Here is a 66,742-nt window from a genome sequence, read left to right as displayed (position 1 = left end):
GTGGCTGGAGACCTGAACTTCTGGAGCGGGCAATAATGGTAAGCCGCAGACTTGTGGCTGCTTAAAACTCCAGCAGTAGCACTGGCCTCCTTTCACATTGAAAGCAATGCCAGTCTCTGCTGCCAGCAATCAGGACAGCATCAACTCTGCCCCTGTCCCACCCCCTCGCGGCTGTCCCAGGGAAAGATCCCTGTATGCTGCCCCTCTCCCTCCACCGCGTGGCTGTAAAGCAGTCCCAATACTAACATTCCCCTCCCTAATTCAAAGCAGGGCGTCATGAGCGACATCACCCTCCTGAGGATCCCGGACACCCAGAGAGAACGCATGCTGCGGGAAAGCATGCAGAAACCGGGGCCGTATGCCGCCATGCTATGTCGTGCGATGATCCCGGAGTACTTGATTGTGGCGTGGAGGGGACATGTCTGCTACCACGGAGGGCCCACTAAGATCGCCCTACCCCGGAACCTGATCAACAGGCTTGAGCTCTACCTCCACGAGACCTACGAGGAGTTCTCCTACGAGGATTTCTCGTCGATCCCCGGCCACATTGACCGGATTTTCGCGTAGGTGCACTGGGACTTTGGAGTGGAGCGTCTTGGGCCTGGGAATCATGTAGTAACGGACATTGTGAAAATTTTTTAAAACACTTGGGACTAAATTGAGAAGAGCCTAAGACAGAGAAATCATGAAAACCCATTTGTTACCTTTGTAAATATTCCTGTTTTGTACCTGATTATTTTTTTACTAGTTTACAGCACTTTTATAAATATACATTGTTAATAGTATAAATATTACCGTTCTGTTTTAAATAAATGTTTACATGTTTACAGCACTTACTGCTTGATCCTTCCCCTGATTCTGTGTCCGGGGTAAGGGATGAGGACGGTTGGTACGGGATCTCGGTAAGGGTGATGAAGAGCTCCTGGCTGTCGGGGAAATCAGCGGTGCCAGCGCTGTCGACTGCCTCGTCCTCCTCATCTCCTTCTTCATCTTCCCCGTCCGCTGCCATGTCCGACGAGGAACCGGCCGCGGACATGATCCCATCCTCGGAGTCCACGGTCAGGGGTGGGGTAGTGGTGGCGGCCGCTCCCAGGATGGAATGCAGTGCCTCGTAGAAACGGGATGTGTGGGGCTGGGATCCGGAGCGTCCGTTAGCCTCTTTGGTTTTTTGGTAGCCTTGTCTCAGCTCCTTGATTTTCACGCGGCACTGCGTTGCATCCCGGCTGTAGCCTCTCTCTGCCATGGCTTTGGAGATCTTCTCGTAGATCTTAGCATTCCTTCTTTTGGAGCGCAGCTCTGAAAGCACGGACTCATCGCCCCACACTGCGATGAGATCCAAGACTTCCCGATCAGTCCATGCTGGGGCCCTCTTTCTATTACATTGCACGGCCATCTCTGCTGGAGAGCTCTGCATAGTTGCCACTGCTGCTGAGCTCCCCTCGATGTCCAAAGAGGAACTGAGATTCAAACTGCCCAGACAGGAAAATGAAAATGAATTCAAATTTTCCCGGGGGTGTGACTGGTCAGAGCATCCGAGCTCGGACTGCTGTCCAGAGCGTCAACAGAGTGGTGCACTGTGGGATAGCTCCCGGAGCTATTACCGTCGATTTCCATCCACACCTAGCCTAATTCGATATGGCCATGTCGAATTTAGCGCTAATCCTCTCGTTGGGGAGGATTACAGAAATCGATTTAAAGAGAGCTTTATGTCGAACTAAATGGCTTCCTGGTGTGGACGGGTGCAGGGTTAATTCGATATAACGGCGCTAAAGTCGACATAAAAGCCTAGTGTAGACCAGGCCTAAGGCTAGGGGCAGAGGATGTAGGAATATTCAGCCACAGTTGTGCCCACAGACAGATGTTTCTACTAAAATTGTTAGCAATAAAATCAGTTATGTCACTATTTGAATTATCATGGTTAGGCTTCAGAGATAATACACAATTCCAATGAATGGGGCAGCTTTCAGCTATATTTTCAGGGAGATGGCATTGCATCAATTCACATCCAGGTTTTCTTCACAACTAAACAGTAAGGGCTTTGGAATGAGTTTTTGTTTGTTTTCTTTTGTTACTTAGATAATGTTTAAATTTCCTGAGAAACTGATGAGTTCCTCAGCAAAAATCCTGCATGCCATGTCAGGGCCTGCTGGGGCAGAATGGCTCTTGTTTTCATCCCCAGAACTTACCTGTGGCTTCTGCTTTCTCTGAGAAGACTTCTGGGCACCATAGCCTTGCTCTGGCTTTGTCTGGGCAGCAGCCATCTCCTTGAAGTTTGTTTTCAGACAGTGCTTCTCAGAAGCCCTCCTGTGCTCACGGCTGCTCCCACTGACTGACTGCAAGCCAGAGAATGCTCAAGGAGCATTGTGGGACACCCCATGCCCATACAACTGAATCCAACGGGTTTCCTCCTCCTCACTCCCTTGTAACTTCACTCCTTACCCTAGGCCTTTTACAGAGCATGTCTACACTGCAGCTGGGAGCAGGCCTCCCAGCCCAGGTAAACAGACTCACACTAGCAGGTCTTGAGTTAGCATACTAAAAATAGCATTGTGCACATTGTGGCTCCAGTGGAGACTCTGGCTACTAGTCAGCCAAGCTCAGGTAGGCTTCAGCTTAGATGACTAGCCTGAGTCTCTGTTGGAACTGCAAAATCCACACAGCTATTCTTAGTGATCTAGGTCAAGCCCTGCTAGCTTGAGTTTATCTATCCCTAGCTCCCAACTGCAGCGCAGACATGCTCATAGCCTCTCCAAGGTTCATTGGCCCCTCCAGCACCCATCTATACAAAAAAGCCTGTGCCAACATTATATTATGCAAATGAATCTACTTGTGTACACCAGTGAGCATGTGTGTGTGGGGTGGGAGGGGGAGAGGTGGAAGCAGTGGGTATGGAATGTCTATGAAGTGCCAGTTAAACTGCCATAACAGATTTTTGTTTACTCTCAACTCCCAGAAAACCATGGCTAGGAGGAGACACCTGATCCTAGACATTTCAAGGCCTGATCTAAATAGGGGAATTGACTAGCATAACTATTGCAGAATAAGATATTCCACAATAGTTATTCCAGAATAGATGCTCCCCATGTGGACACACTACTTAGGAATAAAAGCTTAACAGTCATCAGTTGATCATAAAGGGAATATATGAATGAGCTCCTGAAGGAAGAGAGGTTTCAAAGCCTTCAGAATTGTAAACCTAAGTATCCTAAATTTTAAATCTAATTTCAAGGGGGACAAATTTAAGTGACTTTATATAAGAGTAACAGAAAATAAATGGAGCCTTATAATTGTGAATAATATGGCCTGTACAGTCAGAGAAAGCAGGATGTCCATCAAAAGTACTTCAGATGAAGAAAAAAATCATTCATGAACCACTCTTTTCATTTGGCTGCTTGAATTTTCTTTGGGCTGCATGCAGGGAGTGGGAAGGTGTGATGTTCCCCTCTGGTGTTATCTGGACCGGTGATCTGCTAGGTCACTCCAATCTTGACTCTGGGAGCCAGCCTTACCCTACTCTGCTGTGAGAACCCCACTCCTGGGCTGTTCATACACAGCCGCTGGCATGTAAGCTACTCCCAGTTACTTGCAACCAAATGACACTAGCCAATATCTCCGGTCCCAGACACAACTCTAGGAACCTCCATCTTGCAGTGTCTAGTTATGCCCGCTGGATGCTGCAAACTTATATGAGTTCATCAATTTAACAAAGAAATTGATATGTACCAGGCTTGTTATCCCAAGGGGAGTCTCTGACACGCTTCAAACCAAACGCACTGCTTCAGGTAGAACAAACAGATTTATTAACTACAAAGATAGATTTTTAAGTGATTAACAAGTCGGATTTGGTCAAATGAAATAAAAGCAAAACACATTCTAAGCTATCTTAACAGTTTCAATGCCCTTACAAACTTAGATCCTTCTCACCACAGGCTGGCTGGTTGCCCTTCAGCCAGGCTCTCCCCTTTGATCAGCGCTTCAGTCACTTAGTGGTGATGTCTATAGATGAAGGTGGGAGAGAGAGAGAGCATGGCAAACATCTCTCCCTTTTATCGTGTCCTTTCTTCCCTCTTGTCTTTGCTCCCCCCCCCTTCAGAGTCAGCTTAGCATTACCTCATCGCTGTCCCAAATGGACCAAAGGAAGGGGGGTGACTCACTTGAGAGTCCAACAGATCCTTTGTTGTTGCCTAGGCCAGTGTCCTTTGTTTCTGTGAGGCTGGGCTGGGTTTGTCCCATATATGCCCTGATGAGGTGTGAACTGCCCCTCTGCTTCTGGAGAGTTTTTGCCTGGGCTTGCTTTTCAGCCTCATAACTATATACATGAAATTACAACCTATAACATTACTATAACAATGATTACTATAACAACAATGCTCAATACATCATGAGCCTTCCGAAGACATCCAACATGACAAACTTTGCATTAGATACCACACGGTCATATTATAAGGATGAACATGGAGGTGCTGGGTGTTCCCCCGAGGTACAGAACGTCACAGAAGGATGTTTGTTACTTTACAAATTTGTAATCAGAGAAAAATGATTTGTGTGTCAGTGCTTTGTAATTAGAGAGATAAGGTGGGTGAGGTAATATCTTTTATTGGACAATGTCTATTGGTAAGAGAGAGATGCTTTAAAGCCACACAGAACTCTTCTTCAGTTCTGGGAAAGGTAATCCCAGCATCTCAACACAATGCAAGGTGGAACAGATTGTTTAGCATAAGTAGTTAGCACATATTGTAAGGGACTGTGACGGGGCACACTCTCCTCTAGTGAGTGCATCCCATCGTCTGGGTGTGAACCTGCACACTCACTTTCTCTCACGCTACTCCCCCACCCCAGCCCACCCCATTGGCTGTTGCCCTTGTCAGGAGGGTCATCAGTGGCTCAGCCCTCCAGCTAAGTAACAAATAGTCTAAAATGGATTAACTCTTTCTGGGGTAACAAAGGTCTAACAAGAACAGCGAGGAGTCCGGTGGCACCTTAAAGACTAACAGATTTATTTGGGCATAAGTTTTGTGGGTAAAAAAACCACTTCTTCAGATGCATGGAGTGAAAATTACAAGGACTATCACTGTGCCCTTGTTGGTATCTGTGGCCCTACCTCTGGGCTCAATTCTCAGCCCCTTCTGGACTAGCTTTAAGTCTCACCCAGCCATGCTATAGAGCACTACCCCCCAGTGCCTTCTCCCTCACGATTCTTTGACTTTAGCAATTCTATGGTGTCCAAGCTCTCCAGCCAGATTACATCTTAACTTCATTCCCATTCCAGAGTAACAAATTTCAATGAATGGTTGGCCCTCTCCAGGATCTTCAGCCCCGTATCTAGGCCTGTTTAATCTCTAGACCCTTTCTCAGGCTTTTAATATGGAGTCTTACCCCCTTCTTGTGGCTTAGGTCACTTCTCTAGTGGCGTGGTCAGTGGGGGGAGAGGCAGAGGCACAGGCCCACTAACTACTCTGGCTCCCAACCCAGGAACCCTATAGACAGCCACCTTGTACTGCTTGCCTTTACTTAGTTGATGCTGCTGCTGTTATTATAAATAAATGGAGATATCCTATCTCCTAGAGCTGGAAGGGACCTTGAGAGGTCATCGAGTCCAGCCCCCTGCCTTCACTAGCAGGACCAAGTATTGATTTTGCCCCAGATCCCTAAGTGGCCCCCTCAAGGATTGAACTCACAACCCTGGCTTTAGTAGGCCAATGCTCAAACCACTGAGCTATCCCTCCCCTTGGGCCACTTCCCACTCGGTCCCATCACCTTCACCCATTACCTTAGGTTACAGTCCTTGGGTTCTATTTCTTGTTCCCTGTTTGCACAGGGCTTCCCCAAGCCTCCCTGCCTGGAGAGTTTTTCTATCCTATCCCTACTTGAGCAGAGCAGAGCAGAGCTTTCTCTTCCCTCCCCCTTCCCCTTCCCAATCTATCTTCCAGGACTCCATCACCCTTCGGGTCCTAGCCAGGAACTGATCTGCGCAGGCCTTGCAGATCCTTTTAATATTGATCCTGCTGCACTCTGATTGGCTGCTTCCCTGCAGCCTTTCTAGGCAGGCCTGGAAGACTCACCTTCACTGCTCCTTTTCTGGGGCAAGGTGTGGTAACTGCAAGGCCTCTAGCAGGGCATCTCCGAGGGCCTGGTACACTCTATCATAGGGATCATTCAAAGTAGAGTGGCCCATTATTTCACATGGGCCAAATTCTGTGGTCTGAATGTGGAGGGACTTCTGCAGGTTCCCCTGGAGGAGGTGAGGAGAACATGCTGCAGGTAGAAATGGAGGGAAACATAAGAGCCATTGCCTTTAACCACTATTCATTGCCATTTGAAGAAGAAAAACACCTCTGCAGTCATAAAACAAAAAGAGGGGGCTAGTGGGTTACAGATTGTTGTAATAAGCCATGAATCCACGGTCTCTGTTCAATCCATGATTTTTAGTGTCTAGCAGAGTTATGAATTTAAGCTCCCAGGCTCATCTTTTGAAATTTCATTTGATGTAATAGACTCTCCTTGTGTAAAAAGGTTAATGCATGAAAGATAGCGGCTGATACAGCAATACAATTGATAAGTTGGTTTCAAAGACTCGTCTGTTGGCACGGATATTCAAAATAGGGAAGACCAAAAAGAGTATTTTCTAGGGTGTATTTTATCTATTTTAAAAGTGAATTTAGGGCTGTTGAAAAACATCAAAGTGACAGCAGTGAAAACTGAAATTCTTTATTCACCCTTTTATGGCAAAAGGTGGTGATGGCTGGCACATTAGGAGTCACTGATGTAGAGGCACCCAGGACAAAACTCTATAGAAGGCGCTAAAGATGCAATACAGTAACCACCTTCAAAGAGCTGTTAAGGGTATTGCATGGGTTAAAGCACTCTTTTTGTCTGCTAGACCTATACGAGCTTCCTTTATATTGCAGAGCAGCTGTACAAAGGGAGAACTAATAGCCAGACCACTTTTCCAGACCATTCAGTCTGAAGTGGACTGTGGACTAGGGTTTTCAAAGACAAAGTGCAGGGGTTGTGGGGGGGAAGGAGGGGGCGTGAAAAGGGGCACAGACTGTAGTTAAGCGGTTGATTTGTTTGAGTTGTGCGTGAGTCCTGGGGTTTGTCTACATACAGAAGTTATGTAAAGGAGCAAGCTAAACCCATGTAAGTATGTCCACACAAAATTGAACTTGTTTAACTAAATTGGTCCAATATTGCATCTTCATTGAAACCAGTGCAATTGTGTGCGAAGACCAGGCCCTGAGAGATGGGCAGAGGGGCCTTACCTGAGGTTTCTGCAACATGGAACAGCTTGGTGCTGTTGTGACCACCCCCTTCAAGGAAACAGGACTCATGTACATTTTATATAAGAACAAACTAAGAAAATAAACTGAAGGAGTCACTGATTTCTGCTCCAAATGGGAAACTGACCTACCCAGCCACAAAATGCATTCAGCAAACGGGCACCTATTCATAGAACAGGTATGGTGCAAATCAGTGCAAATCTCCCCACCTTGCCCTGCCAATAGGATTTCATCTTGACAACCTTTGATGGCAAGACAATAGTTCGATCCCTATGGCCCAGTCTGTCGTGGCCTTTCTGCTAACACAGCCAGCCAGGGTATGACCAGTACTGTAGCCACTTGCCCACAAGAAACTGGAATAAGACGAACAACTCATTTCACATAGATCACCAAACTGACATCAGTTAATTCATACACCTACTGACCAGTTAATTAATCGGTTAATTTCATACACCTACTGTCCTGCGACTGATCCACACTGGAAAGCTTGTGTTGAAAGGCTCCCTCTCCCCTAAGCCAAGATTTTTTTTTTTTACAGCATCACCGTGAGGTGTTAATATGGTAAATTAGGGCTGTTAATCATATCAAGCCCTCTCCATCATAGGAGGGCAAGAATGGGACCAGGATATGCCATGAGGTTCATCTGGTGGAGTTTCCTTTTGCATGGTCCTCTCAGAAAGGATAGGTTCAGTGGACTGTACAGGGTCCTCAAATACAAAAAGTCCAGAGAGTTCTGTGAAACCCTGGACCCAGGCTCCAGAGTCCAGTGTCCATGTTGCCCCTCAGCTGACACAGGCACAACACAACAGCATGACTCCCAAAAGTCACTGGCTGCTTCTGGCTATGACTGAAGTAATTTGGAGTAGCATTACTTCCTGCTCAGCTATTCGTAATGGCCTGGTGTGGAGCAGCAGCGCTAAGTGGCTGTGTCCTGGTTCCACCCTTCCACCCACTATTTCATATAGGCCAAATTCTGTGGTCTGAATGTGGAAGGGCTTCTTTCCCTGGAGAAGAGCATGCATGCTGCAGGTAGAAATGGAGGGAAACATAAGAGCCATTGCCTTTAACCACAATTCATTAGCATTTGAAGAAGAAAAACATAAGATCTAGGACTTGTCCTCATGGGGAAATTGACCAGGTTAGCTATTCTGGAATAGCTCCCCATGTAGACAAAGCCTTAGTAAACTGAAAATAATTTTCTGCTTGCATTTATTAAACATATTTCTGTTTTCCTCACACCACTTCTGTTGCCTTCTGCAACAGCTTATGTATCACAGGTTGTTCCTAGTGCACAACGTATTAAAATGTACATACATGTTTAAACACTACAGCATTACAGACACCCACATTAGCTTGTAATATTTTAATATACTAAAAACATGTTAGAACAGATGTAGGAAAATTCATGTGGAGCACTAACAAAGTATTTTATATACAATACAAGTATTATAGACAGGGCCTGACTGTTTTCTGTGATAGGACCAAATTCTGCAGCAAATATTTACATTCTGTGACAAATCTCTGTACAATTTCCTCTCTCCCCATTCTGCCACCTTTACAAAAACTGTAGGTTTTGGATGTTTATTTTCATTATGTTCTGCACAGCTAGTGTCCAGTCAGACCCGCTCAGAAATTCTTTCCCCCCACCCACCGTGCACCAGAGAAGTGGGGGACTTGGAGGCACCTCCACCGTCTCTTCTCCGTAGATCTCTGGGCCATGGCCACGGCGGTGTTCTACAGGCAGCCTAGTCTATGCTTTGGATTCACTCCAGGGCCGGCTCCAGGCACCAAGCACCCAAGCTGGTGCTTGGGGCGGCACCTGGAGGGGGGCGGTGCGGCGCTCTGGCCGCCGGGGGGAGAGCCGAGCCGAGCCCCAGCTGGGGCTCGCCGCCCTCTCGCCGCCCTGCTCCCGGCGCTCTGGCCGCCTGGGGGGGGGGGGGGGAGAGCCGCGCACCCGCCGGGGCTCGCGGCCCTGCCCCCGGCGCTCTGGCCGCCGGGGGAGGGGCGGGAGAGCCGAGCCCCCGCCGGGGCTCGCTACCCTGCCCCCGGGGGGGAGACCGGAGCCGCCGCCGGGGCTCGCCGCCCTCCCCCAGGTGCTCCGGCCGCCCCCCCCCCCCACCCACCCGCCCCCTGATCCCCCCCAGAGCCGGCCCTGATTCACTCCATTCCCTAGCTGCAAGAAGGACTACAGTTCTGGCTCCCCCATCTTCAGCTGATTGGCTCCCTGGAACTGTCCTGGAAGCATGCGTTGTAAACCAATTAACTCCTGCATCTGGGGAAAGCTGGACAGCAAGAGGCAACTATAAGCAGGTCCCAGATCGACAGGGGAACAAAACAAAAACGTCAGGCGCAAATGGCAAATTCTGCAGCAAAAGTGCTGTACTGTGTAGCATCTTGGAAAAATGCCAGAATCCATAGCCGCAGAATAGAATCCATAGGGGCCTGACTGAGTTAAATGGGGCAGTAAACATATCAGAACTATTGTTTCAGGCTGTCTGCAAGCTCATGAAGATGCCACCACATCAGTTTACATTAGATTCACATTTTAAAAGTTATCTTTGCTAGAAACAATGTTTTTTAAATGAAAGGATTCTGGAACACATTCTGCTGTAAGGGCTGAATTATTTGGCTAATTCCACAGTTGTGGGTACATGGAATACATGGGGCCCTGATTAATGCATTGTTGTCCTTATGGGAACAAACTTTCATTTTCAGCTCACAGTTAGTCCAATTTCCTGCCCAAAATGTTCTTTGAACCTCCATTCAATATTAAGAAGAACTAGATTCCTTTGTAACATTTTCTATGAAGAAACATTTTTAAACTAAAGTTTGCTATAAAAAGTTACACCAACTCATTTTGAATGGTCTCTTCTAGATTCAGTCACAATCAATCGTTTTTGTGAAGAGGGAAGGTGGGGTTTTTTGTTTGTTAGTTAATTTGTGGCAGGACATGGTTTAACTTAAATATACAGACTAAATCTGTATACATTCAAGACACTCCCCTTTAATTGTGAAATGTTTACACGTACATGTATGCATTTCCAGTAAACTTGGATTTCCAGTAATTACAATCCTCATTTTGTAAACCAAGTTTTCCATGGTGTTTTCAGTGGGCTCTTCATAAGTTTTTGATCTCCACTTTTGATTTTGTAGACTTCACTAACTAAATTGAGAGCAGTCCAAGTCCTCCTCAACACATTTCCAGTAGTTTTAACAGTCACTAGCCAAGTTATCCAGGCCTCCAGTTCCTGTCGTCACTCCTATTATAGGCTGGGTCAGTATAAAGCAGTGTTGTTACCCTCAGAAGGCAGAAGATTTTCACTTACCTTATCATTCTTGGTACATCACATGTTCCCAATGTACCCCCAACCATCTTATCATTGTATTTTTTACACAGACTACTTTTTAAGCCACATGTCCAAAGCATTTAAAAACAAGTACTCTCCTTATCTCCTTACAGCTAATGCCGCTGACACATCACATTCCCACAGTAGTATCAATAGCACTGATCATACATCTTACTTTAATTTTGATGCCATCATTGAATATTCACACCCTCTTGCAAGGAATGCTACTGTATCTTTCTGCTGTGTGGCTGTGGAGAATATTCTCTATTATATGGGGGTGTTTCCTCACCATAGGCAACGAAACATGCTAATTTTGGCCTTATGGAACCACAGAGGTCTGTCCTCTTCCCAGGGGCACAATGTGACATGTATTATGGCACCTAGGTTCATGGAGAAGATTTGGAGGGATTCTGAGGTTTTCTGAACAATCTGAAGTGTAAGGGAATGGTGGCAAGGTTTGTTCGCTGTCAGACGGATTTTCAGGCTACTCATGGAAATGTGTAAAGGAGATACATGGAATAAAGTCACTTATCCATATTTCAGCTCCATCAATGGAACTCTGCTAAAAGGAGAAGAGGTTAGGCCCATTTGATCAACTCCCACCCCCCCCCCACCCCTGCCATCAAAAATAATAATAAAAAAGGTAAATGAAGAAAAGGAGATTGGTACCATTTCACATTGAACAAATGGACACCCCACTATTTTTTCTTCAATAATCTGGGGTGGAAAAGCCTGCACCACAGTAATGCAAGATGTATTTAAACACAAAACTGTTCAGCACCTAGCCCTGGTTGGATACAGGGGTTACTCCTGTACACAATGGGAGAGGTGGGGTAGAAGAGTCAGGCTTAGAATCATGAGTTGCAGCCATGTAGGGTTTCCACATACACACCCAGTAGCCTTGCAGCTACACAATCTAAGGGGGTTTGGAGATTTGGAGGATTTAGTCTTGCACATGTTGGATAGGCTGGCCTTATATATAGTTCACACGTGTGGCAACCATGAGTTTGCATGCCCCAAAAGGCAACATATATTTTCTTTTGAATAGTGTTTATTCTAGTACTATGGTGATATATTTCACTGCTTTAGTTCAAGTTTCCTGTCAGGACAAAATCATTTCCCTTTGGGTTGAAGCTTAGCATATGTTATTAGCAAACAGTAATCACATTTTAGTGTTAACCTCCTACAGTTATATTTCAATTGTAGCAGATCATGCAAACATTTTCCCTTTTTCTGGTTACAGTATAAATAAAAACAATTTTAAAAACTAGCAGTTATATGGTTTGGTATCCTCTCTGAAAACTAATGGGCAAGGATAATGGAAATATACTGGGAATGTTGGCAGTAACTGCAAGATCTTTGTCCAAAAATGCAGGATTGCAGAACTTATTTTTGTTGACTACTTTTGGCCCTAACATTACTGTCAGACCTAATGTATAACACAAAGAAAGTCTTTAAAGTATTTTATTTTTTAAAAGGGCCTTATTCAAACCACTGAGGTCAATGGAAGTCTTGCCATTGTGTCCAATGGGCTTTGGATCAGGCCCAAAACGAATAAGTTACACATATAACTAAGAGAAATATGTCAAACTGAGTATTTGTGAGCTTTTCTCCCAACCTCCAGAATCATTTGGAATAAATGAACACCACATTTTGAACCTCATTTGGAAGGCATTACGTAGGAATTAAAACAAATATGTAAACCCATGAACTACAGACTGATAACTAAATGGAGGTTTCTTACCTGTAACTGGAGGTTCTTCTAGATGTGCAGTTGCTATCTGTATTCCACACGCAGCTATGCCTGAGCACCATATGCCTGAGATTGGAGATTTCTAGCAAGTAGTGTCATTTGGACTGTGCAGTTGTTCTCCTCGTGCTCCAAACCAAGCATATAAGGAGTGGTATGGACCGACGCCTCTCCAGTTCCTTCTTACCACAAATCCAGTCATGATCTGCAGCAGAAGGGAAGAAGGGCAGGTAGTGGAATACAGATAGGGACCACACATCTCGAAGAACCTCCAGGTAAGTAGGCCAAATAGATCGACCTGGGGAAACCCCCACCTTTGGAAGATGGGATGAAGGACATCCAGACGATAGACCATTCGTGATTGCAGAATGATCTGCTGAGGTGATCTGCTAGTTCGCTCTGCACTCCTGGGAGATAGGACGCCTCCAGGTAATGGAATGGGCTATGCAGAACTCCCATAGCTGGAAGGATTCTTGACATAGGGGGGAAGAACAGGCTCCACCCTGGTTGTTGATGTCAAACATAGCAGTGGTGTTGTCCGTCATCACTGCCATACTTTGGCCTTGCAGCCAGGACTGGAAAGTCTGGCATGCTAATCACACTGCTCTGAGCTCCCTGATATTGATATGGTGGGAGAGCTCGTCCTATGACTACAGGCCCTTTGTTCTGAGCTCTCCCAGATGTGCCCCCCAACCCAGAGCTGACTAGGGACAAGGAGGGCTGTGGGCTGTTGAAGGGAACACCTTCGCATACCACCTGAGGGTTGAGCCACCAATGTAAGGACTCAATTACGTGTCCTGGCACCATCACTACCGAGTCCAGGCTGTCACATCCCGGGCAGTATACCAGCGCGAGCCACGCTTGAAGGGGTCTGAGCCTCATTCTGGCATGCTGGACCATGTAAGTGCAGGCTACCATGTGGCCAAGGAGACTCAGGCATCTCCTTGTGGTAGTGGTCGGGTATCGCCTGAGGCTTTGAATAACGTCTGTTGTGGCCTGGAAACAGGTCTCTGTCAGGAATGCCCTGGCCTGTACTGAGTCTAGCACCACGCCGATGAATTCTGTTCTTTGGGTCGGTGACAAGGTTGACTTGTACATGTTGAGGAGTCGTCCCAGTCTCTTGAAAGTGTATCTGACCAATCAGACTACAGACTCCACCTGCTCCCTGGTACGCCCCCTGAGCAGCCAGTTGTCTAGGTATGGGTAGGCCTGTACCTGCCTCCTCCGAAGGAAGGCTGCTACGACCAACATGCACTTGGTGAATACTCGGGGGGTTGTTGACAGACCAAATGGGAGGACCGTGAACTGCTAGTGTTCATGGTCGACCACAAACCAGAGAAAACATCTGTGCACAGGCCGAATGGCTATGTGAAAGTATGTCTTTCATGTTGAGGGCGGCATACCAGTCTCCCGGATCCAGGGAAGGGATAATAATGCTCAGGGAGACCATGCAGAACGTCAACTTCACCATGAACTTGTTGAGTCCTCGCAGGTCTAGAATGGGTCTGAGACACACACACACACCCTTTGCCTTGGGGATTAGGAAATAGCATCAGAAGAATCCCTTGCCCCATAGCTCCTGAGGAACCTCCTCTACTGTTCCTATCTCGACGATGGCAGAGAATTCAACCCTAGAGTCTGCAGGGATCAGCTCTTTGAACTTCAACATGGAAGTCCACGATTTGAAGTTATACCTACTGAGGCTATCTTGCTGGTTAGCTATCCTCAGCTGGAGGCCCCCAGTGGCATAGACTTTCCTACCAAAGAGGTCCATCCTTTTTGTCTCCTTAGATTTGGGGGCCGTCCCTTGCTGACCCTGACACTCTTTCTTGTTAACCGTGAACATGACCAGAGAGCATGGCTGCAGGTGTGAGAATAAGTATTCACATCTCTTAGAAGGGACAAAGTATTTGCATTCCATACCTCTGGCAACCGGCGGAATCGAGGCCAGGGTCTGCCACAGGGTCTTTATATTGTTTTGAACCATCTTGATCAAAGGCAGAGCTACCCGTGATGGACCTTCGTGAGTGAGAATGTCCACCATGGGATCCTCGGCCTCGACCACCTCCTCTGCTTGCAACCCCATGTTGCAAGCAATCCACCTAAGGAGATCCTGATGTGCCCTATGGTCATCCTGTGTCAGAGTCACCTCGACCACGACCCGAGCCTGAGGGGGCGGTTGGGACAGAGTGGCCTTGGATCCCCGAGGCGTAGGCCTGTCCCTGGAAGAGTGGGGTGGCCGGTGTTCTGAGGCTACCAATCTTGACCCCCTTCAAAAGGGGCTCTGGGCCTGATGGTAAGCCCAGGGGTTCCAAAAGGGCCATTGCGCCGGGGCTGTCACTGTGGTTGTCAGGTCAGCGGTGCTTTTCCTTTGTCGCCTCTCGGACCTATGTCAACTGTGCCTCAAGTAGTATGAGTTGGCATCAGACTCCGAGGAAGCGGAGCCGGATCGCGATGACCACAGTGGCGCGAGGGCCCATGCACCAACGATCGGTGCCGCGATGAGGCGGGAGACCGGTACCTGGGATCTGGCGATGGAGACCCGTAACTAGTGTCCGGTGCTGGCCATCGAGGACGAGGGCCTGGTGCCATGGGACAGTGCCAGTTCTCTGTCATCGTTGCAGGTCGGTGCCAGTTCTCTGTTGGTGCCAGAGATCAGTGCTAATGAGGAAGTGTCGCATCGCCAGTGCTGGAGGTGCTTTCATGGGGGTTGGTGCTGGGGAGAGGTGCTGCAGCAAAGTGACTGAGAGTGCCAGGTATTGTGCCGAACCGGGGACTGTGAGCGCCGCATCATAGCGGGCTTGCCTCTAGACGGTACTGGTCTTATCGACACCGGACGCTTGTCCCTGAGAACCCGAGGCTGTGCCACCGTCATCTTGATCAGGTCTCTGGCAGCTTCAAAAGTGTCCGGAGTGGAGGGTGGCTCCAACACCTCCACCTAGCACTACCCTGCCTGAGAGTCACTATGTGCCAGACTCAACAGCCTCTCTGGGGCACTGAAGACAACACCACTGACTCGTGCTCACTTGGCACCGGATCCTTTCTGGAGTGCGCCCGTGCATCCCCTGACGGTCCCACGGCTTTCGGGGCCGGTGAGCGCCCCCTTTCGCCCTTCTTGTGTTGCTTGTGCGGCACCAGGGAAGTCGAGTGGTGCCGGGCCGCTATTCCTGGCTGTGGTGCCGGAGAGCACCAGTGCAGAGGGTCTCTTGCGCTAGAGTCCTTCCTCGGCACTGTGTCACATATGGATGCCGGAGCACTCCGCACAGACACGCTCTGTGCCGCATCCTGGCAAGCCGCAGCTGGCTGTAGGCTGAGAATGGAGTCCCTTAAAAGTTGTTTTAGGCAGAAATCATGCTCCTTCTTGGTTCTTGGCTGAAAAGCCCTGCAGATTTTGCACCTCTCCGTTTGGTGCGCCTCCCTCAGACACTTTAAGCAAGAGTCGTGGGGGTTACTGATGGGCATAGGCTTATTGCAAGCACTGCAGGGCTTAAAGCCTTGGGCTCATGGCATGCCCTGGAGACCAAGGGGTGGGGGTTAGGGATTGGGGAGAGACCCCGCTCCCAACCCAGTATCTAAACTATCTATACAACTATGTACTAAATTAACTATAACACTAACTTGAAACTTGAATGGCTAACAGCAGAACGCTAAGGGAGCACTTGCTGAGCAAGTGAGCGCTGTTCCAACGGCCGTCAGCCGTCGTGGACAGTAAGAAGAAACTGAAGGGGGGGGGGGCGAGAGGTTGGCAGGGTCATATATTGAGTGCCACAAAGGCACCACTCCAGGGGCTCCACAGCCGACCCAACGGGAGCTGCTAAGGGAAAACTTTCCGATGACCGGGCACACTGCACATGCACTCCTGAATGGAATCGAGGTGAACAAGCACTCGAAGGAGACTCATACTTTGCTAACAGGGCCTATTAGTTAGCAATTCAAAACTGAAGTCTAGTGGAAGAAAATAGCTTCCCCGTCTAAACAGTCAAGGCATTTAGCACCCTTGCTAGTGGGTGTTGTCTTGGGATGTTCTAGCCTAGTCCTCAGTGGTTGCTTGTACCACCAGGGAGTTGGGTGCTGGGTGTGTAAACAGAAAATCTGCTTCCTTGGCTGGTACATAATAATGCCTCTAAGTCCTTTTTAGAGTAGTGGTGCAGGAAGCAGGAGAATGCCAAACTAGCCTGGCTGATTGCATAATGGCCTCGTTGACAGGAAAGGCCACCCAAACAGGACCAGAAGGCTGCAGAATGTCCAGGAGCCTATGCTGTCCCTCCTTGGGTTGGATGTGGAGCTCTAGCCTTGGCTCCTTAGATACTGACTGTGGTCATCAGGTGGGGATGGCGAAGACAGGGCAACCACCTCATTTGGTGAGAATAAACCCATCATAATAATCAGATACGGCTCAATTCCTTCTCCCTTGTAGACTGATGGAGCCAGCAAGTGTCAACTAGGAGAGGGTGGGTGGGATGCATGCATTGCCCACCTCTGCTCTGGACCAACTACGGCCCGCGGACCACATGCAGCCCGCGGGACCGTCCTTCCTGGCCCCCAAGCTCCTAGCCCAGGAGACTAGCCTCCAGCCCCTCCCCTGCTGTCTCCTCTCCCCCGCAGCCTCAGCTCGCTCCACCGCAATGCTCTGGGCGTGGGGCTGTGAATTCCTGGGGCAGCACAGCTGTAGAGCCAGGCCTGACCCGGTGCCTGAGCTGCGTGGTGGCAGCGGCAGCATGGCCCGGCTCCAGCCAGGCGGCGTGGCTGTAGTGCTGCCAGTCACCAGTGCTCCAGGAGATGTGGTAACGGGGCAGGGGAGTTCAGGGTGCTGGTCAGGGGTGGTGGTGTGGATAGGGGTTGGGGCAGGAACAGGGAGTTGAATGGGGGCAGAGGTCCCTGGGGGGCAGGAGTTCTGGGGGCAGTCAGGGGACAGGGAGAAGGGGTGGTTGGATAGGGCAGGGGTCCCGGGGGGGGGGCATCAGGAATGAGAGGAGGGGTTGGATGGGGCAGCAGGGGGGGATCAGGGGCAGGGCTCCAGAAGCAGTCAGGGGACAGGGGTGTGTGGATGGGGCAGGGGTCCTGGGGGAGGGGCAGATAGGAGGTGGGGGCCAGGCCATGACCCCCTCCCCTAACTGGCCCCCCATACAATTTCCAAAACTCCATGCAGCCCTCAGGCCAAAAAGTTTGCCCACCCTGGTCCAGAGACTCTAGCATAGGGATAATCCCACTATGAAGAGTCAAATGGTGGAGGGGGACTCCATAGCATCAGGTACCATTAGTCCCTTAATTAGTCATATCTAAGCTGAGGACAGATCACAGACTTTCAGGAGCCACTGTCTGGGCTAGCCTCCCTGTGTTGAGGAGATGCTCCATCTGGAGCCTGTAACTTGGCAGATGAGAAGGTAGGGTCCAGTTCAACTGTTGGTACTGGCGGACAAATACTATGGCTAGGTGGGCTAGAGGAGTATTCCTGTCTCCTCAAGTTTTCTTTCACTGGAGTTGTAATGTCTCTGAGTAGGGTCAGACCTGAAAGGAGAGGAGACTGTGGATAAGGTACTCCAAACCTGAATATGTATTTCCAGTGTTTTCTAGTAAAATATTCTGAATATTTCTAAATATCTAAAATTCTAGTATACATAATTACTTAAGAAATATTTGTGAAATACCTGCTATAATAGCAGTGAATGGTTCTGCCCTAACTCAATGGAAGCTACCATTCCCAGGAATTAGGATGAGAGTGAGACTCATTCTGCAGAAATGACTGGAGAAAGCACCAGACTTTGAATATTAAATATTTCAAATAGGTTAAATGTAAACAGCTGTGTAAATTAACTTATTGGCAGTTGGGGGCCAGAAAGCATCTGTGGTCCTCCTTCCAATGCCCTTCCCCAAATATCTGTGCTCCTTCAGACTTACTTGCATCCTTCATTCCTGTTATATCCCTAAATGCTTAGCACTGGTCTCCAAGGAATTTTGCTGCGTATTTCAATGAGACACTGAAAATCACAGTAATTTAAAAAAATAATCTCCCTAATTCAATCAGTCACAATTTGATGGCTGTTAATTACATTCTCACATTTAGTTTAAATGCAGCACTGATTACAATTTTTAAAATTGCACCTATAGAGCAGCTCTCTTGCAATCTTACTAACAAATTTAGGTTTTTAACCCTTTATTGTCCCTGACAACAAATTAAATTTTGAAACATTTACTGCAAAAATTAATGATTCTTCAAAATAAAAAGTTCTGAAATAGCTTAGAGACCCACTGTGCCTTTCAATAGTTAGCCTTAGCATGAGTTTAAAATGAGATTCTTCTGCATTTAATGTATCTGAATAATATTTCAGTAATTCACTTGCTTTACATTTCAGGATTTTAAAAGATTGTAAGGCAATAAATATTAAAAGCCACTGTCATTCCCAACCTGCTCTCAAACACAGTTCACATACTGTGTAATCCAAATATGCCCCCTTGCTGGGATTTGGATAAACTAACAGAAAAACTTAATTTTGATAACATTCAGCAAAAACCAACTCCCGAGACTTGGCTGGTCTTAAGGTTCTTCCTTCTGTACTATTCATAGGTTTGATCCCCTCTCTAAAGAGCCCCTCCTGCATGTCTTACGTCTTATGCCAAACAACCTGCTTCAGCAGAACACATTTTACATGTTGATCCTATTGATGAGTGAGCTGTTTTAAACAAAAGTTACCAGCCTATTTGCAAACACTTATTTTTCGTTCACCGCAACTTAAACATAATGGAAAAATTTTTCAAAGGCACAAATGGGAGTTTAGTGTTGAACCCCCAGTGACTTTCAACAGGAGTTGGGCACCTACCTTGCCCATTGCACCTCTGATCATCTCCCATGATAAAGAATTGTCTATAAACATTTAAATGACTAAATAACCTTTCTGCAAAAATAGGCAATAAAAATGGTAAATTAAAACCTAAATAGATATGTGTGGGGGAGGAAAATATATTAAAATCCAGCTTTCCAGAAGCAGTTTAGTAATTAAACTAGACCCTGAATTCCTTAAAAGTTGTCATCTACTTCAATGGGCCGAACTCTCCTCTCCTCACTCAGAAAAAGTCTCATGAGCGTCAACGGGACTGGTATAAGTAAGGTAAGTAGGATCTAATTGTATATGGACAATGAATACTGTGTTTCTTATTTGCAGTGTTGTTGTAACTGTGCTGATCCCATGATAGGGAGACAAGATAGGTGAGGTAATATCTTTTATTCGACCAACGTCTGTTGGTGAAAGAGACAAGCTTTTGGGCTACAAAGAATTCTTCTTCAGGTCAATTATAGTCTTCTTAGTCAATTTATATTTACCATGTTTATTAAAATTAATTAGCAACATCCTGTTATATTACATGTACAATGCCAAGAAATTACAAATAGTGCCATTTTATGATGGCTCTTTGCATGTAAAATCAAAGACTAACACAATAAACAATTTAAATTCACTTAATCTATTTAAAATATTATAGTCAGACTAGAATCACAAAACAATTGTGACTATTTTACACGATCACAAATTAAAAAAATAATCTGTTAAATTTCAGTCCATTGGACTATGTTTCATGAAAGTTAACAAAATGAAAAATCATATTCAGTATTAAGCATCACTAATCAATGTTCCATGTCAAATACATCATTCAGTCCAATCATTTTCACAAATTTGGAGATTACATTGTTCGAGAGAGGCATCAGCTAAGTCTTACTTAATCCAAAATTCAGATTTTTAAAATATGAAAAAAGGGGAGGAAAACAAGACTTAATATCAACTGACCTCAAACAGATATCTTGAGAGCCAGAAAGGGAAACTGACTAGAAGCAAACACGAAATTTTATAAAATGGTTTACTGTCAAATTGAGTGAAATACATAAAATAAAGCTGTATAAATTGAGACATGTAAGTTTAAACTTCTTGATTATGAAAGCTGAAGGATCTGTAAAGTGTTAAACAGAAAAAGATAATTTTATGCTGATGCTATCCCATTATGCTCATGATAAAAATCTTAACCCTAACCACAAAAAATATATTTTTTCTGTTTAATTTTTAAGATGAGACAAGACTGTTAGTGTTCTGAAAACAAAAAGTTTATGAAGTGTATTAGTGTCTGTTGATGTATACAGTGAATTTTTAAAAGAAAAAAAAAGAGGAACATATTTAAATATAGAAACTCTAAAGACTGACAGTCATGAAGTAAACAGGGAACATACAATCTTGGACAGATTTTCCACATTAAAAACAAAAGAAGAAATGGGCAAAGAGAAAAACGTAAAACAGGAACATCCAGCATTGACATTGATTTGATAAACTAAGACTTCTGTCTGAATTATGTCGCAACCTAAATTGCAAAAATAAGGGCATTATACCATTTTCAATTATACATAGTGCCTTTGTGAAACCAAAAGCAGAATATTAATATTATATGTAATATATATGTAAATAAATAGGGCCATTTCTAAATTTACAAGCAGGCATTATATTGGGCCTAATCCTGCAAGCACTTTTGCATGTGCATAATTTTACTCACACGAGGAGTCCCACTGAAGCGAAGCTTTGGAAGGGAAGGACTCAGCAATGAGGTCAATGGAACTACTCACATGAGTAAAGTTTTGTATGTGCATAAGAGTTTGCTGCATCATACCCATGGTCTTAAATTATACATGATATATCTTGTCCTCTTTTACCAGTTTATATACAAAAATTGGATTGTTAGAAGAATACATTTTTAAATAATTATTAAAATATATTTGACTTTGAAAGCAGAGACAACAGATCATCTGATTACATCCTGGGAAATACATCAAATCTTGAGTATGTACAAATGGGATGATAAAAATAGGTTTGGAAATGAATGTTTTGATTATCTAGGAATTCCAAACAATGTCATACCTGAACTATAATTCTCTAACCGGAGTTTGTTAGCCACAGGATCCTAAAACAAGCCAAACTGAACAACAGAAATGAACAAATTTAAAGTACAAATGGCTTTAATGTCTTGAGGCACCTAGGGCCAGCAGGTTTCATTCTCCAGTTATCTGATCAGTTCTCCTACTGTTGGCAGTTCATCCAAAACTCTCATGACTTGGGGAAAAACTCCAGATTAAATACAATAGTTTTTCAAACAAATGATTTTGTAAAACCCTGAAAAGCAAATTTTTCTAGTAACTCCAATCAGGAAGAAAAGGAGTAATACTTTGAACATTTCTCTCTCTCCAAAAAAACCTATGCAAAGGTTCTTCAGACTGGAAGCAGATGCTGAATCCTTATCTTCCAAAACTTAAGTAGTAGCATACTACATTAGAGCATTTTAAATTACCACCCAAAGCGGAGTGGGAAAGCCCTGCATAAGATAGTGTGTTCTCTTAGGAGATCTGTTAAGAGCATTAATTGTAATTGCTCTTTATTTTTCACATTTGTAATTGCAATAAATCCCTCCCCAAAATGTGATCATGCAAGATGCTGAGAATCCTCAATTTATTCTGATAATAAATGTGAGTTATTTGATCTTGTAAGGTGCTGAGAGTTCTCATCGGACTCTGTAGCCAGGTCTATAGTTCTACTGGAAAACCTGGTAGAGAGACAGCTCAAACAATGCCGAGAGTTATTACAGTATAATAGGTCATCACAATACTGCTTTAGACAATGTCATTTGATACTATATATAAGCAATGTTATTTAAAATCTTTCTTATATGCAAGCTGACTATGATTCTTCAAAGGGCAATGTAAATAGTTTAGAGTTTATATTCATTTTCAAGGAATTTCCTATGCGTCAATCTAGCAAAAAAGTTCTGGACGACAGCGCTTTCTTGCTATGCAGTGTTTATATTTATTTTGGCTTTTTGAAATAGGACCAAGCTTATCCCTGTTTGGGAGGGGGTTATAGAAAGGACATGTTACAACTGTGAGCCTGCAAGACGGGGTGGGTTGGGGGATACTTTTGTGATAATTTAAGGATCCTTTCAGTTTTTGGGCTAGAAAAGATCAGCCTTAAGGCAGTCAGAGATGGAGAAATAAATGGACTTAGTGTAACAAACATTGCTGCTGGAATGTAACTCTATGATACGTAAATGACAAGAATATAATTAGTTGAAATGAAAGGTGGAAGTGAAATTCGTCAATTTTTAAAATACATACTGTACTGGACTAGGGAAGACTAATGTATGCTTGGAAGGGGAAACTTGTTTGAAAGAAGAGAAACATAGGGATGATGTTTTTGTAATTTTTCTGTCGTGAATAATTTTTAAATAATTTGTACATTTTAGTGGTTCAGAAAAGGTCAGGAGATTTTAAAAGATGCCATTTTCCCTATAAGAAAAGTAATTTGTAGAACTAATGTTTTACTGAGTTAGAAAGGGGCTTAACCCATTTAAGAGATTAGATAGTCACTAAAACAGTCAACATAAAAACAAAACTACATAAACTTTTAGCTATTTATTTCTCTCACTAAAATGTCACCATTCCTGAACCCACAAACATCTGCCTTCTTCATAGGCGCTAAACCTTACTATTCTAGTTTTGAATAATATTAATCTTGCTAAAATTTTATTTAACAAAAATATGGCTGGATTTTTTGTTGTTGTTGTCACCTCCATTTTATAGTTTATTACCCATACCCTTTCTGAAAACTTGGCAGAGGTAAAGAGAGTGAGATCAGATGACAAATTCCAATCAACATTGTTATTAGCAGCACAGCTTATAGTCAGTCAGATCATTCAGTTTGCCCATGCTATTGTATACGAGTGAATAATATACTTAATTTATGCACTTTACAACAAATTAGAAAGGTGTGCATACTCAGATATATATATAAAATAGGAGACTGTCATAGTGAAGAATTTCTAATCTGTCACTTCAATTAAAGTGAAGGGACAAACTGGAGAGGAATGAAGAGGTTGCAGTTAAATGTGAGAGCTATAAGCACAAGTTTAGCAGCTTCTGACTGTCAGTTCATGAGCTTTTTGGGCACTGACTAAAGCTTTGTTTTTATTATCTCAAAACTTTAGACTCTCAATAAATATATTTGTGTGCTACAGTGCTGAACATCCCAACTGTTTGTTATTGCATTACAGTGATTTTAAACAATGTAACAGCAAACATTTGCACAAACAGCACTGTACATATGACTAATACATAAATATTTTCTGTCTTTTTGTAATAACCATGCAACACACAGGGCATTTATCAACTGCTTCAGCACATTCTTTACAAGCAACCAGATGGCCACAGGGAATAAAAACAACTGAGATGTCTTTATCCATACAGATTTTACACATCTTTTCCTCCTGTAAACGTTTTAACTTCTCTTCAGTACTCAGATCTGAGGAAAAGGGAAACACACGGAACAAGTTAACATACTTAATAAAAGCAGCTAATCTCTCAAACTACCTTCCCCATTCATACGAAGAAAACAGTTTGTCAGGAATAAATCATCCCCTAAACAAGAAAAACCCATGTTAGAAACCACAAACTCTACAATCTGGACTCTCCTTCTCATCATTCCACATGGTGGGAGAGAGATTATGCTCCCGACAGTGGAGCAAGCTGGGAGTTTAACCCTCTTTGTATACAGATCTAGAACTATCTGCAGAAGCTTTTCAACTGGGCTTCACATTGGCAGCTGCCCCCAAACACTTGTCAGAGGATGGAAAGAGAAAGACACTCGTTACATAGAGGGGGCCCATTAACATTGCTGACAGGATAAATTGCCATGAACTGTATGTAGGTCATCATATCATAACACAAAAGAGCCAGATTCCTAGCCATATTGTGTCCATTTGATAACCTCTTTGTCGCGGTGAACTGGCACAAACTCAGTGGATCAGAGCAAAGGAGAGTCTCTGCATAGGGGGAATCTTCGATGACACAGGACTGGCATTTTGGTTTCTACACCACTCTGCTTCTGGCTGACGATTAGAGTCTATGGTTGTGATGCTGCTATTACCTGACTGATTCCCAGCTTAGGCCCTGGGCACCAGTCCTAAGTCAGAGCAGCCATCAGGCCTCCTTAAAGTCACCGTTGCTCTCCTTACTCCCAGACACCAAGCTAGCCTAAAATGTCTAAGTCTTTAAATGTAGGTGCCTATGTGTATGTATTCATGTATCAGACCTTACAATATGTGCCTAGAATTGTAGAAAAATTATTATATTCTGATGCGTTATTTGAGAAATATTACGTAAGACTACATTGTAATGCTATGCATAGGGACCAGAATGATGCTTCCAGATGTTGAAGTTACATACACAGCTACAAAAAGACCTGACAGCATCTAGGCCACTCATGCATTAATAAAACAGCCTATCATCCTGACCACTATTGTTTCATTGTTTCCTCCGTCTGTCGTCTCGTCTTATACTCAGATTGTAAGGTCTTTGGAACAGACCATATTTTTGTTCTGTGTTTGTACAGCACCTGGCACAATGGGGTCTTGGGCCTTGACCAGGGTTCGTAGGCTACAATACTTGTAAAAATATTTTATTAATTAACATTTCAGAGTTTTATAACTGAAAGGTTAGAGGAAACTAGAGATTCTCTATTTTTTTGCCATTTATTTATACTGGACATTTGACAGCACTTTGTGTATACAGACGCCCCCTGACTTACGCAATCATTCCGTTCCGGAAAGCCTTGCGTAACTCAAATTTTGCATAAGTCAGAAACGTATACCCCTAAGTTACGCAAAAGTTTCCGCAACTTGAAAATCTTATTTCTGGTTTATGGAACTTTTTCCGTAGGTGCGAATTTGCATAAGTCAGGTCTTGCGTAACCCGGGGAGCATCTGTAGTCTATTTCATAGTTTCTCCTGTACAGTTTCCCCATCTACTGTGAGAAATACTCACCCCAGCAGAAGAGGGAGGGGATGAAGACTTGACACATTACCAAAAAAAAAAAAAAAAAAAAGTGATAATAAAAGCACAAATATCGGCAAAGGAATTTGGGAGTAGGGATGGAATCAAACTACTTTTAATACATTTTTTGAAAGTGGTTAGATTTCAGGTAGACAGTCTCTCTAATACTATATATTATTGTAGCATCAGTGGTAGGCTGCTCTTTTCTAACATAAAGCAGAATATTCTTAAATGCTGCTGGTTAAATAAAATGTAATTTTTTTTTTGTTTGAAGTTGTTGTGTATATGATTACCCTATTGAATTCTCTAAAAATGACACATATTACATCTTTGTGTTACGCAAAGATGGCAACAGAAATATACCAATAAGATATTTAATACAATCTGTTATAATCTTTTGCATCTATGTCTTGTAATTAAAAAATTCACCTTTCGGTAGTGAGCTCTCACTGGATACTTCTTCCTGTACGTTTTCTTTTTGAGCATGTATTATATCTGAAACTAGGACCTCAACAGATGTATAGTTTTCTCCATATGTCTGCAGTTTCTGCTCCATAATGTTCTTAATCTCAGACAAACTGAAACCCATACGCATGGCATCCTGTACCAACTGGTTTTGTAGGAGATCATCATCTTTAACAAACATTGAGGGGAAAAAAATCAGTTTAACTAAGAGCAAATTAGAAATAGTCAACAGTGTTCACTGTAATTTTTTAAAGAACTTTATAACACTTAACCAAAAGTTAAACAATTAAATTTCTGACTGATGTTTTATATTTCACAGTGCAAAATCACCAAACAAGTAGGACGCCTCCCAGATTTGCTATATTCCCAACCCTTCCACTGGCCACCCTACTTATATTACAAAGACTCCTAGATTTTATCCATTCAGATCACTCACGGAAATTTTCACCATAACTTTTTACACAGAATGTTTCCTCACGTAGCAGTAATCAGATCTTACCACACTTGGATCCAAATTGTCTTTATAATTTAGCTTAAATCCCTAAGTACAGGTAATGTTTGTTTAATATACTTTTTTTCAATTTATAAAAAAATATAACCCACCCATACCCAGGCTATAAGCAACTTGCCAATTTATTAAGGTAACAAAACCAAAATGCAGTACAATCAATAGTACTGTAATGTGTGCCTCCCTGTCTTATCAGATACACACATAACAGGAAATTATTTTTCTACCATTATGCCTCCCCTTTCCTTCCCAGTGGAGTTCTTTGCATAGGTTTATTAGCAAGGCATCTGCTATTTCCACTCATTTTGACTACATTTAAGGGTTACTCAGTTCTTTTCCTTGGCAAAACTGCTTGCACTGGAACTAGAGCTCTCTCATATGTGAATATACTTACAGACACTTATCCCCCAGAATATTTCATAAATGTAGGTTATTGTGGAATCACTGCATAGCGATGGTAGATATCTTTTCCTACCAACTAAATATTTTTAAGTAGCTGTAAGATAATCCTGCTGCTATACTCATCACTATTTTCTCACCTTTTTGTTGTATGTTTATAAGAAAGAGTGCTGGAACCTCTCATACAGATATGAGACACAATTAGATTCTTATTTAAGTATTTTTGTGACAACATTTTCATTCAAGAAGAGACCCAAACAATTTCAGCATTCCCTGATAGTCTTCCTATAGTCTTAACAACTCAGTAATTGTAAAGTGTACTTACTGGCCATAAAGATATAGAGGTGTAACTAGACATTAAAATTTACTTCTACTGTGGTCTACACCCTTTAACACACACACACACACACACACACACACACACCCCCCCCCCCGTATTTGGCCACTCGCAAAACACTAGTTTTTTTCCCCCTAATAAGGTTAGAATTTATTCACTGATTTTTTTTACCTTCAGATTAATGAAGTGATAAATTTACACTCTGGCTCCCAAATTACATTATCTGTTCAGCAATTCATCCATGTGTTGTGCTTATTTAATTGTTCGGAAGCAAGGTCGTAAAAAAAGACCATAATTTAATGAGTTAGCTTCCTTTTTCTCTATAAAGCATAGCAGGGCCACCTTCAAAATTAGCCATTTCTTTCATTCTCCCCACAAACATAAACCACAACAACAGAACCTGGTGAGGAAGGCACACTAAGAACACATAAATGTAACTGTTTTACTGATACCTATAAGGAGCGATGTCTTCTCAGAAGATTCTATCTAAAACAGAAATATAAACGTAGATTAGGTCCCCTGCAACCAAAGAAAAATTTCTAAACAGTGGTAAGGAAAGGGTAAGAAAAAGGCTGTTGCTATTCATCAGGCTGACTGTGTGATCATGACTCAAATGAGATTCAATAGGAATCCAATCTTTTATTATTCATCTCCTTCAACAGGATTGGACATACATAAATAAATACCTAGTTCTTATACAGCACTTTTCATCAACCAACCTCAGAGCAGTTTATAAAGGAGGTCACTATCATAATCCCCATTTTACACATGAAGAAACTGAGGCACAGAGAGAGGAAGTAATTTGCCTAAGCAGCCAGTGGTGGCAGAACCAAACCATCCTGTCATAAATAATATGTACAAATCTCAAATCATCCTGTAATAAGCCATATGTATATGATCACTTCAACATTCATAAATGATCTTGAAAAAGGGGTCAACAGTGAGTTGGCAAAATTTGCAGATGATACAAAGTTACTCAAGATAGCTAAATCCAAAGCAGACTGTAAGGTGTTACAAAGGGATCTCACAAAACTGTGCAACAAAATGGCATTTATCAGTGTTGATAAATGTGAAGTAATGCATATTGGAAAATATAATCCCAACTATACATACAGAACAATGGGGTCTAAATTAGCTGTAACCACTCAAGAAAAAGATTGTGGAGTCATTGTGGCTAGTTCTCTGAAAACACCTGCTCAATGTGCAGCGGCAGTCAAAAAAGCTAACAGAATGTTAGGATCCATTAGGAAAGGGATAGCTAATAAGACAGTAAGTATCATAATGCCACTACATAAATCCATGGTATGCCCACACTTTTGAATATTGTATGCAGTTCTTGTCACCCCGTTTCAGAAAAGATACATTAGAATTGGAAAAGGTACAGAGAAGGGCAAAAAAATAATTAAAAAGATTAAGGATATCAAAAAGAGAGGGACTATTCAGCTTGAAAAAGAGACAACCAAGGGGGGAATATGATAGAGGTCTTTCACACCACTCATGATTTGACAGAAGTGCATAAGGAAGTGTTATTTACTCCTTCTGATAACACAAGAACTAGGGGTCACACAATGAAATTAATAGGCTGCAGGTTTAATACAAAGAAAAGGAAGTACTTCTTTACACAACAATCATCCTTGTAGAACCCATTGCCAGGTGATGTTGTGAAAAACAAGAGTATAACTGGGTTAAAAAAAAAAAAAAAAAAAAGATTAGAAAGCTCATGGAGAATAAGTCCATCAATGGCTATTAGCCAAGATGGTGAGGAATGGAACACCATGCTTTGGGTGTTTAGGTGTGTTTGCAGCAGCACCCTGCCACAATCAAGGGGGATAGATTGGGCCTGGCGATTGGCAACACCTGCTAGCCTGATAGGCAAGAGCTACAAAGGCTGGGAAGGAGCCAAAAGGAGGGAGGCAGCCAGAGAAGGAGGTGGTTACTGACCCAGCCTGCGGTAGGTGAGAAATCTGTAAGGACTGTATATAGTTGAACACTGGTGGTGGGAAAACACTTATAGAATAAAGGACACGGGTGTTGCATAAAGCTGACGTCTCCCTAGACATCCTTGCGGCCTGGGCCGCTTCCTGCGGCTCCGGGTCACGGGCTTTTTGCAGCCAGGGAAGGTTCCCAGAGGTGGGTCTGACATGGCTCCGGGAGCAGCCTCTGCAGGGGAAAAAGACGTCCTGTCCCTTCCCAACCTGGGCTAGGCCTAGCAGCCGGAGCTCGGCACATGGTAGGAAGCCCCGGCTGGGGTGCCCCCAGCCCTGCCCCTTTCCTACAATAGCCAGATTTCATGGGGAGAGATCAGATTTCACAGTCTATGATGCATTTTTCACAGCCATGAATTTGGTACTGCCCTAATCATATTGCTACACTGTAACTGAATCCCTTCCACTTCCTGTGGATGATCAAAGCAGTGTAAAAAACTATATACGATCACTAGATATATTCTGTATTTACATGATAAATTGATTTCACAAAAATTTGAAGTTATACTATGTTATCTGTAATTAAAAGTTATTTCTCTAGGGAAACCAAAATAGTAGATGGTGAAAAAAAAGACAACTTACTGTGGAATCCCTCGATAAAGGCGTTAACTGAACACTGTTTACAAATTCTTGTCCCTTCTCTTGTAGCAGATATTTGCATCTATAGTCAAAAAAGATTTTAATTACAAAAAGCATTGTACACATGGGAAAATAAAAAAAGCTGAATACACAATTTTCAAAACAATTTGGGTAATTCTGCATTTCAAAGAATATTTCTGCTCTTGAAGTTTTCTCTGAAAATGTAACTGAAATCATAGATGTCATTTAAACATTTTAAAAACATTCTGATAGTGAAAGGAAGTGAGCTTCATCAACAATGCTTATTTGTCACGGACTCAACAATTGGAATCCCAAAACTTTACATTCACTGATCATGGCAGCCACAATCACTGGTTTATAAAAGAAAAACAAACTTTGCAAACAAAGAAATACAATATAACTTTTAAATATCAACTCTTAACTTCTTTGTAAGCAATGAACCACAGTCATGGATAAACATATAATTTTCCTTAGCTGTTCTATCCCTCTTTTCAATATCTTCTATGCCACTCCAAGCACTTGGAAAAGACTCTCGGGGCCGATGATAGCCTGAAGTAGAGTATCCTGTACTGGTAGTGGTCTTAACCCAGAGTGAATCTGAGGAATAGTCTGAGAGTCGGTAGGATTGAGATATGAAAACAGGCGTCCTAAAGGTCGAGGGCCAAAAACAGTCTCCCTGTTCCAACGCTGGAATGATCATTGCGAGAGTGACCATCTTGAATTTTTGAGCTTTGACAAACATGTTGAGAGCTGAGGTCTAGTATGGGTCTCCAACCTCCCTTCCTCTTGGGTATTAGAAAACAGCAAGAGTAGAACCTTTGCCTCGTAGATGTTGAGGTACTGGTTCTATGGCTCCTAACCAGAGGAAACGATCTACCTCTTGTCATAGTAAACTCTCATGAGAAGGGTCCCTGAAGAGGGATGGGGAAGGGTGTTGTGGAGGGGGCAGGGAAGTAAAATGAAGAGAGTACCCATTACAATGTTATATACTTCCAGGTGCTGGGGAATGCTGCCAGCTGGTAGCCAAATGGATGGATAGCGTTGGTCAGCTGTAGCGGTTGGTGGGAGTGGTTTATTGACGCCTCAACCAACATGTCAAAATTGATGCTTGGACATGAACGGCTTGGATGAGGAAGATTGCGGGCCAGATGGTTTATGTCTCGAAAATTTCTCTTTTTTTCTGTGGCTCGCAGTAACGCTGAGCCGGATATTGTTATGTGAGTGGTTTGTGCTAGGGTGGTGGACTGAATTTTTTCTTTTGTCCTGGCATGTAGATGCCCAGCAAATGGAGTGTGGCCCTAGAATCCTTCAGGGTGTGAAGAGAGGCATGAGTCTTCTCCATGAAGAACTTTCAAAGGGAAGGTCTTCAATGGTTGATTGTATCTCCTTCAGGAAGCCCGACAGATGGAGCCATGACACATGTCGCATCACCACAGCCATGGATATGGACCTTGCCACTGAGTTGGATGTGTCGAGGGCAGATTGTAGTGTTGTCTTGGCCACTAACTTTCCCTCTTTCCATCTCCTTAAAATGGTTGTGGTGCGACTCAGGCAGCTGCTCAATAAAATCGCTCAGTTCCAAATCGGTTACGTAGTCTTGTTTCGCCATCAGAGCTTGGTAATTAGCTAGTCAAAATCAAAGCATAGCTGAGGAGTATGCCTTCCTCCCAAAAAAGTCTAAACACTTCCAGTTCTTATCGCTGAGAGTGGACCTCTATTGGTGTTGACAGCCACGGGAATTAATAAGGTGGGAGAAGAGTAATTCAGTCTCCCAGATGGTGTGGGTGGTCTGGCTTGTTGACCACCCTGCTAAATCTAATTGTGCATGGATTAACTCCAAGAGGTAACCTGTGTACTTAGTAGGCTGATACTGCTGATGAATGCAACATGTCCAGATCATTTTGAAGAAATTTCAGTATATCAACATTAAGCTCATGGGTCATCTGTCAAAAGAGTGAAAAACATTCCCCCAAATCCTAGCATCCTAACTGGATCTGGACTACCTGCAAGAGCATATTGTAGTTGTGATCTTTCCCAAAAGATATTTCTTCTACGGACCTGCATTTTCAAAGTTCGTAAAAAATTAAATACAAATCAAGTCCTGCGTCGACAGATCACTTGTTAGAAGGTGGATCAGCTCTTCTGTTGATATCTGTCAGTTCTGGGTACCAGGGCAATGTTGGTCAATTCTAGACACAAATGATGAACAATCTGGCTATTGTTTATAGCCCTGTGATGAGGCCTCCGCCCCACACTGGCATGTAAATTGTTAAGGGAGCCTGCACAGAAAGCAAGGGGCTGCAAGGAGCAGCCAAATAGGGCCTGGCATGCCCATATAAGAAGAGCAGCAGGGAAGAGCAGGTTCAGTTGCTCCCTGGAGCTCAAGGAGGGAGAACTGGCTGCCTTGCAGGCAGAAGAAAGCCAGCACCCTGGACAGAGCAGTGCTGCTAGTAGGGAAGAGCTCCTGGCTGGGAGTTGCAGACTGAGGCCCTGAGGCAAGGACAAAGAAGATACTGGAGCTGCGGGGAAGTGGCCCAGGGAAATAGATTGAGAGGTTGGAGGAGACGCAGCATGGGGCTGTTATTTACAAGGTTCCTGGGCTGGGACCCAGAGTAGTAGGTAGGCCTAGGTCCCTCCCACTCCCCACTGAGGAAGTGGCTGGACTGTTGGACTGTGGTACTGTCCCCAGGAAAGGGGGAGCACAGAGTGTGGCACAGCCAGAGGGCTGTGTCCTAAAGAGGATGCCATGGTCCTTGGAACAACACGGGTCCAGGACCATAAGTGACACGGGCGAGACACCACTGGGAGTCAAGCGTACCGACCTGTGGAGCTGATCCGCAAGACAACCAGCAGAAGGTGCTAGCATGGTGAGTCGCCCCCTGTAACAAGCACCTTACCTATCATGAGCCAGAAAGGAAAAATGTATTTGAACAATGGTCTGGGAACCAGGGGCGCAAAACAAAGAAAGCAGGAAGGAAAGCATAAGATTGACATATGGAGATAGATCCAATGAATAAAGGAATTCAACCTGAGTTAACTCCTCAATGACTCCATTGGGAAACAATCCTCTAAGGAATGAATTACTTTTCTAAAACCGGACTGGGTTGGTGTAAGAAAAAGAAATTGTTGAAAAGTCAAACTAAATTTTCTTCTATAACTGTGGGTACTGCCACTGATGATATTGTATGGGCTTATTCACTGAAGAAGCAGAGTGGTCTTCCTCCAATTAAGTCCAGGAGACTGGGGGCAAGCACGTTGAAGGAAGCAGTAGCGTTCAGCTCCGTATGTGCTCTGAGATGCAGAAGGATTTATCCTTGTTGAAGGATCCTCTCGTGACAAACTGTGGCCATTCTCCCCAGCAATATGATCTGAGCTGTATAAATCTATTCCTGGGAAGAGAGACAGAAACTGTAGCCTAGATAGTTTATGGTGAGGATGCCTGAAGTTCTTTCTATTTGCAGGAACTGTTGAAATCCCTGGTGCTCTAGTCTGATGAGGTGTCCCCCTTTGAAAGAAAAGGCTGAGAGGCTCTGATGTTTGGTAGACTAACCATTACTTCAAACCTTAGTGACTTTCTGATTGCTGTTGAGGCTGCCAGAGATCTAGAAGTCTTAAGTAGCATCACACAAGTGGCAGGACCGAAACTAGACAAGGTAACATCTGGATCCCTCTTTTTTTTTTTTTTTTTTTTTAAAAATCACCCAAACCTTTAATTCCCTAGGAGAAGGCTGAGGAGGAACCCACTGAAGGGGTCCACTTGGAGTGTGAAATTCTGGTGGCATGAGCATATTTCCTAGAATGTATGAATGACACAGCCATGCTGTATTACTGGGAGGTTTGGAGTGTTGGTACCTGGGACTGAGGCTCTGGCTACACTAGCACTTGTTAGCAAAACTTTTGTCGGTCAGGGGTGTGAAAAAACACACCTGACTGATATAAATTTCACCGACAAAAGCACCAGTGTAGACAGCGCTATGTCGGCAGGAGACACTCTCCTGCTGACATAGCTACCGCTGCTCGTTGAGGGTGGTTTAATTATGCTGGCGGCATAGAACAGTTACATGAGAGACCTTACAGCAGCGCAGCTGCAGCGGTACAGCTCCACCACTGTAAGGCCCGTAGCACAGACATAGCCGGAGAGACCACAATCTGTTAGTGTTTCACATGCTGCTGCAGAAGCTAAAAATCCTCCTACAGCTGCTCTGTTCTGTCTGTTGCAAAGGCTGCTGCACACCAGCGTTCAGGCCTATACCGCTTTCTCCTTTGGTCAGGCGTCTCTCCTCAGCCAGAATGAGCAGGATGCTCATAATGGAGATCAAAACAAGTGAACTCTGGAAGCCAGCAAATGGGGGATTACATCAACGTCTCAATGAACATTGGTCTATTTGCCAGCAGGGAAAAACTATATCCAAGCACATGGACAGGGACGAATGGAGAGAGAAATATATTTTATATTCTTCAAGACATCTTAAGAGGGCTTCATTTTCAGAATGAAAAAATAATGTGCTGTTTGAAAAAATAGGTCCCTTTAAGGTGTCATGTTGCCCACCAAAAAATTCGAACACCCAAAATCGCTACTCACTTTTGAAAAGCCTTTAGGCCTTTATTTTTAAGTGTAATTGTACTGCATAAACAGCAGTTTCTGTCTTCTCTTAAGACTTCTACATAACTCACTCCCAATAGAATATCACGGCTGCACATAATACTTATAAGCAAAGACTCTTCTCTACAAGAATATGCTGCAAGTGGAGTGGAGCAAATGGGCCTCACTACAGGGCACCTTGAAAGCCATGCTTCCTACTGATGAGAAGAAACACAGCCACCTACGAAGACTATTGCTGCTGCTGCTGTAAGAGAGGTGCCTCTCCACAACAAAGTTAGTGAGGACATGGAGGTGATGGTGAGAAGGGCATCTTAACCATTTCAAATTATTTGGATAAGCATCCAAACCACTGAATGCTTAGCCAAACTGAGCCTTTTGAGGTCATGTTGATACATTCTCCCTTTGTTGCAGATGCAACATACTGTAAATGTAAGTGTGCGCAACAATAAAGTAAAGAGTACCTTACCCTGGAAACCATTTAGCATGTTGCTCCCAAGGGTCTTCATTCTGCTGCCACTCTTGCAGTCCTCCACCACAGTGAAAGCACAAAACATGATCACCATTACCTAAGGGGACAAATAAGTGTGATGTTGTATACTTGTCAAATAAAAGGCTGAATATGCAAATATTTGTTCTTACAACTGAGAAAAAAAGCTTCAGGAAGTCTTGTTACTGATAAAAGCACCAAAAATGTGTCAATTTAATAATGAGTATCTAAGAATAAAAAGGATTATTTTAAACTAGATGTCAATGTAATTTGTGATAACATATGGTAAGAAAAACGAAGTAGCTTCTTGGACTATCTCCACTTTAATAAAAAATTACAAAACCAAGCTTACACAAATGCTGCTTTACTCAATTTTATTTGGCATTGGAAGCATTTCTGATCTCTATATTTGCTTACAAGTCTAATAACTTCTTGTGTGTTCAACTGTTAAGTAGGCTATAAAAACCACTACCACAAAGTTTCTAAAGCAAAAGCATTTGACACAATTTCTTCTATGTTTTTGATCAGTCTTCTCTGTATTAAGTCTCAGTTCCCCTTAAACAAGAATGGAATTAATTATCAGAAACCTAATTCACAAGGACATTTACTTATTTGCCTTTTTGGTCATTGGTTTCACCAGTCAAGCCTAATGGCTGTCAAGCCTAATGGGCTCTGAACAGCAGTGACAGAGACTAAGAGGATGTGGAAGGAAATTGAATTGTCCGAGCTCTAGCAGCACAGTGCACATTACAATCAATGACTACATCAGAAGCTGCTTACATATTAAGCGTATTGCAATGAGAGGAGATATGGATAGATTTCTCCCACTGAAATTAAGTCCTTCTCAGCCAATAGGAAGGACAAAGCTCTTGGAATTTACTCTAACAGTTAACCAGCTGGTTGGATAAGCTACCTATTTTGCATGTCTTCCCAATACAGATCCCATTTGGCTGTTGAGAAGCTAGATTTTTTTGGGATCCCACAGATGATATAAATAAGATGTCACCACTAGTTATGAATGTATTCATTTTGTGCAAGAATGTACAAGAAAATACCAAAAGTTTTATTCGGGGGCCAGAGGGGATAGGAAGGAATCAAGAGGAAACAAAATTAGAAAGTCAGTGCTCTAAGAGCACAAAAAAGAGAATCAAATATGGTGAGAAAGCTAGAAATTATCCTCGGTAATCCCTTTTCTTCCTGAACTAACAGTAGTACGGGGCAGTGTTCCATTCTTTCTAATATGATAAGATAACTTTTTAATGATACCAATCATTGTCTAAGAGCCAAAATCTGAACTGGCATACATCCTAAAATGGGCTTAAAAGACAAAGGTCACTACTTAAGATATTCCCTTTATTGAACGTTCTGCTACTAGAAAGGAGAATGATGTGACATTTCAGATTATGTGATCATTCAAAAAGAATGCTTGATATTTTGCACGCCATCTTATAATAATAAACCAGGAGAACATACTGTATTAGCTAGTCTTAACAACTAATTTGAGTTAAGTGAACGTAGAATTAAAAAGCATTTGAACACTCAGATGTTGAACGAATGTAAAGCCTTAAATAAAAGATTTGTTTTGGCAAGTCATTCAGTGTTAAATTAATAGAGATTCTGTTCAAAATCGCATCATGCACAAATTCTTCTGCAACAAAAAGACAGACGTGAAAGCCTCATCTAGCTTACCTATACTATAGAACCCAGCTTCAGCAAGTCGCTCTTTAACAACTGAGTATCTCCAAGTCACAAATGTCTTGAGCCGTGCTTCATATTCTGCCATAGATGGATTTCTTGGGTGATCTGCATTGTTTAAGCCACTCCTGCAAACCTCAGCAAAATTAGATTCATTTGGGACACTTCCAACATTTCCAACATCATGGCCCAGGACAAAAAAGCACCTAGGAAAATGCCTCTTATGTTCTGACCACGCTCGATCAAAAGGTTCCCAGTTTTTCAGTTTTCCACCACAACAAAAGCACTCCACTTGATCATCAACACCTGAGTAATACAGCCCAGCACTGGCTAACTCCTTCGGTGTTAATGGAGCATAGGCTGGCCAGTTGTGAAAAGACTTTAACCTAGCTTCTTCACTGCACATAGCAGGGTTCCTGGGGTACATACTATCTGACATGTCCACAACCTGCCCAGTTCTCAAAAGGTAATCTGGACTGAGATCAGATGATCTGTCAAAAGAGCACTGGAGGGTTGAATTTCCGGAACAATTTTCAACTCTGCATTGACAGTTTTGGAGAACAGGATGCATATCTTTTTTTAAAAAATTAAATCTAGCAATAAATTTGCATTTTGGGGAAATTTTTCTATGTCTTCCAACTGCTGAGTCTCCATGCTCCCACCCTTCAAAAGTTGCATGACAGCTGAAGCACTTCACTTTGTCTCCCTCTCCTGTATAAAAGAAGCCAGCTCGTGCTAGTGTTGATGCTGAAATAGGACAACAATTTGGAAAGTTGGCAAAAGTCCTCAGTCTGGAGTACTCTTCAGCCATCTCTTGGTCATGGTCACAATCTGGAGTGGCACAAGCTTCAGAGTTATCTGGACTGTTACACGTCATCTCTTCTTCAAGAGTGGAGCTCTTAGATTTCCTAAAAAACAAATGTTTTTTAATTTCATAGACAAAGCAAAAAAACAACAGATCAAACATACTCCTTATGCAACCCCTATGCGAACTGTGGGAATTAGTAGGATCAAAATATTCATCCTATTAATTAAGTAGTAAGGAAGAAAGACTTCTTTTTCTTTCTTTGTTAATAACAAGCACAGGAACATTCCAAAAGAAATTATATGAAGACAGACAAGGACTATTATCGTATATGAAGTTTTCTAGTAACACATGTTACGGATATCTCTTAATTGTCATCTGAACAAACAGTAAAAAGTTAACTGGAAAGCACATGTGAATAAAAAAAGTGTATAGACTAAGAACATCTTTTTTTTTATTAATAAGGTAGGGTTACCATATTTCCACAATCAAAAAAGAGGACACTGGGGGGGGAGGCGAGCCCCGCTCTAGCCCCGCCCCCATCCACTCCCTCCCACTTCCCACCCCCTGACTGCCCCCCTCAGAATCTCCAACCCCCCCCACTCCTTGTCCCCTGACTGCCCCTATCTAAGCCTCCCTGCTTCTTGTCCCCTGACTGCCCCCTCCTGAGAACCCCCCACCATAACTGCCCCCCTAGGACCCTACCTGTCCCCTGACTGCCCCGACCCTTATCCACACCCCCACCCCATATTCACACCCCCACCCCCAGACAGACCCCCGGGACTCCCACGCCCCATCCAACCCCCTCTGCTCCCTGCCAGCCTCGACCCCTCTCCATAGCCCCACCCCAACAGCTCCCCCAGAACCCCTGACCCATCCAATCCCCCTACTCTCTGTCCCTTGACTGCCCCCTCCAGAAACCTCCTGCCCCTTCTCCAGCCCCCTGGCCCCCTTACCCTGCCGCTCAGAACAGCATGTCGGGCTCCACGCGGAGCCCGACACGTGGCTGCGCTCCCCAGCGCAACACAACCCGGTCCCTGCCCCTGCACAGTGCTGCCGGAGCGGGGCGCTGGGCAGCAGGGGAGGGAGAGCAGGGGAGGGGGAGAAAAGGGGGAGGAGGAGCTGCCGAGGCCCGATGCGAACGGCCCGGCCGGCTGGCGATCTGAGAATGCAGGGAGGGAGGGGAGTAGCTCTACATTGGCCGGGCTGGACTCCGGCAGCTGATCTGAAGCTGCGGGGGAAGGGCTCTGGCTGCCAGAGCCCCATGCGAGCGGCTGAATTTCCTGCAGCCCTGCCGCGCTCTGCATGGGGGCGAAATCCCGGGCATTTGTAGCTATTTACAAATTCCCCCCGGATGCTATTTTTAACCCAAAAAGCCAGACATGTCCAGGAAAATCCAGACGAATGGTAACCCTAAATAAGGCAAACATTACAAGACTAGGTCTGATAAAAAAAATATAACAGGAATACAAGGGGCCTCACAAAAGATATGAACGAAAATCTAAGAAAAGGCCTCAAATCATGTTTGTACTTCCATACAATTACTGCTTTCCTGCATAGATTAACCCATGCCACACTCAATGTATTTTACTGCTCCAGTTTGGAAGGATCTATGTTCAAAATCAGCCTTTTATGTTACTCTTGTATAAGCAGCTTTACCTTTCTTTTTTAATTAAAAAAGTTCCCATCACACCAGCGCTGAAGTGTATACCATAAATAAATGTAAAATAAATTGGCAAATGTCAAAATAAAAACAATACCCTGGGATTTGAAATTTAACTGTGAAGAAATAAACCCCAATTTTCCTTCAGGTAAAGGCCTGAGCAAACAGACTTTACATTATTCACTGAAGGACAAACAAGACCAAGTTCTTTCATAACAATGAGAAAAGGCAATTCTAGTCCCAAGAGCCAGACTAAATGGACTCAAACTGAAGATATCCTGCCTCCTCTCCTCCCCTCCAAGATGATTAAATCAATGGACTGTAAAAGCTAGAGTTAATCCACTGATTTCAACTGTTGTGACAAGCGCCTGAAAATTAATATTTACTTTACTCTGTACAGTGTCTAAAGTTCAAAATACACCCATATAAAACAAAATACATTTGAAAAATGTTTATACATAAACTTATGTTTTGTTTCCTAGATATCCCAAACATTTCACATGTTCAGCCAATAGCCTGAATGTTGCCACATTGGTGCTGTGCTGATACTTAGTCAAGCCTTAAACTGCAAGCCTTTTTAATTCATCAATGAAACAGCCTGAACACTAGAGACTCCTGAGTGAAGTAAACACATTTATAGATGTTGTTTCAGTATAACAGTACTCAAATAATCAAGACCTTTGATACAATTTTTTTTTAAACTGGTGGTTTAAAGAAAAATTGGAGAGTTTGTTATAAGATGGGATATTTTGAGTATGGGAAAGTTTTTTGAAAAATTCTCAACTACATTTGCCCTTTCCATTATATTGTAGCTACAGACACAACGGAGCAGTCTAACAAAATATTTAACTTAGCAACCAACTTTTCCTGGTACTGCTTTTAATAATATTATATACATACTTATAAGAATAACCATACTGGGTCAGACCAATAGTCTATCTAGCCCAGTATCCTCTCTTCTGACAGTGGCCAATGCCAGGTGCTTCACAGGGAATTAACAGAACAGGGTAATTATCAAGTGATCCATCCTCTGTCGTCCACTCCCAGCTTCTAGCAGTCAGAGGCTAGGACCTCCAGAGCATGAGGTTGTATCCCTGACCATCGTGGCTAACAGCCATTGATGGACCTATCCTTCATGAACTTATCTAATTCTTTTTTTAACCCAATTATAGTTTTGGTCTTCACACTACCCCTGGCAAGGAGATCCACAAGTATTCAGAATTGCCAATCCTGAATATTCAAAAGCCATGAGACAGACTTAAAAACAAACCCTAGACTCAAAACCCCGTAGGCAAATGGTTTTAAAAACATTTCTATCTCATAATTTTTAAGCCATTCTCTGCAATCATGAAGACTAGAAATTTACACTTAAATATAAGGAGAGAGCTTCACAATTACATGACTCCAGAAGCTGGGAATTTAAGGAAGACACCAAATATTGCACAATTCATGATGAAATAACAAGATCCAGCAATACTGCATACATAATTCTAGGACAGTAGAATGTGGCCAGAAGAAATGGGTAAGGGTTCCACTATAGAGGTATAGGGTTTTTAGAGGTCCTGAACAAAACATGAACTTTTATTTTTATTACTACGGTCATATTATTTTCTTTTATTATGGATTTCACCGAAAACATTAATCGATTTGCTGAAAAAGAAAAAAAAAACTGAAAAAAATGAAGTTTAAATTTCCACCAGTTTTTCCTCTTACCGTGCATACACAAAGAAAAGCTTAAGAGTAGTGGACACAACTGAGCCCTAGTATACCCTACAAACTTATGTAGGTATAACTACGTCACTCAGGGGTGTGGACACAGTTATAGCAACCGAATTCCGAGCGTAGACAGCACTATGTCAATGGGAGGGCTTCTCCTGTCAACACAGCTACCACCTTTGAGGGAGGTGGAGTAACTACACTGACAAGAGAAGGTCTCCCATCGGCGTAGGTAGCCGCTGCAGCACTAAGTGTAGAGAAGCCCTGAGTAACCAACCCCAATCAGCAAGAAATAAGAGCACAGAGGCAAGTGGGGGTGGGGCCTTGCCTGAAGACCACCCTCACTCAAGTGCTTGTGGGCTCTCAGACTGCATCTGCAGAGGAGATCACTATGGGTATCACTACAGCTGTGCTGCTCTAGTGCCATAGTGTAGATACTTCCTATATCGACAGAAGGGCCTTTTCATCAATGTAGGTAATCCACCTCTCAGAGACAGTAACTAGGTCAATGGAAGAATTCTTCTCTCAACCTAGCTGCATCTACACAGGGAGTTAGGCAGACCTAACTGCGATGCACAGGTCATTAATTTTCCACAGCCCTGAGTGACGTAGGTAGGTACATCTCGCCATGACTATGTCTACTTAGGAGTCGGAAGGTGTAATTTCTGGCATGAGTAGACAGACCCACTCTAGCTCAGAGCTGGTGAGGATATGTGGACTTGAGCTAGAAATTACACCTCAAGTTCCAGTGTAGACATATCTTAAGACCAATGGGAGAGGGCGGAGAAAAATAAAAACTAAAACCAAAGGGGTTTAGGAGAAAGGGATTATCACTCTGTGCTATCTTTTCCATCATTTCAATAGTCTTGTTTGTAGGGCAAGTTATTTCAATGGTGTGAGGTAGACCAGGACACTCAGAAAAGCGAAAGAAGAATCAAGACTTTAGGAGAAAAAAAGACAACTCAATCCTTTCCTACCCCGCTTTGGGATTTTTTTGGGGGGGAAAAGGGGAGAAGGGGGAGAGAGGTATTATAAATTGAGCTTTTTCTATTTAATACACTTCTGAATGGTTTAATCCTCAAGGGAGGCAGGCGGTAGCTATGCTACTTATTCTAGAACAGGACTCCTCAAGAGGTTGCCTACTGGGATGCATACTTCAATCTTAGATTCTGAGCCCCTAAGGAACACTGTAGCCCTCTTCAGTTTCTTTCCCTTCCCCACTGGCATTTAGCTCAAGGCATTTAGCATGGAGTAAAATCTCAAGATTCAAGAGCAACACTTCTAGATCCAGAATCTTTTCAACCAGCACTGTCACTGGAGTTGAGAGAAGTATGGAGGGTAGGGAGAAAGAAGCCCTCTAAACCCACAAACCAGCCTGCGACGGTGTTGGGACTCACCACCGCTGGCGCCTCCTGCTGGTCGCTCCGGGCATTAGCTCAGTCCATGGGAAGCGCCCTCTCCTGGTGGCGTCCCATCCACCTCTCGCCCTTCATTGACGCCTGGACCCGCGTTGCTCCCTTCTGCTTGCGGCGTCCCCTTCAGGACACTGCCCTCCGGCAGTGCCCCATGTCCATTCTCACCCCCTTCCGGGGGGCGGGGGGGCTAACAGCAGTCTTTCACCTGCCACAGTGGCCAGCTGCTCCCAAAGTCTAACCCCTTCCCTCAGGGGTATGGTGCAGTCCAATATGGCCACTTCCCACAGCCAGTTGCAATATAAGGAAGAAGGGGAGGACCCAGGCCCGCCTGCTACTCTGGGTCCTGACCCAGGGATCCTCTAGCGGCAGCCTCCCTGCCCTCCTTCTCTCCTCTCGCTTGCTGTCTGCTCTTCCTGGGTCTCTTCCCCTCTGACCCTTTAGGCCCTTCCCTCAGGGCCTGCAGCCTGGCAAGTAGCGGGCTGGAGTTCCCTTCGGCTCACCCGAGCCTGCCCAGCACTGCCCAGGTGCTGGTCTTCTAGCTCAGGAGACAGACCATCCCTGTTGGAGGTCTGGGAGAGACTGACTGCTCCTCTCATGGGCAGCCTTTATATAGGGCTGAGCCCGGCCCTGATTGGCCACCTCCTGCCCAGCCCTGATTGTCTCTCCAACAGGCCCTCCCTGATTGCCTGCCTCTTTGCGCAGCCTCTCTGGCCTGTCTTAGCCCACTTTCACAGGGGAGTGGGGCACTTGCCCCACCACACAGCCCCAATGTTCACCAGCTGTGGGTTCTCACCACTTGTGTTAAATTATACACAAATTATGCTTCAATCCCTGGAATTTTGTAATGGAAAGACCAGACCTTATGAGTGTGCTGAACTTCATTATATTCAGTAGTCCCATTAAAAATCAATGGGGCTTCTTACAGTAGTAAAGTTAATCATGAGTATGGCCATAAGCACCAACAATGCTAGACAATGAGTTAATTCTTCGTTTCTTACTTCAGCTGTGTACTGAAATATTTTCTAGCACCTTACAGTGGAGTCGAATCATAGGCGCATTTAACTTACGCGAATTCAATTATATGCACTCGGCAAAAAATAAATAAATAAATAAACAAACAAACGATTCTGCCCACCATTCCACTCAATAAGCGTATGCCCCGGAGTGAGCGTGAGATGGGAGACGTGAATCTGCTGTTCCCTCAGTCTGTCTCAGTTCCCAGGTGCCTCTCATAGTGTGAGCATCTCACCGCGCTGAGTGTGATTCTAGTGTTTAAAGATACTGTCAGAGGTGAAAGTAAGCCGGTACAGTGTACCAGCATGAGCTGGTATGCTGTGCCGGACTGGACCGGCTTCCCCAGGCTGGCGATTTAAAGGGCCTGGGGCTCCCTGCAGTGGCTGGAGCCCCGGGCCCTTTAAATCCCTGCAGGAATCACCAAATGATTAGACGCTGTAGTTAGAGGATTTTTTTTGTTTTGTTTTTATTTGGTTTTTGGAAGGAGTAGATAGTTCTCAACTCCTACTGATGAGGGTTCTCAGCATGACCCAAGATTGGGTACAAAGTTAGGGCCTAATCCTGAGAACTCTCGCCAGAGAAGTCACTATTCAAACAATCTCAGACCATCACTTAACATAAGCTTTTGCAGGATCTGGCCCCTATTGCAAAGAGAAATGCTTTAAGTGAATGAATAAATACTAAATTATTAGTGTGTTTTTATAAAGGTCAATGAAGTATTTAAAACTCTCAAAGTGAATTAGTTTGGTCTGCATTGGACAGAAAAAACGTATAGAACTCTTCTTCCTAGGACACCAATTTACCAGCTGGCATTGCCCTTTTGTCAGTGTGTTCTATACCAATAAGATACATAATGCAAAACAAAAGGATGGCAACTGATATTATATATAGTGAATACTTACTGTGCTCAAACTTTAAAAAAAAAAAAACAAAAAACACATTTCTCTATACTGTCAGCAGTTACTGGCATGAAAGATTTTGGTTCAATGCTACATAAAACCCACAAGCTTTTATATCTGCTGCATGCATTGAAGAAGCAGCTTTCACTCTGGAGACTAAGATGAGAAAAACTTTTAAAAACTAACTCAAAAGACATCTAACAAAAATGTGCCTTTAGCTGTCAGTTTTGTTGTCGTCCCCCCCCCTTCTGTATTAATATTCATTAAATTTTTAAAGGACAAAATAGATTTTATCATTTCACTTGGTTATAGACTATTGTACTTAATCAAAGGATGAGGAAGAATCTTTCTGAAAGTTCAGAGGAGGAAAAAATAATATTTTTGCACCCAGAGACTACCGTTTGCATTGTCAAAGAGACACAGGTAGGTGCCCAATGAACACATTAAGAAAATAAAAGGAGTGGGAGACCAGTTCTGTGTTTACAAGGTGTCACAGAAACACCTTGTAAACCCTAGATTTAATCACTGGTAATTTTATACCTAGTGTAATGACCTCTAAGGTTAATAATATGGATATTTTATACCTTACAGAGTTGCTATCTTTCTATTTGTCTTAAAAGAGCTACATCAGCTGATTTACAGATATGACCTAGATAATTGTTTAGATGTTTGAAAGGCAAGGGCCTTCAGTAATTATGCAGAGCATCTGTGGAATCCATTCCCTATGGGATAGAGAGCCAACCCCCACCTTTTTTAAATAATCAAATGTGAAAAGATTTGTGTTGATTGCCTTTCTTTTTTTAAAGTACTACTTGAATTTTAAAGTGCTTGAGAATTGTTTCTGTGAAGAACCCTATATGAGCTTATCATTACTACTACTAGAATGCATTCACAGAACGCATTATTTATTTTTACTATGTAGCTTCAGATATATGCAGGCAAGAAAAATATTATTCCTAAAAGGCTTTCCAAGGGAGTATAGTTTAAGGTGGAAACCTCAGAAATACTGAAAAATGTGGACCTTAACACACATGATGCTGGCAAACATACATATCTAGAGACTACATGTTCAAGATTTCAACATTATTTATAAATAAAAGGTTCTTGTTTTATTTAAATGGAAGGTGAAATGGGATACAGTAAATTAAAGGTAGGTATTCACTCAGAGGGTACTGGTGTCTTCCTGACAAATTGTAAAGCTTTCATATATAGTTCCTTTGGTATCAGAGTAGTGGTTCTAAAATCCTTTTTCTGGACTGCCTCACACCAAATGGCTGAAAGATCATCTCACGATCACCAAGGGGTTTAGGGCACAGGATGATTTTTTTCAGCCATTTTGTGGGAAGCAGATCAAGAAAGGGGTAGGGCTGCTGTTGGGTTGAGCAGGGCTTCTTCTTAATTTACCGTTTCCCCTATCTCTGGCATTGGCTCAGAACCAGGGTAGGGAAATTGTCATTCCAAGGTGCTGCAAAGCCAGTTCTAAGACCATACTGCTTCCTCTGTTCCAGAGCCGAACCCGGGGTAGGAGTTGCAGGTATATGGAAAGGAGCTGCTCTAGAATTAAAAAGAACAGGAGTACTTGTGGCACCTTAGAGACTAAGGTGCCACAAGTACTCCTGTTCTTTTTGCGGATACAGACTAACACAGCTGCTACTCTGAAACCTAGAATTAAAAGGAGAACAGGAGAAGTAGCAGCCCCAGTAGCATCCCTGCTCAGGCTCCCACTGGATCTTAGCAGTAGAAGGATATCATAGCTTTGAATCAGTGGGTTGCAATCCATCAGGCAGCCTTTCACGATCCACCAGTTGAGCAGCACGGTCATAAAGCATGTCTTTTTTAACCTTATTACTATTAAACTGATTTACTATTTTATAGTATAAACCAACACATTTAAGTATATAGGTTTAAGTAATACCACTTCCTATACAGCCAGCTCTCCTCTGTGGAAGAAAAATCATCCTCCTCCCCCAGTAAGGGCTAGCTTTATATATGTGGTTCTAAAATGAAAGCTCCAACTCTGCTAGGAGCAAGCAGATCAGGAAATTAAAAGAAACAAGACCCTGTTTACACTCTGAAGTTCCATTGGAGGGAAGGAGCCAGCACTAGAAGTGACATGGTTCAAATCCACTATATTTATTAAGTACACTGGAGAGGGGATCACCACCTCCTATGGAAACTAGGGTTACCATTCGTCCGGATTTACCCGGACATGTCCTCCTTTTTGTGCTAAAAATAGCGTCCGGGGGGAATTTGTAAATCACTCAAAATGTCCGGGATTTCCCCCCCTCCCCTGGCAGAGCAGAGCGAGCGGCTGGGAGGGCTGCAGGAAAGTCAGGGGCTGGACTCCGGAGCAGCTGTAGAGGAGCTCCTCCCCCCCTCCCTCCCTCCCTGCATTCTGAGCTGGCAGCTCCTCCTCCCCGGCAGCCCCGCGCCCCGCTCCAGCAGCACTGTGTAGGGCCAGGGACCGGGTTGTGTGTTGTGCTGGGGAGCGCAGCCACGTGTCCGGCTCGCACAGAGCCCAACACCCTGTTCTGAGCAGCAGGGTAAGGGGGGCAGTAGAAGGGGCAGGGAGGTTCTGGAGGGGGCAGTCAAGAGACGGGGGGGGTCGGGAGTTCGGGGGGAGCTTCTTGGGGGGAGTGGAGAAAGTTTTGGGCAGTCAGGGTACAGGTAGGGGGTAGGGTCCTGGGGGGCAGTTGGGGGGGGTCTTAGGAAGGGGCAGTTAGGGGATAAGGAACAGGGAGGCTTAGGTAGGGGGTGGGGTTCTGGAGGGCAGTTAGGAGCAGGGGTCCCAGGAGGGGGCAGTCAGGGGACAAGGAGCGGGTGGGGGGGTGGGGGGTTGGGAGTTCTGGGGGGGGCTGTCAGGAAGCAGGAGTGGGGAGAGGGATCGGAGCAGTCAGGGGACAGGGAGCAGAGGGGTTTAGATGGGTTGGGAGTTCTGGGGGGGGGGCTGTCAGGGGGTGGGGAGTGGTTGGATGGGGCGTGGGAGTCCCAGGGGTCTGTCTGGGGGTGGGGGTGTGGATAAGGGTTGGGGCAGTCAGGGGACAAGAGGCAGGGAGGCTTAGATAGGGGGTGGAGTCCTGGGGGGCAGTTAGGGGCAGGGGTCCCAGGAGGGGGCAGTCAGGGAACAAGGAGCAGGGGGAGGGTTGGGGTTCTGAGGGGGGCGGGGAGTGGAAGGGGCGGGGCTAGGGCAGGACAGGGGCGGGGCTAGGGCAGAACGGGGGCGGGGCTCCTCCCGTCCTCTTTTTTCCGTGCTGAAATATGGTAACCCTAATGGAAACACTTTTGGGAGATTATTAGGGTGGGAAGAAGAATGCTCTGGCAGTTCCCTTTCCTTTTTTTTTTTGGTCAGGGAAGTGGGGTTTGCCCCCTCCCCAGTGGAAGTAGTAGGGGTTGGGTCCCAAATCTCATAGATCTCTTTAATCCACAAAAGGACCTTTGCACTGGTTTGTGGATCCTTGCTTCACAGTCCATCTATTAGGTGTTCAGATACCGCAGTGATGGGCATATGGCCATGTTGCCAAGTGCTCCCATGTCAGCAGTTGCCTGTGGAGCCCTTTGATGAAGGGCTCCATAATGCAGAAACAGTTATAGGATGTTTTGCACAGAATCTCCTCCTGATGCCGGGGGGGGGGGGGGGGGGGGGGAGAGGGAAGAAAAAATGACACACCGAGCAGTGACTCAACGTCTGCATTAAGCTCAGCTTGTTTCACTTTCATTTACATTCAGTTTCCAGTCAGATTCTCACCCTAGCCCAACACTGCAGTGCGGGGGCTTCTAATACAAGGGAATGTTTAAATCCAAACAAAATGAAAAAAATATATTTTAAAAAATCCTTTAAAAGCATTAGGGCCTATAGTTTTTTTAAAACAGTATATGACTGTTAACCCTAAACTACCTAGTGGTGTCCTCTTAAAAACTATTCTACTTTTGTAAAGTGATGTTTTATTGCAAGTTAATTGATTCCAAGGTATCCCACTTCTAAAAATAGTTTTAATATAAAAGTAAACTTCTTATTTTTAAGTAAGCAATGTTTCTGTACCATTATACTAACATTGTTATGTGACCACTATAGGTTCACATATCTTTCCTCCCAAAATCTCTCTCCTCACAAAATGTCCTAAATATAATTTTAAATAGAAGGCAAAATGATTGAGGGATACAATTCCCATAATGCAACATTTTTAAAGCTCTAGCCATAGATGTTCTGAAGTACAAAAGCCTCGTCCAGCTAATCTTGATTTATTAATCAGACCATGGAAACCTTTTATCACTATGACTGTAGTCAGCTGCATCTTTTCAAGCTCAGCATTGTCTTCTTCATGATATGCTGATCAGTACCAGACACAAAGAGATAAATACAAAGCTGGTGTAATTGAATGCAACTTCACTGATGTCAATGTACTTGCGTACACCACGTCTGAATTTGTCCTAATAATCTAAATATAGTATTATTAGTAAGGCACTAACTAATTTGACAAAGAAACATGGGTTCCTGAAAAAGGTCTAGGCCCTCCAATGAGCTCTGTGCAGGTAGACCCCTGTGCCTGTACTCTCATTACAGAATCAAAACCTAGCCTCATTAGCACCTTTCTGGATTCTTCTGCTGAAAATCTAGTCTTCACAGAAACAAGATATGGATGAGAGTTGACAACATATTTTCTCCTTTTACAAACTCAGAATATTGAGAAAGCAGGGTTTAAATAACTGGCATAATATGTTACAATTCACTGACAATCTTTCTTTAGAACTTCACATTCCAAGGACCTCAAATGCTTTCCAAACTATACACCACACAGGTTTAATTTTAGCAGCGGCTTGCAAGTATCCAAAAACTGACTTGCACTTCTCCTCCTCCCAGTCACTTCTCACATTTTAAAAATGCAGATTGGACAAGGGAAAGTATACCTCTACCCTGATATAATGTGATATAGGTGAAACCGCGTTATATCGAACTTGCTTTGATCCGCCGGAGTGCGCAGCCCTACCCCCCCTGGAGCACTGCTTTACCACGTTATATCCGAATTTGTGTTATATCAGGTTGCGTTATATCAGGGTAGAGGTGTACTAATTTAATCACCAATATTATCTGCAGCATCAAGCTTTTCCTTGGAAATGTGCCTTCTTGATCTCATATTGCCAAAATAATATTCCTATATTATTCAATGTTTTTATACAATTATTATTACTGATAAAATGGTCAAGACTTCAACCAACATAAGCAGAATGCTTTATCACATAGTAATTGTTAATTACACTAGCTGCCTGTTGCTTCTCACCTTCCTAAGTAATGTTTCAAAGGAACAGAGGAGATGGTTTCCTTCACAGAAAAAGACTATCTTCCATCTGCAACCTTCCAACTGCCCCACCCCCAACAAAGCCAATCACTGCCACCTAGATCCTACAGCAATGGAGGCATTAAAAGACCTCACGGATATACACTATACTATATTTCATCCCAATATGACTTAAGACTCAATATGACACGCTATTTAACAGACGGTCCTTTTATCTTTCTTTGTATTTTTATCCAACGGAGAAGACAGTCAGAACTTAAAACACAAATTCCCTCAATTACAAAACACACCAAGTGTCATTATAGTAGTTTCCCAGATATACAAAGCACTCACTTTGAGCCTGGTACTTACAGAATGCACTGAACTTTATATTCCATAAGACCATGTCATTCAAATTACTTTAAAAATTCATCTTTTTACATGGAAAATTAAAATTGTATTGTTAAAAAATTTCTATAAAAGCTATCCATTCTAACACGTAATAAATAATTCTGTATTATTCAAACTAAACAAGATAAAGAAATATATTGTGCTACAATACCATAACAGTATTAAAAGCAGCACAAATACTGAAAAGTCAATTTAAAACATTAGTAAGTTTTTGTTGAGACTCAGATTAAAAAAAGAAAACAGAGAAAAGATATGACATACCTGTTAGATGGGTAACACTTTGCAATACATAAACAGCAACCAACTTGAGTTCAATGAGTAGAGTATATATGCACAAGATAGCTAGACTTACTTTAAATTTTGCCAGATTGCATCATCACATATTTATTAAAAGTCACAGTAATCAAGATGTTTAATTTTTATCAGCCTGTACCTATATGATATCTAAAGGGTTTTTCACAACTTCTGAGCATAAAATATCTTATTTTTATGCACTGAACAAAGTCTATTTTAGCATGAAGCATTTCCAGGAGCACACAGTCCTGATTAATCCTGTTTTTAACTATTTTTAAAGTATTAATCTGAAGATACCTCCCCCTTTTACACTAATCTAGCAATTTGCAGAGCCAACTTGACAACATTTTGTTCATATCAGGTGACAGAAGACAAGAACTCAATAGAGGATCATGATGCCAGCAAATGTGAAAGTATAAAGAAGAAGAAAAGAAAATTATTTAAACTGCAGGACTATAAACTCTGGTTATTCATATGAAACAAGATTTCAATTTGCTGTCAAAGTGGCAACAGATATGATTGAATGCAACAGGAATGACACCATCGCACTGCCACTTGTCTTTGAGATGCCTGAATTCAAAGACTGGAACCCACTTTTTGTTCCAAGTAACTTTTATTGAGATTAAGGATGGAAATAATCATATATCCAGGATTATTTCTTTTTCCTCTTCCATGTGACAAGCACCAGGGTGAAAAAATGTATCACTTGTGTCAGACAGATAATTGTATATCCTCATGCTTCTGACACAGGGGAATATTAAACGTAGTGCTCAACAGATTAACTGCAAGAGCAATGTTGGTGCTTAATATGCACTTGATCTTGAAATGTGAGTATGTGTAGTGAGTCAACAGACAGAACATACTGTACCAGCTGACACACAAATTGTGCATGTGTCACTCATGTCACTTTGCTGAAGTTCACTCTGCACCTGCAAAGCTGCAGCTAGATCAAGCAGGACACTGTTCACTAACTGAAATGGTACTTGAAAGGTTTAATAAAATGGCAAAGCATGGGATTATTACTTTTTTTTAAACCTAGTTTTTAAAAAATCCCCCCTCTCCCCGTCCCCAGTCAGTGGCCATTTGAAAAAGCTGTATTTTATCTGGAGTGTTTGTTTCCTTTGTGTTAATTTATAAAGAGGGCAACATAGGTTAAACAAAGTCCTTTGATGTATTTGTATAAAGAGTAGGTGCGGAGTCAGTATTGTGACTTATCTGTAATTTATTTCACCAGGAAAATTGAGCTCTACTCAACTTTATTCATCTGATTTTCAGTCAGGTCTTGCTTAATTTTCTGGCTGGATTTATTGGGGTACAAGGAAATCAACTGACTTGCTCAAGGTCACAGAAAGACACTGCTTAGGAGAAATTAGGATCCTGCTGGCTTCTATGCTTGGTTCTAGTCACAAGTATTTTTATTCTTTCACCCTCAACTCTAAAGTCAGGTGCCTTCAGTCTAAGAGGACCATCATAAAGATTCCCAGAATGTAATTTTCATTTGGAGTATTTTATTTCTCTCCCTAAAGAAAGCATATGTCTTTTTATGGATTCAGTTTTCAGAGTTTCCTTCTGCCCTCTTAATGAAGGGTCTAGAAACAAAAATAAGTGGAACCATTAAGCAACTTTACTATACAACAGATTACAAAATGGTTCCTAGCACAATTAGTAGGGAATAACTTCAATAATACTGCTTATTTCACTCAGTTACTTAGAATCTTACAAACAAAAAACTTTGTTTCCAAATGTAGTTATGGTTGCTAAGTGACAATCAGAGTCATCTATCCCATCATTTAGAAGACATAAGCATGCAAGAAAACAAGAAAATAGTCATAGGTCTTACACAACCCACATAATAAGGATCTTATGTTTAAGGTGTTTCATCACAACACAACAACCTTAACACTAATTATTATTATTTGTTTCTATTACCATAGCACATAGGAGCCAGGTTAGTCCAGGCTAGGGGTTGGCAGGGCAGACTTTGCTATGGGCCCTTTACCAAAGGTCATAGATGGAGGAGAGAGAAGCATGGCGAGAATCTACAACCATATCAACGAAAAAGAGAGGAAATATGAACAAATGAAAATATGGACAATTGTTTAAAGCAACTGAAAATGTTAGTGTCAGCCCCCAACCCACACCCATCGCCACTCACAGGCAATACTCACCATGGCTGGGGCTGGAGAATGGTGCTATGCAGAGGTGTTCCACAGCTGAAGTGTCCATAAGCATGTCATTAAAAAAAGTTTTATGGGAAAGGAGTTCTGAAACTTACTTTCACTTTCTGTTGTGATTGTAAATACAATGGATACATCTGTGTTTTATCTGCCAGCTGCTGCTGTTGCAGCCTTGAGGGGTGCCCTCTCCACACCTGTAGAAGCCTGACGCAGAGGAGAAAGAAGAGGACTAGGGAAGATACATTCAATGAGATCCTGCTAGCCCATGTTGTGTTTGTTGTGAACTCAGGGCCTGGTGGGCCAACATGGTAGACAGCATGAAGAGGGATAGAAAGGAGAGGAGAAAATGTACAAAGATCCAAGAATCCCATGAGAAGAGGGAGTGGGAGATGCATCAGGACATAATGGAACTTCTCAGGCAACAAACACAAATGCTGCAGATTCTAGTTGACCTACAGGTTCAACGATCACATGTCCGACTTGCCACCCTTGCAGTCCCTGGAGAACTCCATGGTGGTAGCTCGCTACAACTCTCCACAATCCACTTGGCATCATGGATTACATCCCTATCCCTACCTCTACCACAGCAGACTGGTGGACAGTAAGGTCAACCACAGCTTCACATACACCAACCTATGAGAGTCACAGTTGATGTACTTGTAGCCAAAATGGATTGCATTTCTGCATTGAAAGGGACAGAACCATTTGCTCCCTTTCTAAATTTAAACTTCTGTTCAGTTAATTTATATTGTCCTTTTTTATTTACATATTGGGTCTCCCCCCCGACTGCTTTTGTCAGTCAATAAAATACTTTTTTTTTTTTTTTAAATAATCTTGATTAGTTTACCATACATACTGCAGTATGCATAGCGGTACTCAAAGCACCCAGTGCTTGTAAAGCATCCAGCACCACAAAACTCAGAGGTTCAAAACACCCAATAATGTGTAAATGTACAACAAGCAAATGTACACTGCATAATTCACAGTTTCAGTTAAAATAATGTAATAGTTATAAATGTACAGCAAAATACAATAATTCATAGTTCACTATACAACAATGTATAAATGTACACCAAGTACTACACCGTTCCTAAAAACCCACAAACCTTCAGGGCCAGAGCACAGTTAAGCATAGCACATTAATGTGGCTGAGACTGTTAAAGTACGCTTTCAAAGCCCCCCCCACGACCACACAGTTCCACATTGGGCTCTTGTAATGGCCCTTGTGTCTGGTTGGTTAAACTCAGCAGACAGCCACCCCGCCTCCACCCAGCAACAACTCCCGCCCCCATTACCATTATATCAGTGGTTCTCAAACTTTTGTATTGGTGACCCCTTTCACATAGCAAGCCTCTGAATGTGACCCCCCCCCCTTATAAATTAAAAACACTTTTTTATACATTTAACACTATTATAAATGCTGAATGCAAAGCGGGGTTTGGGGTACAGGCTGACAGCTCATGACCCCCCATATAATAACCTCACGACCCCCTGAGAGGTCCTGACCCCCAGTTTGAGAACCCCTGCATTATATACTAAAATGTAATTAGCAGAAATTTAGTTTATTGCTTTCATAGCAGGTTATGAACATGAATTATATTTTTCAGTAGCTGCATACTAAGTCAGTTGCCAGACACTGCAAAATAGACAGAAGAAGAAATTACAGTGCACCAGGACGTGCCTATGTTAAATCTAATTGATTTAAATAGTAGTACTATGGATGAACAGGCTTTATGAATTTGAGACACATTGTAGAGGGACACAGGAACTTTCTGCTCTGCATAAAATGCACAGAATGTTTCAACTTCAGAAATCACAGATGAATCAATGGGCTATTGAGCTGGAACCACTTATGCCAAACAGAAACAAATGAGCCATGTTAACAAGTTAAGTGAGAAAGGAACTGATTTGTTTTCAATTTTTTCCATGGACCGTGAATCAGCTTTTAATTAGAGCAACCCAAGACAGACTGGCTTCATAAAGGGCTCGATCCTGCACAGGGTTACATGAATAAGCACAAAGCAAAAAGATATGAGTAGGATTTAAATACTGACCAAAGTGTGGCGGCTTTATTAAAAGTAGTAAAATTCAGACAAAAGTAGCTTTGATAACAAAGGTCAATTTTATTTAACCCTTAAAATCATCTTTTTATCTAGGGATCACAAACAGAGATTGCTATGTCATGAATATATTTAAATAGAACTCATTATAATTTAAGAGAGAGCACAATATCCATTGCAAACTTTAAAAGATTACAGCATACCCATCAGCCTCTACAAATGACTGATTGACCCTAATTAGGATATTGTACATGAAGTTATATACTCAAACTGCAGTTTGCTTTCCTGGTTAACAGAAAATTGTCCAGAAAATGACATGCGGAAGAAAGATGATTAACTGGCAAGAAATATGCACCTTCAGCTCATATCCATCAATGCCATCAACACTAGATGGAATTATGACTTCAGTATCTAGATCACATTAAATACATTTTTTTAAATATATGTTGTTGCTCCAGTTAAGAAAATTTTGGATAGTTTTCCAGTCCAAAATTAACTTGGAGCCTCCCAGGTTCTCTTAGAACAGTTTAATGTGCGTGGTACCTGCCCTGTGTTACAATTTTCACTTCTAAAAGAGATTTGCTCCCAAATTTGGATTTGCAAAATTCCCATTTAATAAAAAAGAGCTAAAATGCTAATGACCTTCCTCACCCACTGAGGGTGCACTGCTGGGTGCTGACCAGCAATTAACAATAAATCCCATTGGACAGTTATGCAATGATAAAAGAGAGAGAATAGAAATATCCTAGATCATACTATTGTTGCTGTGACTTCCCATCCTATATGATGTAATCCCTGATCATCATCCAATCATTGCAGCCATTAGGGCCCTGTGCAGATGCAAAATCTGTATCGAGGCTGCGATCTGCAAAAATTGTCCACAGATATATAGCGGATATCTGCAGATTTGCAGAGCTCTACCTGTCATCATCCAATCACTTATCCATAATCAAATTCAGAATTAGGTTAATTAATTGAGGGCAAATTCTAGTCTCTTCTCCTAATCCCTAAAACAGGTTGCAATTTTTAAATTCTTATTGATAGAAAAATAGAGGAAGGAAAGGAAATTTTACAATCTATTTTCAAGAGGTCAGAGCTACAGAACTAATTTACTATCAGCAACCCTTTTCAGATCACATCTACTGGACAAGAAACCTGAATCAAAGTACATTCTATTCCCCTCCCCAAAATACCAATTGAGATCTAATTAATAATAGTTTCCACATTAAAATTTTGAATATTAAAGCAAAGATTTTAAAAACTGACTTGTAATTTTAGGTGTCCAATTTAAGGCTAATTAAAGGGATCTGGTTTTCAGAAAATGGTGTATATTCACTGTGACAATCAGGGTCCAGACACCAAGGGCAGAACAGAAGGTTTAAACCAAAAATGAGTACTTGAATCAATTTAAAAACCCACTTCTAGCTTATGCCCAAATAAATCTGTTAGTCGTTAAGGTGCCACCGGACTCCTTGTTGTTTTTGGTCATAATTTGTACAACTATCCCTCATAGCAGAATGGTGAGCAGTCAAGCAGGGAGGGGCACCTCCCAAGTCAGGTATTTACATAAAACAAGCTTCAAGTAACCATTCATTGTTCAACCCAGGAAAAAAGGCATTAACAGAAAGACATCTTGGCTATCAAGCCAAGAGGGAATTTCCCTACACTGAATAACCATGAGTCACCAGGGATTTAGCACACTTAGCACTTCAGTGTGGACACTACCTATATACTGACTGGAGGGGTTCTCTGATCAGCATAGGTAATTCACCTCCCTGAGAGGCAGTAACTAGATCTATGGAAGAATCCTTCCATCAACCTAGTGCTGTCTACACCAAGGGTTAAGCCAGTTTAACTATGCCACTCAAACCCCTGGATTTTTCACACCCCCAAGCAACGTAGTTAATCTGACTTAATTTTCTACCATAGCACATGGGGGGGGGGGGGGGGAGAGCAGAGAGGAATACTTTAAAAACAGGCTTGGGACTGCAAATTTTCAATGCAGAACCTGAGGGACAGTCTGTACACAGAGGGCTGTTTGTGAATGCTGGATCACTCCTACAATTAATGGGTATGCTGTGAAACTGTCTTAAAGCAATAGTTAACTTTATTAGGAAAGGGATTTTATCTAATACAAAAGTGTAAAACCTGAGGTTGCCTTTTATGTTTATTTTCTGTGTAATTTGTATGTTTGCTTCCACTTACTATTTCATCATTGAATCTATGTTTTTCCTATTAAATCAACTTTAATTATTTTCATCCAAACAGGTCTCTGGTGTGCAGCATGTGCACCAAAGTAAGCTGGTATCAGAAGGGTTGGTTTCACCCTTCAGGGGTTATGAATAAGGCTATGTTTTAGTCACGGGTATTTTAAGTAAAAGTCATGGACAGGTCACTGGCAGTAAACAAAAATTCACGGCCCGGGGCCTGTCCATGACATTTACTATATACGCCCGACTAAAACTTGGAGGGGGGTCTGGGAGAGGGAGGGGAGCGCAGGTTTGTGGCACGCATCCCGGGTGCTGGGAGGGTGCAGGTTTGCAGCGTGGGACCCCCACTGGTGCTGGGTACGGAAGGTGACAGGGCCAGCAGGCTCCCTACTTGGCTCTGCGCCTCCGCCAGCAGGCGTTGCCCCCGCAGCTCCCACTGACCGCGGTTCCTGGCCAATGGGAGCTGCGAAGCCAGCGCTCTGGGTAGAGACAGCGTGCAAAGCTGCCTGGCCACACCTCTGCCTAGCAGCTGAGCGAGGAGGATGTCGCCGCTTCCGGGGAGCCCGCCCGGTAAGTGCCACCCACAGCCCGTCTCACCCCATCCCAGGCCCCAACCCCCTGGCCCCTACCACACCCAAACTCCGCTGCTGGGGGAGAGAGGAGGGCACGGTGGCCCGAGACTGCCCCAGCACTGGCTGGTGCAAATGGAGCAGGGGCTGCCTGAGCTGCCCGAGCCAGGCGCACTGGCCGCTGCAGAAGTCACGGAATCCGTGACTTTCCGTGACAAACTTGCAGCCTTAGTTATGAACCAGAGGGGAAAACTGCAAGTGTTTGGTAGTTCAGAACTTAGGGAGGTTGTATTTAAGAAGACTAGGCTGTTGATGTCAACCTGCAAAGAGTAACTGGGCTGGTGAGACCTTACACTTGTGGACTAGCTACTGGTGTCAGAGAATTGAACCATACCTGCACAGCATTAAGGCCCCCCAGGTTACAAGGCAGGCAGTGACAGAACCCCTTAGCGTCACAATCACATTCTGCAAATCAGGCCCTTTTCGGCATCCAAAATCACTAATCATTTTTTGAAAATGCTGGCCTTGAAGTCACGGGTCTGTTATAATGTAATATAAAGGTTTTACATCAACCAAATAACAGTGAACTAATTATGCCTAGGACACTGCTCTCAGTTTAAGTACTTAATGTCTATTCAAATTCATGGCTTTACTTATCCCATAGCAACCCCAAACTCACAAACATGTAAGGGACATATACAAGATGGGCTACTTCCCACCAGTCTATAGTAAATATTTCCTTGATATAACTACTCCTAGTTTCCAGTGAGCGTGCTGCCTTTCTCCATAGGATAGACATTTCCACAGAAGTTATATGTCTGGACTTTGTCAGAAAACAGAATAGGAGCCTGATAGATCTGTTCCATTCCTCAATGAATCACAAACATAAGACAGTTTCAACAAGATTCTACGGATTCTAACACTATATGTTGGCTTCCGTACTTGCAAATTATAGTACAACTAAACAAAGCACTTCTGGATATTTATAAAGTAAAAGCCACTTATTTTTAATTTGCACTACAGCACTACTCACGTTAGGTGCTGTCCAAACAAATAAGAATTTATTTATATGCCCCCATTATTGTAATATCCGTTCACCTCATGAACAATGAATTTCTCCTCAAAACACAAAGTCAGGAAGTATTATCCCCATTTAAAAGAGAAGAAAACAACCCAAAAAGTTTGCCTACATTCACACAGGAATCCTCTGGCAGAGCCAGTAACTGAACTTGGGTCTCCCAAATTCCAATCCAGATCTTTGAAATTATATAGGAACGGCAGGATATGGCCAAAGCAGGAATGTGTGCACACAGGAGAGAGAGAAGTCATATATAACCACACGGTTGTGAACCTGAGAGATAAGGAGCACTGGCTGGGTCAACAATAAGACAATAGGATAAGCATGATAGGCATGGAAAGAAGATTTGATATGGAGGAGAGCTGTACACAAGTGGTACATTGGAGGATACGAAAGGTAGCAAGCTGACACAGTGAGCATGGTAGTCAATGAGTTCAGGACTAGTGCTAGTTGATCAGGAAGATGGCAGAGCTAACAAAGGATAAATTTATAGTGGAGAGTCTGCAAAGCCATGGGACTTTCACCAGAGGCATTTGGAGGCACAAGAACAGAGGAAACAGATATTGGGGGTCAGCTAGTGATAGGTGTAGTTGTGAGAGGCTGAGTCAACCCTTTGAAAAGAAAGGCAGAAGAGTTCACGGCAGTAGAGATTCAGCAGGCGGCAGACACAGAGATACCACAGGCAGAGAGAGAGCAGAATACAGGACTAAAGTGGCAGAGACACTATGAACACTGACATATTGGACATTGCAGAAGGTCAAGATAAAAAGAAGACATGAGTCAGTGCACAATGCTGCATGAGGTGATTGTCAGAAAGAGGGAGCTCAATGATGGAAAGATAACAGGTACTTAGTGAAGCACCTATTAGGCTGGTGTTTAGTGAAGACAAGGTTGATGAGTGAAGACCACCGTGATGGGAGATGTCAAACGAGAATATAAGAGCAAAAAGGCAGAAACTCAGGGGCTCGAGGAGAGTGCGGAAGCTGAAACTGCCATGAATGAAGATGTAAGATTATGGTAAAGGAAAGAGAAGAACCAAGTGTCAAACTCTGAAAGGAAGGAAGATGGTGGAATGTTAGACGATTTCTCCCTTCCACGTAGCCAGGAATCCCAAGAAGTGTTGCTTGAAGGAGGATATTCAAAGAGAAGCTGTACAGCAGGTGCAGACTTCAGGAGAAGATAATCCCCCCACTATGTCCTTTGGGGACAATTTGGGGTGAGCTATATTTGAGAGAAGAGGCCGCCTTTGGGGAGAACTACTGTACAGGCGATGTGATTCAAAGGGGAGTTCATGTTTCTGATGCAGGAAAATGGACGAAGTGAGTAATTAAGAAGCCATGGCTAGCAGTGATGTTTTTGGAGAGGGAAAAGGCATTCCGATGTTATGCAGGAAGTCAGAGTAGATGATCACAATGTTGCTTTCTGGCATTAATTTTTTTTTTTTTTTAAATCTATGAATCCCAGATGAAGCATGAGAAGGGGACTGATGAAGTAAAGACTAGAGAAGCAGAGATAGGGTGGAGTTAAGGGGAAGGCCAAAATTGGACAAGTTTCCCCAGAAGTAACAAGGAGGCAGCATATATGGGAAATGTATCTGTGAGGGTGAGATACCAGGGAAGGAGAGGGGGGAGAAGGGGGGGAAAAACCGACACAGATGGTTTAAGTAGTAGATAGGGGAGATGCGAAGAAGGAAGAGACCACACATAGAAGAAATGTAGTACAGGAAGTAATGGCAAAATACAACTGAACAGCACGTCGATTAGGTAGTTGTATTAGTCATCACTAAGTTGTTTTCAAATATGATAAATTAATGCAATTTTATTTCTTCTTTTGGAGCCACATAATTTTTAGCTTTATCATCATGTCCCAATTTCATTTTCAAGCTCAAAAAAGTATTGAGTCATTTGCTATTTAATTATATATTTATGCTGCATAGAAAAGTTTAATGTACAAGTCTGCATTTGGACCTATTATCTTAGCTCAACTATGTCTTCTTGAGTTCAAGGCATGTGCAAATTCATGAAAAATTGTCAGTGTTTTCCTTCCAAAGCAGCAGGCTGACCTAGATTAAGAACGATTTAGCCAGCTCAGTGCCCTAAAGTGCATTAACTACATGCCTCTGTGCAAATTTACACAACTGCTCTTTAAATATTTTACATAATTTCTTATTTTACTTTATTCAAAGTGAAACATTTTTCTTGAAATGTGTTTACTTTTTTTGAGACACACTTTCTTAAGCCCCTTGGGAAAAAGCTATAAGCTCTGCCAGACGCTGATCATGCAGAGAGAGTATTGTGTTTTTGCTTTACATAAAACACAAGACGCAAGACAGTATGTGGCAACAAGTAAATGGCCATCTAAAGATATAGAGACAAAGCTGTTATACATTTAAGTTTCTTTTCCTGTAGGATGCACTTCAGAAATTTAGTGGATTTCTCCACCAATGTCTAAAATTAAAGGCTAACTTAAACAAAATTGTCACCTATGGTCAAAGTGAATGCAGCGTTTGGAGTATGTGATTGGGATACAGTAACTCCTCATTTAACATCGTCCCGCTTAACGTTGTTTCAATGTTACGTCCCTGCTCAATTAGGGAACATGCTCATTTAAAGTTGTGCAATGCTCCCTTATAACGTCATTTGGCTGCCTGCTTGTAAGATTCTGTGGAAGAGCAGCAACTTTACAAGGGAGCATTGCACAAGTTCCACTTCTCCGCCTCCTCCCCCTCCCTCCCAGCGCTTCCCCCGTTTGGTGGTGCTTAGGACTTTCTGGGAGGGAGGGGGAGGAGCAGAGAAGCGCTGCGTCTCCACTCCTCCCCCTCCCTCCCAGCAAGTCCTAAGCACCGCCAAACAGCTGTTTAGCAACGTTTAGGATTTTCTGGGAGGGAGGGGGAGGAGTGGAGATGCAGGGCTTCCCTGCTCCTCTCCCTCCCTCCCAGCACTTCGCGCTTAGGACTTTCTGGGAGGGAGGGGCAGGAGCGGGGAAGCTGCCACTGCTGCTGCTTCCTAGCATCCTTGCCTGCAGGGAGCTGTGCCTGTGTGAGGTAAGCCTGGGGCACTTCCCAACCACAGTACAGTATATAATGCCTTTTGTCTGCCCCAAAAAAATTTCCTTTGAACCTAACCCCCGCATTTACATTAAATCTTATGGGACAATTTGATTCATTGAACATTGTTTCACTTAAAGTTGCATTTTTCAGGAACATAACTACAACTTTAAGTGAGGAGTTACTGTATTTGAAGCCTCCTGGAAGTTCCTAACAGGCTGGCAGTATATGCATGAGACATACCACTCTCTTAGTAGACATTGATTCTCCTGGGAAAGATTAGTGGGTTCTACCGACTCTGCTGCAGATAGCTCACTATCCTACAAAGATAAAAGAGAGGTGGGAATTATTCTCTACATAAAGCTACTTTAGAGCAGAGGCTGAGTAATCCTGAAAAAGGAATTCAGGGACCAACCAAGCCGGAGGAAAACACCTTGGCTGGATTTTAGGTTTCATTTCGAATTCCTTTATTCCTGTGAATAAAGCCAAAAACCAAGAAGGGAGTAAGTTTTGACCCTCTACAATTTGTCGGGTGTGTGGGCTGGTCTATGCTGGGAATTTACATCGGTATAGCTACATCTCTCAGAGGTGTGGATTTTTCAGATTTCTATAAGACAGATAATTCTGATGTCTTTCTATAACACCCCTGAAATGCATGGAGGCAGTTTATACCTCTCTCAGGAGCTCAAAAGAAATTTGAGGCTGGGGGCTCTGCTATTTGGCTTTATTCACAAGGCCTGGAAGCTTATTTTTAAGTGCTATTAAATTCTACAAAACTAATGGATGAATCTCCAATACACCAAGTAAAGCTTCCTATTCTCACTGGTGATTGGACAAGTAGATTTGTCAAGTGCTGATCTAAAACATAAGGGTCATGCCCCAATGTTTTTTGGTTGGTTGCCTTCAGTCAGGTGATTCAGTCCTCCTGTTTCCCTCTCACCAGTGCCCTGAAGTGGATTTTTCAGAGTCAGTACTTCTACCTGATAAGATACCATTTCTACAGGAATACATTCCCCCCCCCCCCCACACTTTCTTCCCCTCTGGTGTCTGAACTCTTGCCCTTCTTTGGACATTCATGCCCTTCTTACCCCATTTCCTTGTCACCCCCCTCACCTACCCTAGGTGTGATATCAACAGATAGAAAATGTGACTAGTGCTTTAGTGTCTAATGTTAGTTCAGCTAGCAGTGAACCCTAATGGGACTGCATACTGAATTGACCTGAAAACAAGTCTTGGATTGATTCTGCAGGTGCAAAGCAGCCTGAAATGAAGCCTACCAAACAAAATATTAGAAATCAAACCAGTCAGATAATGTTTGTCAGTAACAGAGATATCTTTTTAGAAGTTTTTTTCATATCAGTTGGAGCAGTCATTAGAAACTCTTCTTGCTTTTACTTCTAAGAACACAGGGCAAAGACACCAGAGTTCCGGAACTAGTGCAGAACTTGTTCACCAGTTTGGCTGACATTCTATGTGCATGAACAGTTTTCCATCACAGTAGTTAGTGTTCCATGAGCAACATCAAACAAAAACAAAAGCCATGAATGTAGCTACCTACAGGCAGCAAGTAGAAATCCTAAAAAAATCCAGATTAATCTTAGTTTACTGATTGTACTACATAAAAACAAAACAGCCTTTTATGTTTGCAAGCACAATATGAAAGAGAAACTAACAGGCCCTGAGACTGCTAACATGCTACAGGAAAACCAAAACCCAGTTTATAAATAAATATAATTTTTTCAATGCCTTTAATAAGGCAGCAGGAACAATAACCCATTTGACATTTCGACTTGGTAAGGGGTTTCTGGTATTTTTCAGAACTTGGCAGAATTGGAGTTCCCAACAGTTTTTGTTCCTTAAATGAAAAGCCCAACAAAACAACATCCTATATATTAGGATAGAAGTCATGTTCTGTTCAATGCTCTACAATGATAACACTTCCTGGGAAAGTGTTATTTTAAAGTAACATGACAAAGGACAGGTGCTCAGCCTGCATCTTTTTAAAAGGAGATGAGGAAGAATATAGTCTGTTTTATTAAACTGAAATCTCTCATATTAATAAACACTGACATTAAAAAAACATATGAATGTTTTCTAGGGACTTAACCATCTTGAGCTAAAATAATGTAGTATTGCTAGTAATAAACTAGATTTTATGCAGTTTTATGTATCCCTAAAACCACATTCAAGGACAAAATTAAATACTCTTAAAGGAAATACAATTTTACACAGACAGTTGGAAACTGTGGAAAACTGCGTCAAAAGCAATAATTAAATATTTATTTAACCCATTTATAGCACATCCAGCACAAAAAACTAAACATCAGACAAACCCGTGAAATAAAAAAGTATAAAATCTTTAGAGAGAAAGAATGAATCAGCTAAAATACATAACCTGACTACGCAAAGAATCTTGTAAATGGCAAACACCTCTCAGAACTAGTAGGAATCAGGAGAGTGGTAGCTGAGCCAGAACGAAGAAAGGCTACGGCAGAAAGAAGTGGGCGTAGGTGCAAAGAACTCGAGAATTGTTTGAATGAAAGTTTTAAGTACATTTGCAAATCGCGAAGATCTATATTGTGTCATATTGTATCAGGACTCAAAGAACTAAGCTTGCAGAAGACCTGGAGAGAAAACGAACAATTATTACTTTCTTCACACAGGGAGCCGGCAGAGAAGCTAGGGAAATATATATGTATTTTAATTTGGACAAGGAAGGCCACATGTTTCCATCTCTCTCTAAGAAGACCCAATAAAGTTCATACAAAGCAGATATGTTAACAGTGAGATTTATTCCTATAAGAATGGCAGGAGCAGTTTTCGACCCTGCCAATTTGAGAGGTGTTTTAGAAATTTGGGGGATTTTTTGTTTTTACTGTGAAATCATTGTCATGTTTTCAATTCGAAATTAATGACTCTCAAAGATGAAATACTAACACCTTCACAAGAAGATTTCACTTATTTGCAGGAATTTTGAAGGGCAGACAAGATTTTAATAAGTAAACGGAATCAGATAAAAAAAGAGACAAAAATTGTGATTAATCGTTAAGGTCTTTCCCTATGGGGTAGGGGAGGGAAGAAGAGATTCTCCTTTTGATACTGTCCCACAAGATTTCTTAGATTTTTTTTTTTTTTTTTTTTCTTTAATGGCACATATTTTATTTTTTTAACAAAATAAAGCTTCCTTTTTTGTTATTAATCCTGTAATAACATAAAAAAAAGACAACAGCACTCATTTCCCCCCCCCCCCCGCCCCCGGTGTCCTGATATTTTCTTCATCTCATCTGGTCACTCTAATTGCAGATACTTTGCAACTTGCTAAGAAAATGGTTAAAACAATCCCCCCTGTTCGGGGTTTTCTTTGTACAGAAACACCTTTCTTATGAATAACTAAAAAAAATTATTCAAACCTGAAAACCTTTATCGGAATTTAGTTTATTCAAAGATTTTTTATTATTACCCTATGAAAATAAATTATGTGACAAAAAATTAAATAGCACGATTACTTAGGAGCCAGTTGATCTGTAATTTCCAATGACGAATACTTTAACTGAAAACATTCCTCTGATCTTACTATTTGAGACTGCTAAAGCCTCTAGAAAGGCAGGTTCACCAAGAAAAGTAGTCCTGTCCTTGTGCTATAGAAATATCAGTACCCTTAGAACTGGATTTCAAAAAAGCAATCCCCTAATTTGTTTTCTTGTGAGCTATAAAACATTAGTTCTGACACTTTCTAGAAGCAGACATTTTCAAAGTGAACTTTGACTTTTTTGGTTAAGTCTTTGATATAGCAGTATCTTGAAAACACTTCCTCATTTCAAAGAGACTTTGGCTTATGACACACACCAGTTTGCTTGTCATTTCATACTATTTTACTTGCTGCTTTAATCCTCTACATTTTTAGTGATTTAATAAATATCCATAATATTTGATAAACAGCTACATATACAGAAGTATTACTGTCATAACTCTTCAACCTTTCAGGTCCAGAAGATTAACAGGAAGAAAAGCAACTCTTTAAATGACCTTACCCTTAAATGAGCTAATAGGGGGAGACACAAGTACAGATAAACCAGAGGCACAAATGAAGTTGAAAAGTCAGCTGTACTCCAGACGTGTGGGCAAATAGCATGCAATGCATTATGTACAGGTTAATGAAGCAAAGCCATAGGTGAGACGTGCCAACACAGCACTGCAATTTTGGATGGAGATAAATTCAGAGGGCTCTACGCCGGTGTGCCACAGTTGGAAATGGGGGAATTAGAAGTGACTGAACCTTAGGATGGGTCCAGTTTATCAAGGTAACAGAACTCCCTGGCGGACTCAAGTTGGATCTTCGGGGCTGTCCATAAATCAGGTTAACGCCCTAAGATTTGTGGGTCCTTTAATTTTACATGTTTGTTTCCATATTACAAGGTGTGAATGGGTCTTGAAAAATCACCCAAAAATGTGTTATGTAATTTATACTGCACTAGCAGTAGGGGAAATGAGAGTCCCTGCCCCCCTCCTGGGGGACCCCCACTGAGAAGGGGGTGGGGATCAGAGTCTCTGCCTCGCCCTCCCGGGCGTGCCCTGCTCAGGAGGGGCTGGCGGGGGGGGGGGGACCCAGGGGGGGGGAAGGGGAAAGCCCCCGCCGGGGACCCCCCCGGGGGGGCGGGAACAGTCCTGCCCGCCCCCGGGCCCGGCCCGGAGGGGGGGGGGGGGGTGAGTCGTGTCCCGCCCCCTGTAGTGGGAGCCCAGAGACCCTCCCCCTCCCCGTCGCTGGCCGAGCTGCCGCGTCCCCTGCCGTCGGAGCTAGCGGGCGGCAGCGGCCCCTTGCCCTGGTAAAACTTACCGCACGGACTCCGCTAACCCGCCGGCAGCCCCGCACGCCGCTCGGTTAACGAAACCTGCGAGAAGATGGCGGCTCGTAACCTCCTCTCTGCCGGTGGGCGGGGGCGGGGGCTGAGCCCTTGAGCCCGTTGGCGTGGGGCGACATCTAGCGGCGGCAGGGGGACGCGCAGGCGCAGAGCCTGGCCCTGGCCGCACAGGTCACTAGACGGGGGGGCCTCGCAGGGTCAGTGCCTGGCCGAGAGTCAGAAGGGGCCCCGCCCCCACTCTGCCTCTTCCCCAAAACCCCCGCCTCTTCCCACCCCTTGCTGGTGGCTATCGTGGCATCTGCCTGTAGGGTTTCAGACTCCACTCTGGCCACAGCAGCCATCAGGTGACCCAACAAAGAGACCTGTGACGCCGTAAAGACTAACATCGGTTAGATCCAGACTAACACGGCTACCCCTCTGATAGGTGACCCAAGTGAGCCCAGCTAGCCTAGGGCTGGTGGGAACAGTGGTGGTTTAGGGGGAGAAGAAGTCCCAACCCCGGCAGGAGCTGCACGGGGCGGGGAAGACTCCCTGACCCTGGCAGGAGCTGTGGCGCTGAAGCCCCCAGCTGCCTTAGTGGCAGAAGCTGCAGGGCTGAATCCCCTCCCCTCCCCCCCCCCACTCCCCGTGGGGAGCTGGCCTGAGCCACTCTCTCTCCCGTTCCCCCCTATGTGGAGCTGGCTCTCATTCTCAGGCTGTGGAGAAATTCAGCTCAAATCTACCAACCTTGGTATGTTCATTTCCCCCATCATGACATAGCCATGAATGGATTTAGCCTAGGAGGCAGGGTCAGTATTAGCCCCATTTGGCAGGTGGGATCTAGAGGTGAAGTGACTTTCCCAGGGCTAAGCAGGGAGTCTGTGGCAGAGCAGAGAACCAAACCCAGAACACCTGCCCCCTCCCCCCCCCTGGCCTGTGCCTTAACCACTAGGCAACCCTTCTTACCC

The 66,742-nt window shown here is 43.3% G+C and overlaps 1 protein-coding gene across 1 annotated transcript; it reads right to left on the bottom strand.

Annotated features, from left to right (window-relative positions):
• Nucleotides 1-21,760: 21,760 nt before the first annotated feature.
• On the bottom strand, nt 21,761-65,788 carry XIAP (X-linked inhibitor of apoptosis). The gene is made up of 7 exons (XM_024195489.2): nt 65,771-65,788; nt 36,301-37,214; nt 34,591-34,690; nt 29,504-29,582; nt 27,389-27,422; nt 25,657-25,860; nt 21,761-23,698 (listed from the first exon to the last, which is right to left on the bottom strand). Exons 2-7 carry the CDS (start codon nt 37,181-37,183, stop codon nt 23,505-23,507), a joined length of 1,494 nt encoding a protein of 497 aa, XP_024051257.1. The 5' UTR covers nt 37,184-37,214; nt 65,771-65,788; the 3' UTR covers nt 21,761-23,504.
• Between the last annotated feature and the right edge of the window lie 954 nt (nt 65,789-66,742).

Source organism: Terrapene carolina, unplaced genomic scaffold (genome assembly GCF_002925995.2).
Source record: "Terrapene carolina triunguis isolate 2854851 unplaced genomic scaffold, T_m_triunguis-2.0 Scaffold131, whole genome shotgun sequence".
Classification (NCBI taxonomy): domain Eukaryota; kingdom Metazoa; phylum Chordata; order Testudines; family Emydidae; genus Terrapene; species Terrapene triunguis.
Note: the sequence above shows the minus strand (reverse complement) of the source record. Positions and strands in the feature narration are given on the sequence as shown.

What these genes read in the sequence shown, in the direction of transcription:
- XIAP (XM_024195489.2), bottom strand. Translation starts at nt 37,183, where the DNA reads ATGACGTGTAACAGTCCAGATAACTCTGAAGCTTGTGCCACTCCAGAT. An exon ending in CATGCTAAATGGTTTCCAGG is followed by an intron (nt 29,583 to 34,590) that starts GTAAGGTACTCT and finishes TTTTGACTATAG; the next exon opens with ATGCAAATATCTGCTACAAG. An exon ending in CTTTATCGAGGGATTCCACA is followed by an intron (nt 27,423 to 29,503) that starts GTAAGTTGTCTT and finishes TTTCTGTTTTAG; the next exon opens with ATAGAATCTTCTGAGAAGAC.